The following is a 72,089-nucleotide window of genomic DNA, read 5'->3' on the forward strand; positions in this document are numbered from 1 at the left end:
CATTCCCATATTCTTAAAGGGGACGGTCACACACTAAAATCCAAAGGGCTCAACATAACCCTGCCCTTGTACTGGCCACACACAAGGAAAATGGCCCACAAGCCTGATTGCCATTTGCAGGGTTTCCCATATGGTCTAGCGGTCAGGATTCCTGGTTTTCACCCAGGCGGCCCGGGTTCGACTCCCGGTATGGGAAGTTGGGCTTGTCTTTGCTTCCCTTATCGAACAGCCAGTGCTTCTGTCTGCGCCAGATGCACTTTTAGCCAGCAGAGGAGCTGCAGCAATCCGATAGGTTGAGGTTCTGTTCCTCACCTATGTGCCTTCGATAGCTCAGCTGGTAGAGCGGAGGACTGTAGGTGGAATATTGGCAATCCTTAGGTCGCTGGTTCGACTCCGGCTCGAAGGAGGTCTTTTTCACACGCAAACACTTTCTTGGCCACGCTGGAGGGCAAAAGCACGTTCCCTGACCGGGAATCGAACCCGGGCCGCGGCGGTGAGAGCGCCGAATCCTAACCACTAGACCACCAGGGAAGGGCTGTTCAGTGAATCTCCTCAAGCCTGGCTGTGGGCCTCTACCAGATTTTGGGCTTGTCTTTGCTTCCCTTATCGAACAGCAAGCGATTCAAACTGCGCCAGATGCAACCTGATATGTTGAGGTTCTGTTCCTCACCTGTGTGCCTTCGATAGCTCAACTGGTAGAGAGGAGGACTGTAGGTGGAATTTTGGCAATCCTTAGGTCGCTGGCTCGACTCCGGCTCGAAGGAGGTCTTTTTCACACGCAAACATTTTCTTGGCTACGCTGTGGGGCGAAAGCACATTCCCTGACCGGGAATCGAACCCGGGCCGCGGCGGTGAGAGCGCCGAATCCTAACCACTAGACCACCAGGGAAGGGGCTTTTCAGCCTGTCTCCTCAAGCCTGGCTGTGGGCCTCTACCTGATTTTGCTGCAACTTCTCAAGCAGGACCACTAAGGCTAGCCTTTTCCTCCTGGAGAGGAGAGAGTCTCTGACCCTGGATCACAGTTCTTCCACTGAGAAACTGTCACATGCGTTGTAAGAATATCCTAACAACACGACAACTTGCCATTCAATCAAATCAACTTGCAAAACATAACAAGGAGAGCCCAGCCTTGGTCTCGGTGCCAAGAGGTGCCTGACTCACTCCGCTTTTTGTTTTCATCCCTTCCTCTGCAGAGCATGTGGCGAAGGAGCTCCAGGTTGACAGAGCGCATTGCACGGACTGTCGTCGTCTCTGAGGTATGCCTGGATTTTTCGAGCGGCCAGCCTTGCCCTGTTTTCAAGTAACGTGCTACCCAGCTGCGTTAGCGACGCCAGGAAGACCGAGATCCCAAACATGTGACACCTCCATCTTGAAGCTTTTCATAGCAGGCCCCTCATTGGACCTCTTCCTAACGTTGGCGCCAGGCCTTTTAATGGCATGAGAAAAAGTTGATGTTGTGACAGGCCTCTGTCCAGTCAAACACCAACAAGACGCGCGTAAACACCATGGCACAAGACCGGGGGGCCAGTGGCGCGCAAATGGATAACGCGTCTGACTACGGATCAGAAGATTCTAGGTTCGACTCCTGGCTGGCTCGATCTGCCTCTTTTGCTTCGCTGTCAGCCCATAGCAGTTTTATTATTTTGTTTTATTAGCCCATAGTTTTTGACTATTATTATTAGATTGATTCATTTTTATTATAAATTGACAGTCCAACGATAGGCTGTTTTGTCTGTGAGATAGCGGTTACCATACAATACAATGCATGTTTTCAAATGCATCGCATAAGTACTGTCCCAGGGACCTTGCTTTAATGACCAGTTTATAGTATCTATTATGCGATTACAAGAACGGGAGAAAGCTACATCCCCTGGGCGAGACAAATGACAGCTCCCTCCATTGAGTCTGTTATAACTGAATTCAGTAAACAATCCCTTCGGATCATTCCCATATTCTTAAAGGGGACGGTCACACACTAAAATCCAAAGGGCTCAACATAACCCTGCCCTTGTACTGGCCACACACAAGGAAAATGGCCCACAAGCCTGATTGCCATTTGCAGGGTTTCCCATATGGTCTAGCGGTCAGGATTCCTGGTTTTCACCCAGGCGGCCCGGGTTCGACTCCCGGTATGGGAATTTGGGCTTGTCTTTGCTTCCCTTATCGAACAGCCAGTGCTTCTGTCTGCGCCAGATGCACTTTTAGCCAGCAGAGGAGCTGCAGCAATCCGATAGGTTGAGGTTCTGTTCCTCACCTATGTGCCTTCGATAGCTCAGCTGGTAGAGCGGAGGACTGTAGGTGGAATGTTGGCAATCCTTAGGTCGCTGGTTCGACTCCGGCTCGAAGGAGGTCTTTTTCACACGCAAACACTTTCTTGGCCGCGCTGGAGGGCAAAAGCACGTTCCCTGACCGGGAATCGAACCAGGGCCGCGGCGGTAAGAGCGCCGAATCCTAACCACTAGACCACCAGGGAAGGGCTGTTCAGTGAATCTCCTCAAGCCTGGCTGTGGGCCTCTACCAGATTTTGGGCTTGTCTTTGCTTCCCTTATCGAACAGCAAGCGATTCAAACTGCGCCAGATGCAACCTGATATGTTGAGGTTCTGTTCCTCACCTGTGTGCCTTCGATAGCTCAACTGGTAGAGAGGAGGACTGTAGGTGGATTTTTGGCAATCCTTAGGTCGCTGGCTCGACTCCGGCTCGAAGGAGGTCTTTTTCACACGCAAACATTTTCTTGGCTGCGCTGTGGGGCGAAAGCACATTCCCTGACCGGGAATCGAACCCGGGCCGCGGCGGTGAGAGCGCCGAATCCTAACCACTAGACCACCAGGGAAGGGGCTTTTCAGCCTGTCTCCTCAAGCCTGGCTGTGGGCCTCTACCTGATTTTGCTGCAACTTCTCAAGCAGGACCACTAAGGCTAGCCTTTTCCTCCTGGAGAGGAGAGAGTCTCTGACCCTGGATCACAGTTCTTCCACTGAGAAACTGTCACATGCGTTGTAAGAATATCCTAACAACACGACAACTTGCCATTCAATCAAATCAACTTGCAAAACATAACAAGGAGAGCCCAGCCTTGGTCTCGGTGCCAAGAGGTGCCTGACTCACTCCACTTTTTGTTTTCATCCCTTCCTCTGCAGAGCATGTGGCGAAGGAGCTCCAGGTTGACAGAGCGCATAGCACGGACTGTCGTCGTCTCTGAGGTATGCCTGGATTTTTCGAGCGGCCAGCCTTGCCCTGTTTTCAAGTAACGTGCTACCCAGCTGCGTTAGCGACGCCAGGAAGACCGAGATCCCAAACATGTGACACCTCCATCTTGAAGCTTTTCATAGCAGGCCCCTCATTGGACCTCTTCCTAACGTTGGCGCCAGGCCTTTTAATGGCATGAGAAAAAGTTGATGTTGTGACAGGCCTCTGTCCAGTCAAACACCAACAAGACGCGCGTAAACACCATGGCACAAGACCGGGGGGCCAGTGGCGCAATGGATAACGCGTCTGACTACGGATCAGAAGATTCTAGGTTCGACTCCTGGCTGGCTCGATCTGCCTCTTTTGCTTCGCTGTCAGCCCATAGCAGTTTTATTATTTTGTTTTATTAGCCCATAGTTTTTGACTATTATTATTAGATTGATTCATTTTTATTATAAATTGACAGTCCAACGATAGGCTGTTTTGTCTGTGAGATAGCGGTTACCATACAATACCATGCGTGTTTTCAAATGCATCGCATAAGTACTGTCCCAGGGACCTTGCTTTAATGACCAGTTTATAGTATCTATTATGCGATTACAAGAACGGGAGAAAGCTACATCCCCTGGGCGAGACAAATGACAGCTCCCTCCATTGAGTCTGTTATAACTGAATTCAGTAAACAATCCCTTCGGACCATTCCCATATTCTTAAAGGGGACGGTCACACACTAAAATCCAAAGGGCTCAACATAACCCTGCCCTTGTACTGGCCACACACAAGGAAAATGGCCCACAAGCCTGATTGCCATTTGCAGGGTTTCCCATATGGTCTAGCGGTCAGGATTCCTGGTTTTCACCCAGGCGGCCCGGGTTCGACTCCCGGTATGGGAAGTTGGGCTTGTCTTTGCTTCCCTTATCGAACAGCCAGTGCTTCTGTCTGCGCCAGATGCACTTTTAGCCAGCAGAGGAGCTGCAGCAATCCGATAGGTTGAGGTTCTGTTCCTCACCTATGTGCCTTCGATAGCTCAGCTGGTAGAGCGGAGGACTGTAGGTGGAATGTTGGCAATCCTTAGGTCGCTGGTTCGACTCCGGCTCGAAGGAGGTCTTTTTCACACGCAAACACTTTCTTGGCCACGCTGGAGGGCAAAAGCACGTTCCCTGACCGGGAATCGAACCCGGGCCGCGGCGGTGAGAGCGCCGAATCCTAACCACTAGACCACCAGGGAAGGGCTGTTCAGTGAATCTCCTCAAGCCTGGCTGTGGGCCTCTACCAGATTTTGGGCTTGTCTTTGCTTCCCTTATCGAACAGCAAGCGATTCAAACTGCGCCAGATGCAACCTGATATGTTGAGGTTCTGTTCCTCACCTGTGTGCCTTCGATAGCTCAACTGGTAGAGAGGAGGACTGTAGGTGGAATTTTGGCAATCCTTAGGTCGCTGGCTCGAAGGAGGTCTTTTTCACACGCAAACATTTTCTTGGCTGCGCTGTGGGGCGAAAGCACATTCCCTGACCGGGAATCGAACCCGGGCCGCGGCGGTGAGAGCGCCGAATCCTAACCACTAGACCACCAGGGAAGGGGCTTTTCAGCCTGTCTCCTCAAGCCTGGCTGTGGGCCTCTACCTGATTTTGCTGCAACTTCTCAAGCAGGACCACTAAGGCTAGCCTTTTCCTCCTGGAGAGGAGAGAGTCTCTGACCCTGGATCACAGTTCTTCCACTGAGAAACTGTCACATGCGTTGTAAGAATATCCTAACAACACGACAACTTGCCATTCAATCAAATCAACTTGCAAAACATAACAAGGAGAGCCCAGCCTTGGTCTCGGTGCCAAGAGGTGCCTGACTCACTCCGCTTTTTGTTTTCATCCCTTCCTCTGCAGAGCATGTGGCGAAGGAGCTCCAGGTTGACAGAGCGCATTGCACGGACTGTCGTCGTCTCTGAGGTATGCCTGGATTTTTCGAGCGGCCAGCCTTGCCCTGTTTTCAAGTAACGTGCTACCCAGCTGCGTTAGCGACGCCAGGAAGACCGAGATCCCAAACATGTGACACCTCCATCTTGAAGCTTTTCATAGCAGGCCCCTCATTGGACCTCTTCCTAACGTTGGCGCCAGGCCTTTTAATGGCATGAGAAAAAGTTGATGTTGTGACAGGCCTCTGTCCAGTCAAACACCAACAAGACGCGCGTAAACACCATGGCACAAGACCGGGGGGCCAGTGGCGCGCAAATGGATAACGCGTCTGACTACGGATCAGAAGATTCTAGGTTCGACTCCTGGCTGGCTCGATCTGCCTCTTTTGCTTCGCTGTCAGCCCATAGCAGTTTTATTATTTTGTTTTATTAGCCCATAGTTTTTGACTATTATTATTAGATTGATTCATTTTTATTATAAATTGACAGTCCAACGATAGGCTGTTTTGTCTGTGAGATAGCGGTTACCATACAATACAATGCATGTTTTCAAATGCATCGCATAAGTACTGTCCCAGGGACCTTGCTTTAATGACCAGTTTATAGTATCTATTATGCGATTACAAGAACGGGAGAAAGCTACATCCCCTGGGCAAGACAAATGACAGCTCCCTCCATTGAGTCTGTTATAACTGAATTCAGTAAACAATCCCTTCGGATCATTCCCATATTCTTAAAGGGGACGGTCACACACTAAAATCCAAAGGGCTCAACATAACCCTGCCCTTGTACTGGCCACACACAAGGAAAATGGCCCACAAGCCTGATTGCAATTTGCAGGGTTTCCCATATGGTCTAGCGGTCAGGATTCCTGGTTTTCACCCAGGCGGCCCGGGTTCGACTCCCGGTATGGGAAGTTGGGCTTGTCTTTGCTTCCCTTATCGAACAGCCAGTGCTTCTGTCTGCGCCAGATGGACTTTTAGCCAGCAGAGGAGCTGCAGCAATCCGATATGTTGAGGTTCTGTTCCTCACCTATGTGCCTTCGATAGCTCAGCTGGTAGAGCGGAGGACTGTAGGTGGAATGTTGGCAATCCTTAGGTCGCTGGTTCGACTCCGGCTCGAAGGAGGTCTTTTTCACACGCAAACACTTTCTTGGCCGCGCTGGAGGGCAAAAGCACGTTCCCTGACCGGGAATCGAACCAGGGCCGCGGCGGTGAGAGCGCCGAATCCTAACCACTAGACCACCAGGGAAGGGCTGTTCAGTGAATCTCCTCAAGCCTGGCTGTGGGCCTCTACCAGATTTTGGGCTTGTCTTTGCTTCCCTCATCGAACAGCAAGCGATTCAAACTGCGCCAGATGCAACCTGATATGTTGAGGTTCTGTTCCTCACCTGTGTGCCTTCGATAGCTCAACTGGTAGAGAGGAGGACTGTAGGTGGATTTTTGGCAATCCTTAGGTCGCTGGCTCGACTCCGGCTCGAAGGAGGTCTTTTTCACACGCAAACATTTTCTTGGCTGCGCTGTGGGGCGAAAGCACATTCCCTGACCGGGAATCGAACCCGGGCCGCGGCGGTGAGAGCGCTGAATCCTAACCACTAGACCACCAGGGAAGGGGCTTTTCAGCCTGTCTCCTCAAGCCTGGCTGTGGGCCTCTACCTGATTTTGCTGCAACTTCTCAAGCAGGACCACTAAGGCTAGCCTTTTCCTCCTGGAGAGGAGAGAGTCTCTGACCCTGGATCACAGTTCTTCCACTGAGAAACTGTCACATGCGTTGTAAGAATATCCTAACAAAACGACAACTTGCCATTCAATCAAATCAACTTGCAAAACATAACAAGGAGAGCCCAGCCTTGGTCTCGGTGCCAAGAGGTGCCTGACTCACTCCGCTTTTTGTTTTCATCCCTTCCTCTGCAGAGCATGTGGCGAAGGAGCTCCAGGTTGACAGAGCGCATAGCACGGACTGTCGTCGTCTCTGAGGTATGCCTGGATTTTTCGAGCGGCCAGCCTTGCCCTGTTTTCAAGTAACGTGCTACCCAGCTGCGTTAGCGACGCCAGGAAGACCGAGATCCCAAACATGTGACACCTCCATCTTGAAGCTTTTCATAGCAGGCCCCTCATTGGACCTCTTCCTAACGTTGGCGCCAGGCCTTTTAATGGCATGAGAAAAAGTTGATGTTGTGACAGGCCTCTGTCCAGTCAAACACCAACAAGACGCGCGTAAACACCATGGCACAAGACCGGGGGGCCAGTGGCGCGCAAATGGATAACGCGTCTGACTACGGATCAGAAGATTCTAGGTTCGACTCCTGGCTGGCTCGATCTGCCTCTTTTGCTTCGCTGTCAGCCCATAGCAGTTTTATTATTTTGTTTTATTAGCCCATAGTTTTTGACTATTATTATTAGATTGATTCATTTTTATTATAAATTGACAGTCCAACGATAGGCTGTTTTGTCTGTGAGATAGCGGTTACCATACAATACAATGCATGTTTTCAAATGCATCGCATAAGTACTGTCCCAGGGACCTTGCTTTAATGACCAGTTTATAGTATCTATTATGCGATTACAAGAACGGGAGAAAGCTACATCCCCTGGGCGAGACAAATGACAGCTCCCTCCATTGAGTCTGTTATAACTGAATTCAGTAAACAATCCCTTCGGATCATTCCCATATTCTTAAAGGGGACGGTCACACACTAAAATCCAAAGGGCTCAACATAACCCTGCCCTTGTACTGGCCACACACAAGGAAAATGGCCCACAAGCCTGATTGCAATTTGCAGGGTTTCCCATATGGTCTAGCGGTCAGGATTCCTGGTTTTCACCCAGGCGGCCCGGGTTCGACTCCCGGTATGGGAAGTTGGGCTTGTCTTTGCTTCCCTTATCGAACAGCCAGTGCTTCTGTCTGCGCCAGATGGACTTTTAGCCAGCAGAGGAGCTGCAGCAATCCGATATGTTGAGGTTCTGTTCCTCACCTATGTGCCTTCGATAGCTCAGCTGGTAGAGCGGAGGACTGTAGGTGGAATGTTGGCAATCCTTAGGTCGCTGGTTCGACTCCGGCTCGAAGGAGGTCTTTTTCACACGCAAACACTTTCTTGGCCGCGCTGGAGGGCAAAAGCACATTCCCTGACCGGGAATCGAACCCGGGCCGCGGCGGTGAGAGCGCCGAATCCTAACCACTAGACCACCAGGGAAGGGCTGTTCAGTGAATCTCCTCAAGCCTGGCTGTGGGCCTCTACCAGATTTTGGGCTTGTCTTTGCTTCCCTTATCGAACAGCAAGCGATTCAAACTGCGCCAGATGCAACCTGATATGTTGAGGTTCTGTTCCTCACTTGTGTGCCTTCGATAGCTCAACTGGTAGAGAGGAGGACTGTAGGTAGAATTTTGGCAATCCTTAGGTCGCTGGCTCGACTCCGGCTCGAAGGAGGTCTTTTTCACACGCAAACATTTTCTTGGCTGCGCTGTGGGGCAAAAGCACATTCCCTGACCGGGAATCGAACCCGGGCCGCGGCGGTGAGAGCGCCGAATCCTAACCACTAGACCACCAGGGAAGGGGCTTTTCAGCCTGTCTCCTCAAGCCTGGCTGTGGGCCTCTACCTGATTTTGCTGCAACTTCTCAAGCAGGACCACTAAGGCTAGCCTTTTCCTCCTGGAGAGGAGAGAGTCTCTGACCCTGGATCACAGTTCTTCCACTGAGAAACTGTCACATGCGTTGTAAGAATATCCTAACAACACGACAACTTGCCATTCAATCAAATCAACTTGCAAAACATAACAAGGAGAGCCCAGCCTTGGTCTCGGTGCCAAGAGGTGCCTGACTCACTCCACTTTTTGTTTTCATCCCTTCCTCTGCAGAGCATGTGGCGAAGGAGCTCCAGGTTGACAGAGCGCATAGCACGGACTGTCGTCGTCTCTGAGGTATGCCTGGATTTTTCGAGCGGCCAGCCTTGCCCTGTTTTCAAGTAACGTGCTACCCAGCTGCGTTAGCGACGCCAGGAAGACCGAGATCCCAAACATGTGACACCTCCATCTTGAAGCTTTTCATAGCAGGCCCCTCATTGGACCTCTTCCTAACGTTGGCGCCAGGCCTTTTAATGGCATGAGAAAAAGTTGATGTTGTGACAGGCCTCTGTCCAGTCAAACACCAACAAGACGCGCGTAAACACCATGGCACAAGACCGGGGGGCCAGTGGCGCGCAAATGGATAACGCGTCTGACTACGGATCAGAAGATTCTAGGTTCGACTCCTGGCTGGCTCGATCTGCCTCTTTTGCTTCGCTGTCAGCCCATAGCAGTTTTATTATTTTGTTTTATTAGCCCATAGTTTTTGACTATTATTATTAGATTGATTCATTTTTATTATAAATTGACAGTCCAACGATAGGCTGTTTTGTCTGTGAGATAGCGGTTACCATACAATACCATGCGTGTTTTCAAATGCATCGCATAAGTACTGTCCCAGGGACCTTGCTTTAATGACCAGTTTATAGTATCTATTATGCGATTACAAGAACGGGAGAAAGCTACATCCCCTGGGCGAGACAAATGACAGCTCCCTCCATTGAGTCTGTTATAACTGAATTCAGTAAACAATCCCTTCGGACCATTCCCATATTCTTAAAGGGGACGGTCACACACTAAAATCCAAAGGGCTCAACATAACCCTGCCCTTGTACTGGCCACACACAAGGAAAATGGCCCACAAGCCTGATTGCCATTTGCAGGGTTTCCCATATGGTCTAGCGGTCAGGATTCCTGGTTTTCACCCAGGCGGCCCGGGTTCGACTCCCGGTATGGGAAGTTGGGCTTGTCTTTGCTTCCCTTATCGAACAGCCAGTGCTTCTGTCTGCGCCAGATGCACTTTTAGCCAGCAGAGGAGCTGCAGCAATCCGATAGGTTGAGGTTCTGTTCCTCACCTATGTGCCTTCGATAGCTCAGCTGGTAGAGCGGAGGACTGTAGGTGGAATATTGGCAATCCTTAGGTCGCTGGTTCGACTCCGGCTCGAAGGAGGTCTTTTTCACACGCAAACACTTTCTTGGCCACGCTGGAGGGCAAAAGCACGTTCCCTGACCGGGAATCGAACCCGGGCCGCGGCGGTGAGAGCGCCGAATCCTAACCACTAGACCACCAGGGAAGGGCTGTTCAGTGAATCTCCTCAAGCCTGGCTGTGGGCCTCTACCAGATTTTGGGCTTGTCTTTGCTTCCCTTATCGAACAGCAAGCGATTCAAACTGCGCCAGATGCAACCTGATATGTTGAGGTTCTGTTCCTCACCTGTGTGCCTTCGATAGCTCAACTGGTAGAGAGGAGGACTGTAGGTGGAATTTTGGCAATCCTTAGGTCGCTGGCTCGACTCCGGCTCGAAGGAGGTCTTTTTCACACGCAAACATTTTCTTGGCTGCGCTGTGGGGCGAAAGCACATTCCCTGACCGGGAATCGAACCCGGGCCGCGGCGGTGAGAGCGCCGAATCCTAACCACTAGACCACCAGGGAAGGGGCTTTTCAGCCTGTCTCCTCAAGCCTGGCTGTGGGCCTCTACCTGATTTTGCTGCAACTTCTCAAGCAGGACCACTAAGGCTAGCCTTTTCCTCCTGGAGAGGAGAGAGTCTCTGACCCTGGATCACAGTTCTTCCACTGAGAAACTGTCACATGCGTTGTAAGAATATCCTAACAACACGACAACTTGCCATTCAATCAAATCAACTTGCAAAACATAACAAGGAGAGCCCAGCCTTGGTCTCGGTGCCAAGAGGTGCCTGACTCACTCCGCTTTTTGTTTTCATCCCTTCCTCTGCAGAGCATGTGGCGAAGGAGCTCCAGGTTGACAGAGCGCATTGCACGGACTGTCGTCGTCTCTGAGGTATGCCTGGATTTTTCGAGCGGCCAGCCTTGCCCTGTTTTCAAGTAACGTGCTACCCAGCTGCGTTAGCGACGCCAGGAAGACCGAGATCCCAAACATGTGACACCTCCATCTTGAAGCTTTTCATAGCAGGCCCCTCATTGGACCTCTTCCTAACGTTGGCGCCAGGCCTTTTAATGGCATGAGAAAAAGTTGATGTTGTGACAGGCCTCTGTCCAGTCAAACACCAACAAGACGCGCGTAAACACCATGGCACAAGACCGGGGGGCCAGTGGCGCGCAAATGGATAACGCGTCTGACTACGGATCAGAAGATTCTAGGTTCGACTCCTGGCTGGCTCGATCTGCCTCTTTTGCTTCGCTGTCAGCCCATAGCAGTTTTATTATTTTGTTTTATTAGCCCATAGTTTTTGACTATTATTATTAGATTGATTCATTTTTATTATAAATTGACAGTCCAACGATAGGCTGTTTTGTCTGTGAGATAGCGGTTACCATACAATACAATGCATGTTTTCAAATGCATCGCATAAGTACTGTCCCAGGGACCTTGCTTTAATGACCAGTTTATAGTATCTATTATGCGATTACAAGAACGGGAGAAAGCTACATCCCCTGGGCGAGACAAATGACAGCTCCCTCCATTGAGTCTGTTATAACTGAATTCAGTAAACAATCCCTTCGGATCATTCCCATATTCTTAAAGGGGACGGTCACACACTAAAATCCAAAGGGCTCAACATAACCCTGCCCTTGTACTGGCCACACACAAGGAAAATGGCCCACAAGCCTGATTGCCATTTGCAGGGTTTCCCATATGGTCTAGCGGTCAGGATTCCTGGTTTTCACCCAGGCGGCCCGGGTTCGACTCCCGGTATGGGAATTTGGGCTTGTCTTTGCTTCCCTTATCGAACAGCCAGTGCTTCTGTCTGCGCCAGATGCACTTTTAGCCAGCAGAGGAGCTGCAGCAATCCGATAGGTTGAGGTTCTGTCCCTCACCTATGTGCCTTCGATAGCTCAGCTGGTAGAGCGGAGGACTGTAGGTGGAATGTTAGCAATCCTTAGGTCGCTGGTTCGACTCCGGCTCGAAGGAGGTCTTTTTCACACGCAAACACTTTCTTGGCCGCGCTGGAGCAAGCGATTCAAACTGCGCCAGATGCAACCTGATATGTTGAGGTTCTGTTCCTCACCTGTGTGCCTTCGATAGCTCAACTGGTAGAGAGGAGGACTGTAGGTGGAATTTTGGCAATCCTTAGGTCGCTGGCTCGACTCCGGCTCGAAGGAGGTCTTTTTCACACGCAAACATTTTCTTGGCTGCGCTGTGGGGCGAAAGCACATTCCCTGACCGGGAATCGAACCCGGGCCGCGGCGGTGAGAGCGCCGAATCCTAACCACTAGACCACCAGGGAAGGGGCTTTTCAGCCTGTCTCCTCAAGCCTGGCTGTGGGCCTCTACCTGATTTTGCTGCAACTTCTCAAGCAGGACCACTAAGGCTAGCCTTTTCCTCCTGGAGAGGAGAGAGTCTCTGACCCTGGATCACAGTTCTTCCACTGAGAAACTGTCACATGCGTTGTAAGAATATCCTAACAACACGACAACTTGCCATTCAATCAAATCAACTTGCAAAACATAACAAGGAGAGCCCAGCCTTGGTCTCGGTGCCAAGAGGTGCCTGACTCACTCCGCTTTTTGTTTTCATCCCTTCCTCTGCAGAGCATGTGGCGAAGGAGCTCCAGGTTGACAGAGCGCATAGCACGGACTGTCGTCGTCTCTGAGGTATGCCTGGATTTTTCGAGCGGCCAGCCTTGCCCTGTTTTCAAGTAACGTGCTACCCAGCTGCGTTAGCGACGCCAGGAAGACCGAGATCCCAAACATGTGACACCTCCATCTTGAAGCTTTTCATAGCAGGCCCCTCATTGGACCTCTTCCTAACGTTGGCGCCAGGCCTTTTAATGGCATGAGAAAAAGTTGATGTTGTGACAGGCCTCTGTCCAGTCAAACACCAACAAGACGCGCGTAAACACCATGGCACAAGACCGGGGGGCCAGTGGCGCAATGGATAACGCGTCTGACTACGGATCAGAAGATTCTAGGTTCGACTCCTGGCTGGCTCGATCTGCCTCTTTTGCTTCGCTGTCAGCCCATAGCAGTTTTATTATTTTGTTTTATTAGCCCATAGTTTTTGACTATTATTATTAGATTGATTCATTTTTATTATAAATTGACAGTCCAACGATAGGCTGTTTTGTCTGTGAGATAGCGGTTACCATACAATACAATGCATGTTTTCAAATGCATCGCATAAGTACTGTCCCAGGGACCTTGCTTTAATGACCAGTTTATAGTATCTATTATGCGATTACAAGAACGGGAGAAAGCTACATCCCCTGGGCGAGACAAATGACAGCTCCCTCCATTGAGTCTGTTATAACTGAATTCAGTAAACAATCCCTTCGGATCATTCCCATATTCTTAAAGGGGACGGTCACACACTAAAATCCAAAGGGCTCAACATAACCCTGCCCTTGTACTGGCCACACACAAGGAAAATGGCCCACAAGCCTGATTGTCATTTGCAGGGTTTCCCATATGGTCTAGCGGTCAGGATTCCTGGTTTTCACCCAGGCGGCCCGGGTTCGACTCCCGGTATGGGAAGTTGGGCTTGTCTTTGCTTCCCTTATCGAACAGCCAGTGCTTCTGTCTGCGCCAGATGCACTTTTAGCCAGCAGAGGAGCTGCAGCAATCCGATAGGTTGAGGTTCTGTTCCTCACCTATGTGCCTTCGATAGCTCAGCTGGTAGAGCGGAGGACTGTAGGTGGAATGTTGGCAATCCTTAGGTCGCTGGTTCGACTCCGGCTCGAAGGAGGTCTTTTTCACACGCAAACACTTTCTTGGCCGCGCTGGAGGGCAAAAGCACGTTCCCTGACCGGGAATCGAACCCGGGCCGCGGCGGTGAGAGCGCCGAATCCTAACCACTAGACCACCAGGGAAGGGCTGTTCAGTGAATCTCCTCAAGCCTGGCTGTGGGCCTCTACCAGATTTTGGGCTTGTCTTTGCTTCCCTTATCGAACAGCAAGCGATTCAAACTGCGCCAGATGCAACCTGATATGTTGAGGTTCTGTTCCTCACCTGTGTGCCTTCGATAGCTCAACTGGTAGAGAGGAGGACTGTAGGTGGAATTTTGGCAATCCTTAGGTCGCTGGCTCGACTCCGGCTCGACTCCGGCTCGACTCCGGCTCGACTCCGGCTCGACTCCGGCTCGAAGGAGGTCTTTTTCACACGCAAACATTTTCTTGGCTGCGCTGTGGGGCAAAAGCACATTCCCTGACCGGGAATCGAACCCGGGCCGCGGCGGTGAGAGCGCCGAATCCTAACCACTAGACCACCAGGGAAGGGGCTTTTCAGCCTGTCTCCTCAAGCCTGGCTGTGGGCCTCTACCTGATTTTGCTGCAACTTCTCAAGCAGGACCACTAAGGCTAGCCTTTTCCTCCTGGAGAGGAGAGAGTCTCTGACCCTGGATCACAGTTCTTCCACTGAGAAACTGTCACATGCGTTGTAAGAATATCCTAACAACACGACAACTTGCCATTCAATCAAATCAACTTGCAAAACATAACAAGGAGAGCCCAGCCTTGGTCTCGGTGCCAAGAGGTGCCTGACTCACTCCACTTTTTGTTTTCATCCCTTCCTCTGCAGAGCATGTGGCGAAGGAGCTCCAGGTTGACAGAGCGCATAGCACGGACTGTCGTCGTCTCTGAGGTATGCCTGGATTTTTCGAGCGGCCAGCCTTGCCCTGTTTTCAAGTAACGTGCTACCCAGCTGCGTTAGCGACGCCAGGAAGACCGAGATCCCAAACATGTGACACCTCCATCTTGAAGCTTTTCATAGCAGGCCCCTCATTGGACCTCTTCCTAACGTTGGCGCCAGGCCTTTTAATGGCATGAGAAAAAGTTGATGTTGTGACAGGCCTCTGTCCAGTCAAACACCAACAAGACGCGCGTAAACACCATGGCACAAGACCGGGGGGCCAGTGGCGCGCAAATGGATAACGCGTCTGACTACGGATCAGAAGATTCTAGGTTCGACTCCTGGCTGGCTCGATCTGCCTCTTTTGCTTCGCTGTCAGCCCATAGCAGTTTTATTATTTTGTTTTATTAGCCCATAGTTTTTGACTATTATTATTAGATTGATTCATTTTTATTATAAATTGACAGTCCAACGATAGGCTGTTTTGTCTGTGAGATAGCGGTTACCATACAATACCATGCGTGTTTTCAAATGCATCGCATAAGTACTGTCCCAGGGACCTTGCTTTAATGACCAGTTTATAGTATCTATTATGCGATTACAAGAACGGGAGAAAGCTACATCCCCTGGGCGAGACAAATGACAGCTCCCTCCATTGAGTCTGTTATAACTGAATTCAGTAAACAATCCCTTCGGACCATTCCCATATTCTTAAAGGGGACGGTCACACACTAAAATCCAAAGGGCTCAACATAACCCTGCCCTTGTACTGGCCACACACAAGGAAAATGGCCCACAAGCCTGATTGCCATTTGCAGGGTTTCCCATATGGTCTAGCGGTCAGGATTCCTGGTTTTCACCCAGGCGGCCCGGGTTCGACTCCCGGTATGGGAAGTTGGGCTTGTCTTTGCTTCCCTTATCGAACAGCCAGTGCTTCTGTCTGCGCCAGATGCACTTTTAGCCAGCAGAGGAGCTGCAGCAATCCGATAGGTTGAGGTTCTGTTCCTCACCTATGTGCCTTCGATAGCTCAGCTGGTAGAGCGGAGGACTGTAGGTGGAATGTTGGCAATCCTTAGGTCGCTGGTTCGACTCCGGCTCGAAGGAGGTCTTTTTCACACGCAAACACTTTCTTGGCCGCGCTGGAGGGCAAAAGCACGTTCCCTGACCGGGAATCGAACCAGGGCCGCGGCGGTGAGAGCGCCGAATCCTAACCACTAGACCACCAGGGAAGGGCTGTTCAGTGAATCTCCTCAAGCCTGGCTGTGGGCCTCTACCAGATTTTGGGCTTGTCTTTGCTTCCCTTATCGAACAGCAAGCGATTCAAACTGCGCCAGATGCAACCTGATATGTTGAGGTTCTGTTCCTCACCTGTGTGCCTTCGATAGCTCAACTGGTAGAGAGGAGGACTGTAGGTGGATTTTTGGCAATCCTTAGGTCGCTGGCTCGACTCCGGCTCGAAGGAGGTCTTTTTCACACGCAAACATTTTCTTGGCTGCGCTGTGGGGCGAAAGCACATTCCCTGACCGGGAATCGAACCCGGGCCGCGGCGGTGAGAGCGCCGAATCCTAACCACTAGACCACCAGGGAAGGGGCTTTTCAGCCTGTCTCCTCAAGCCTGGCTGTGGGCCTCTACCTGATTTTGCTGCAACTTCTCAAGCAGGACCACTAAGGCTAGCCTTTTCCTCCTGGAGAGGAGAGAGTCTCTGACCCTGGATCACAGTTCTTCCACTGAGAAACTGTCACATGCGTTGTAAGAATATCCTAACAACACGACAACTTGCCATTCAATCAAATCAACTTGCAAAACATAACAAGGAGAGCCCAGCCTTGGTCTCGGTGCCAAGAGGTGCCTGACCCACTCCGCTTTTTGTTTTCATCCCTTCCTCTGCAGAGCATGTGGCGACGGAGCTCCAGGTTGACAGAGCGCATAGCACGGACTGTCGTCGTCTCTGAGGTATGCCTGGATTTTTCGAGCGGCCAGCCTTGCCCTGTTTTCAAGTAACGTGCTACCCAGCTGCGTTAGCGACGCCAGGAAGACCGAGATCCCAAACATGTGACACCTCCATCTTGAAGCTTTTCATAGCAGGCCCCTCATTGGACCTCTTCCTAACGTTGGCGCCAGGCCTTTTAATGGCATGAGAAAAAGTTGATGTTGTGACAGGCCTCTGTCCAGTCAAACACCAACAAGACGCGCGTAAACACCATGGCACAAGACCGGGGGGCCAGTGGCGCAATGGATAACGCGTCTGACTACGGATCAGAAGATTCTAGGTTCGACTCCTGGCTGGCTCGATCTGCCTCTTTTGCTTCGCTGTCAGCCCATAGCAGTTTTATTATTTTGTTTTATTAGCCCATAGTTTTTGACTATTATTATTAGATTGATTCATTTTTATTATAAATTGACAGTCCAACGATAGGCTGTTTTGTCTGTGAGATAGCGGTTACCATACAATACAATGCATGTTTTCAAATGCATCGCATAAGTACTGTCCCAGGGACCTTGCTTTAATGACCAGTTTATAGTATCTATTATGCGATTACAAGAACGGGAGAAAGCTACATCCCCTGGGCGAGACAAATGACAGCTCCCTCCATTGAGTCTGTTATAACTGAATTCAGTAAACAATCCCTTCGGATCATTCCCATATTCTTAAAGGGGACGGTCACACACTAAAATCCAAAGGGCTCAACATAACCCTGCCCTTGTACTGGCCACACACAAGGAAAATGGCCCACAAGCCTGATTGCCATTTGCAGGGTTTCCCATATGGTCTAGCGGTCAGGATTCCTGGTTTTCACCCAGGCGGCCCGGGTTCGACTCCCGGTATGGGAAGTTGGGCTTGTCTTTGCTTCCCTTATCGAACAGCCAGTGCTTCTGTCTGCGCCAGATGCACTTTTAGCCAGCAGAGGAGCTGCAGCAATCCGATAGGTTGAGGTTCTGTTCCTCACCTATGTGCCTTCGATAGCTCAGCTGGTAGAGCGGAGGACTGTAGGTGGAATGTTGGCAATCCTTAGGTCGCTGGTTCGACTCCGGCTCGAAGGAGGTCTTTTTTCTCACGCAAACACTTTCTTGGCCGCGCTGGAGGGCAAAAGCACGTTCCCTGACCGGGAATCGAACCAGGGCCGCGGCGGTGAGAGCGCCGAATCCTAACCACTAGACCACCAGGGAAGGGCTGTTCAGTGAATCTCCTCAAGCCTGGCTGTGGGCCTCTACCAGATTTTGGGCTTGTCTTTGCTTCCCTTATCGAACAGCAAGCGATTCAAACTGCGCCAGATGCAACCTGATATGTTGAGGTTCTGTTCCTCACCTGTGTGCCTTCGATAGCTCAACTGGTAGAGAGGAGGACTGTAGGTGGATTTTTGGCAATCCTTAGGTCGCTGGCTCGACTCCGGCTCGAAGGAGGTCTTTTTCACACGCAAACATTTTCTTGGCTGCGCTGTGGGGCGAAAGCACATTCCCTGACCGGGAATCGAACCCGGGCCGCGGCGGTGAGAGCGCCGAATCCTAACCACTAGACCACCAGGGAAGGGGCTTTTCAGCCTGTCTCCTCAAGCCTGGCTGTGGGCCTCTACCTGATTTTGCTGCAACTTCTCAAGCAGGACCACTAAGGCTAGCCTTTTCCTCCTGGAGAGGAGAGAGTCTCTGACCCTGGATCACAGTTCTTCCACTGAGAAACTGTCACATGCGTTGTAAGAATATCCTAACAACACGACAACTTGCCATTCAATCAAATCAACTTGCAAAACATAACAAGGAGAGCCCAGCCTTGGTCTCGGTGCCAAGAGGTGCCTGACTCACTCCGCTTTTTGTTTTCATCCCTTCTCCTGCATAGCATGTGGCGAAGGAGCTCCAGGTTGACAGAGCGCATAGCACGGACTGTCGTCGTCTCTGAGGTATGCCTGGATTTTTCGAGCGGCCAGCCTTGCCCTGTTTTCAAGTAACGTGCTACCCAGCTGCGTTAGCGACGCCAGGAAGACCGAGATCCCAAACATGTGACACCTCCATCTTGAAGCTTTTCATAGCAGGCCCCTCATTGGACCTCTTCCTAACGTTGGCGCCAGGCCTTTTAATGGCATGAGAAAAAGTTGATGTTGTGACAGGCCTCTGTCCAGTCAAACACCAACAAGACGCGCGTAAACACCATGGCACAAGACCGGGGGGCCAGTGGCGCGCAAATGGATAACGCGTCTGACTACGGATCAGAAGATTCTAGGTTCGACTCCTGGCTGGCTCGATCTGCCTCTTTTGCTTCGCTGTCAGCCCATAGCAGTTTTATTATTTTGTTTTATTAGCCCATAGTTTTTGACTATTATTATTAGATTGATTCATTTTTATTATAAATTGACAGTCCAACGATAGGCTGTTTTGTCTGTGAGATAGCGGTTACCATACAATACAATGCATGTTTTCAAATGCATCGCATAAGTACTGTCCCAGGGACCTTGCTTTAATGACCAGTTTATAGTATCTATTATGCGATTACAAGAACGGGAGAAAGCTACATCCCCTGGGCGAGACAAATGACAGCTCCCTCCATTGAGTCTGTTATAACTGAATTCAGTAAACAATCCCTTCGGATCATTCCCATATTCTTAAAGGGGACGGTCACACACTAAAATCCAAAGGGCTCAACATAACCCTGCCCTTGTACTGGCCACACACAAGGAAAATGGCCCACAAGCCTGATTGCCATTTGCAGGGTTTCCCATATGGTCTAGCGGTCAGGATTCCTGGTTTTCACCCAGGCGGCCCGGGTTCGACTCCCGGTATGGGAAGTTGGGCTTGTCTTTGCTTCCCTTATCGAACAGCCAGTGCTTCTGTCTGCGCCAGATGCACTTTTAGCCAGCAGAGGAGCTGCAGCAATCCGATAGGTTGAGGTTCTGTTCCTCACCTATGTGCCTTCGATAGCTCAGCTGGTAGAGCGGAGGACTGTAGGTGGAATGTTGGCAATCCTTAGGTCGCTGGTTCGACTCCGGCTCGAAGGAGGTCTTTTTCACACGCAAACACTTTCTTGGCCGCGCTGGAGGGCAAAAGCACGTTCCCTGACCGGGAATCGAACCAGGGCCGCGGCGGTGAGAGCGCCGAATCCTAACCACTAGACCACCAGGGAAGGGCTGTTCAGTGAATCTCCTCAAGCCTGGCTGTGGGCCTCTACCAGATTTTGGGCTTGTCTTTGCTTCCCTTATCGAACAGCAAGCGATTCAAACTGCGCCAGATGCAACCTGATATGTTGAGGTTCTGTTCCTCACCTGTGTGCCTTCGATAGCTCAACTGGTAGAGAGGAGGACTGTAGGTGGATTTTTGGCAATCCTTAGGTCGCTGGCTCGACTCCGGCTCGAAGGAGGTCTTTTTCACACGCAAACATTTTCTTGGCTGCGCTGTGGGGCGAAAGCACATTCCCTGACCGGGAATCGAACCCGGGCCGCGGCGGTGAGAGCGCCGAATCCTAACCACTAGACCACCAGGGAAGGGGCTTTTCAGCCTGTCTCCTCAAGCCTGGCTGTGGGCCTCTACCTGATTTTGCTGCAACTTCTCAAGCAGGACCACTAAGGCTAGCCTTTTCCTCCTGGAGAGGAGAGAGTCTCTGACCCTGGATCACAGTTCTTCCACTGAGAAACTGTCACATGCGTTGTAAGAATATCCTAACAACACGACAACTTGCCATTCAATCAAATCAACTTGCAAAACATAACAAGGAGAGCCCAGCCTTGGTCTCGGTGCCAAGAGGTGCCTGACCCACTCCGCTTTTTGTTTTCATCCCTTCCTCTGCAGAGCATGTGGCGAAGGAGCTCCAGGTTGACAGAGCGCATAGCACGGACTGTCGTCGTCTCTGAGGTATGCCTGGATTTTTCGAGCGGCCAGCCTTGCCCTGTTTTCAAGTAACGTGCTACCCAGCTGCGTTAGCGACGCCAGGAAGACCGAGATCCCAAACATGTGACACCTCCATCTTGAAGCTTTTCATAGCAGGCCCCTCATTGGACCTCTTCCTAACGTTGGCGCCAGGCCTTTTAATGGCATGAGAAAAAGTTGATGTTGTGACAGGCCTCTGTCCAGTCAAACACCAACAAGACGCGCGTAAACACCATGGCACAAGACCGGGGGGCCAGTGGCGCAATGGATAACGCGTCTGACTACGGATCAGAAGATTCTAGGTTCGACTCCTGGCTGGCTCGATCTGCCTCTTTTGCTTCGCTGTCAGCCCATAGCAGTTTTATTATTTTGTTTTATTAGCCCATAGTTTTTGACTATTATTATTAGATTGATTCATTTTTATTATAAATTGACAGTCCAACGATAGGCTGTTTTGTCTGTGAGATAGCGGTTACCATACAATACAATGCATGTTTTCAAATGCATCGCATAAGTACTGTCCCAGGGACCTTGCTTTAATGACCAGTTTATAGTATCTATTATGCGATTACAAGAACGGGAGAAAGCTACATCCCCTGGGCGAGACAAATGACAGCTCCCTCCATTGAGTCTGTTATAACTGAATTCAGTAAACAATCCCTTCGGATCATTCCCATATTCTTAAAGGGGACGGTCACACACTAAAATCCAAAGGGCTCAACATAACCCTGCCCTTGTACTGGCCACACACAAGGAAAATGGCCCACAAGCCTGATTGCCATTTGCAGGGTTTCCCATATGGTCTAGCGGTCAGGATTCCTGGTTTTCACCCAGGCGGCCCGGGTTCGACTCCCGGTATGGGAAGTTGGGCTTGTCTTTGCTTCCCTTATCGAACAGCCAGTGCTTCTGTCTGCGCCAGATGCACTTTTAGCCAGCAGAAGAGCTGCAGCAATCCGATAGGTTGAGGTTCTGTTCCTCACCTATGTGCCTTCGATAGCTCAGCTGGTAGAGCGGAGGACTGTAGGTGGAATGTTGGCAATCCTTAGGTCGCTGGTTCGACTCCGGCTCGAAGGAGGTCTTTTTCACACGCAAACACTTTCTTGGCCGCGCTGGAGGGCAAAAGCACGTTCCCTGACCGGGAATCGAACCCGGGCCGCGGCGGTGAGAGCGCCGAATCCTAACCACTAGACCACCAGGGAAGGGCTGTTCAGTGAATCTCCTCAAGCCTGGCTGTGGGCCTCTACCAGATTTTGGGCTTGTCTTTGCTTCCCTTATCGAACAGCAAGCGATTCAAACTGCGCCAGATGCAACCTGATATGTTGAGGTTCTGTTCCTCACCTGTGTGCCTTCGATAGCTCAACTGGTAGAGAGGAGGACTGTAGGTGGAATTTTGGCAATCCTTAGGTCGCTGGCTCGACTCCGGCTCGAAGGAGGTCTTTTTCACACGCAAACATTTTCTTGGCTGCGCTGTGGGGCGAAAGCACATTCCCTGACCGGGAATCGAACCCGGGCCGCGGCGGTGAGAGCGCCGAATCCTAACCACTAGACCACCAGGGAAGGGGCTTTTCAGCCTGTCTCCTCAAGCCTGGCTGTGGGCCTCTACCTGATTTTGCTGCAACTTCTCAAGCAGGACCACTAAGGCTAGCCTTTTCCTCCTGGAGAGGAGAGAGTCTCTGACCCTGGATCACAGTTCTTCCACTGAGAAACTGTCACATGCGTTGTAAGAATATCCTAACAACACGACAACTTGCCATTCAATCAAATCAACTTGCAAAACATAACAAGGAGAGCCCAGCCTTGGTCTCGGTGCCAAGAGGTGCCTGACTCACTCCGCTTTTTGTTTTCATCCCTTCCTCTGCAGAGCATGTGGCGAAGGAGCTCCAGGTTGACAGAGCGCATAGCACGGACTGTCGTCGTCTCTGAGGTATGCCTGGATTTTTCGAGCGGCCAGCCTTGCCCTGTTTTCAAGTAACGTGCTACCCAGCTGCGTTAGCGACGCCAGGAAGACCGAGATCCCAAACATGTGACACCTCCATCTTGAAGCTTTTCATAGCAGGCCCCTCATTGGACCTCTTCCTAACGTTGGCGCCAGGCCTTTTAATGGCATGAGAAAAAGTTGATGTTGTGACAGGCCTCTGTCCAGTCAAACACCAACAAGACGCGCGTAAACACCATGGCACAAGACCGGGGGGCCAGTGGCGCAATGGATAACGAGTCTGACTACGGATCAGAAGATTCTAGGTTCGACTCCTGGCTGGCTCGATCTGCCTCTTTTGCTTCGCTGTCAGCCCATAGCAGTTTTATTATTTTGTTTTATTAGCCCATAGTTTTTGACTATTATTATTAGATTGATTCATTTTTATTATAAATTGACAGTCCAACGATAGGCTGTTTTGTCTGTGAGATAGCGGTTACCATACAATACAATGCATGTTTTCAAATGCATCGCATAAGTACTGTCCCAGGGACCTTGCTTTAATGACCAGTTTATAGTATCTATTATGCGATTACAAGAACGGGAGAAAGCTACATCCCCTGGGCGAGACAAATGACAGCTCCCTCCATTGAGTCTGTTATAACTGAATTCAGTAAACAATCCCTTCGGATCATTCCCATATTCTTAAAGGGGACGGTCACACACTAAAATCCAAAGGGCTCAACATAACCCTGCCCTTGTACTGGCCACACACAAGGAAAATGGCCCACAAGCCTGATTGCCATTTGCAGGGTTTCCCATATGGTCTAGCGGTCAGGATTCCTGGTTTTCACCCAGGCGGCCCGGGTTCGACTCCCGGTATGGGAAGTTGGGCTTGTCTTTGCTTCCCTTATCGAACAGCCAGTGCTTCTGTCTGCGCCAGATGCACTTTTAGCCAGCAGAAGAGCTGCAGCAATCCGATAGGTTGAGGTTCTTTTCCTCACCTATGTGCCTTCGATAGCTCAGCTAGTAGAGCGGAGGACTGTAGGTGGAATGTTGGCAATCCTTAGGTCGCTGGTTCGACTCCGGCTCGAAGGAGGTCTTTTTCACACGCAAACACTTTCTTGGCCGCGCTGGAGGGCAAAAGCACGTTCCCTGACCGGGAATCGAACCCGGGCCGCGGCGGTGAGAGCGCCGAATCCTAACCACTAGACCACCAGGGAAGGGCTGTTCAGTGAATCTCCTCAAGCCTGGCTGTGGGCCTCTACCAGATTTTGGGCTTGTCTTTGCTTCCCTTATCGAACAGCAAGCGATTCAAACTGCGCCAGATGCAACCTGATATGTTGAGGTTCTGTTCCTCACCTGTGTGCCTTCGATAGCTCAACTGGTAGAGAGGAGGACTGTAGGTGGAATTTTGGCAATCCTTAGGTCGCTGGCTCGACTCCGGCTCGAAGGAGGTCTTTTTCACACGCAAACATTTTCTTGGCTGCGCTGTGGGGCAAAAGCACATTCCCTGACCGGGAATCGAACCCGGGCCGCGGTGGTGAGAGCGCCGAACCCTAACCACTAGACCACCAGGGAAGGGGCTTTTCAGCCTGTCTCCTCAAGCCTGGCTGTGGGCCTCTACCTGATTTTGCTGCAACTTCTCAAGCAGGACCACTAAGGCTAGCCTTTTCCTCCTGGAGAGGAGAGAGTCTCTGACCCTGGATCACAGTTCTTCCACTGAGAAACTGTCACATGCGTTGTAAGAATATCCTAACAACACGACAACTTGCCATTCAATCAAATCAACTTGCAAAACATAACAAGGAGAGCCCAGCCTTGGTCTCGGTGCCAAGAGGTGCCTGACTCACTCCGCTTTTTGTTTTCATCCCTTCCTCTGCAGAGCATGTGGCGAAGGAGCTCCAGGTTGACAGAGCGCATAGCACGGACTGTCGTCGTCTCTGAGGTATGCCTGGATTTTTCGAGCGGCCAGCCTTGCCCTGTTTTCAAGTAACGTGCTACCCAGCTGCGTTAGCGACGCCAGGAAGACCGAGATCCCAAACATGTGACACCTCCATCTTGAAGCTTTTCATAGCAGGCCCCTCATTGGACCTCTTCCTAACGTTGGCGCCAGGCCTTTTAATGGCATGAGAAAAAGTTGATGTTGTGACAGGCCTCTGTCCAGTCAAACACCAACAAGACGCGCGTAAACACCATGGCACAAGACCGGGGTCCAGTGGCGCAATGGATAATGCGTCTGACTACGGATCAGAAGATTCTAGGTTCGACTCCTGGCTGGCTCGATCTGCCTCTTTTGCTTCGCTGTCAGCCCATAGCAGTTTTATTATTTTGTTTTATTAGCCCATAGTTTTTGACTATTATTATTAGATTGATTCATTTTTATTATAAATTGACAGTCCAACGATAGGCTGTTTTGTCTGTGAGATAGCGGTTACCATACAATACCATGCGTGTTTTCAAATGCATCGCATAAGTACTGTCCCAGGGACCTTGCTTTAATGACCAGTTTATAGTATCTATTATGCGATTACAAGAACGGGAGAAAGCTACATCCCCTGGGCGAGACAAATGACAGCTCCCTCCATTGAGTCTGTTATAACTGAATTCATTAAACAATCCCTTCGGACCATTCCCATATTCTTAAAGGGGACGGTCACACACTAAAATCCAAAGGGCTCAACATAACCCTGCCCTTGTACTGGCCACACACAAGGAAAATGGCCCACAAGCCTGATTGCCATTTGCAGGGTTTCCCATATGGTCTAGCGGTCAGGATTCCTGGTTTTCACCCAGGCGGCCCGGGATCGACTCCCGGTATGGGAAGTTGGGCTTGTCTTTGCTTCCCTTATCGAACAGCCAGTGCTTCTGTCTGCGCCAGATGCACTTTTAGCCAGCAGAGGAGCTGCAGCAATCCGATAGGTTGAGGTTCTGTTCCTCACCTATGTGCCTTCGATAGCTCAGCTGGTAGAGAAGAGGACTGTAGGTGGAATGTTGGCAATCCTTAGGTCGCTGGTTCGACTCCGGCTCGAAGGAGGTCTTTTTCACACGCAAACACTTTCTTGGCCGCGCTGGAGGGCAAAAGCACGTTCCCTGACCGGGAATCGAACCCGGGCCGCGGCGGTGAGAGCGCCGAATCCTAACCACTAGACCACCAGGGAAGGGCTGTTCAGTGAATCTCCTCAAGCCTGGCTGTGGGCCTCTACCAGATTTTGGGCTTGTCTTTGCTTCCCTTATCGAACAGCAAGCGATTCAAACTGCGCCAGATGCAACCTGATATGTTGAGGTTCTGTTCCTCACCTGTGTGCCTTCGATAGCTCAACTGGTAGAGAGGAGGACTGTAGGTGGAATTTTGGCAATCCTTAGGTCGCTGGCTCGACTCCGGCTCGACTCCGGCTCGACTCCGGCTCGACTCCGGCTCGACTCCGGCTCGACTCCGGCTCGACTCCGGCTCGACTCCGGCTCGACTCCGGCTCGAAGGAGGTCTTTTTCACACGCAAACATTTTCTTGGCTGCGCTGTGGGGCAAAAGCACATTCCCTGACCGGGAATCGAACCCGGGCCGCGGCGGTGAGAGCGCCGAATCCTAACCACTAGACCACCAGGGAAGGGGCTTTTCAGCCTGTCTCCTCAAGCCTGGCTGTGGGCCTCTACCTGATTTTGCTGCAACTTCTCAAGCAGGACCACTAAGGCTAGCCTTTTCCTCCTGGAGAGGAGAGAGTCTCTGACCCTGGATCACAGTTCTTCCACTGAGAAACTGTCACATGCGTTGTAAGAATATCCTAACAACACGACAACTTGCCATTCAATCAAATCAACTTGCAAAACATAACAAGGAGAGCCCAGCCTTGGTCTCGGTGCCAAGAGGTGCCTGACCCACTCCGCTTTTTGTTTTCATCCCTTCCTCTGCAGAGCATGTGGCGAAGGAGCTCCAGGTTGACAGAGCGCATAGCACGGACTGTCGTCGTCTCTGAGGTATGCCTGGATTTTTCGAGCGGCCAGCCTTGCCCTGTTTTCAAGTAACGTGCTACCCAGCTGCGTTAGCGACGCCAGGAAGACCGAGATCCCAAACATGTGACACCTCCATCTTGAAGCTTTTCATAGCAGGCCCCTCATTGGACCTCTTCCTAACGTTGGCGCCAGGCCTTTTAATGGCATGAGAAAAAGTTGATGTTGTGACAGGCCTCTGTCCAGTCAAACACCAACAAGACGCGCGTAAACACCATGGCACAAGACCGGGGGGCCAGTGGCGCAATGGATAACGCGTCTGACTACGGATCAGAAGATTCTAGGTTCGACTCCTGGCTGGCTCGATCTGCCTCTTTTGCTTCGCTGTCAGCCCATAGCAGTTTTATTATTTTGTTTTATTAGCCCATAGTTTTTGACTATTATTATTAGATTGATTCATTTTTATTATAAATTGACAGTCCAACGATAGGCTGTTTTGTCTGTGAGATAGCGGTTACCATACAATACAATGCATGTTTTCAAATGCATCGCATAAGTACTGTCCCAGGGACCTTGCTTTAATGACCAGTTTATAGTATCTATTATGCGATTACAAGAACGGGAGAAAGCTACATCCCCTGGGCGAGACAAATGACAGCTCCCTCCATTGAGTCTGTTATAACTGAATTCAGTAAACAATCCCTTCGGATCATTCCCATATTCTTAAAGGGGACGGTCACACACTAAAATCCAAAGGGCTCAACATAACCCTGCCCTTGTACTGGCCACACACAAGGAAAATGGCCCACAAGCCTGATTGCCATTTGCAGGGTTTCCCATATGGTCTAGCGGTCAGGATTCCTGGTTTTCACCCAGGCGGCCCGGGTTCGACTCCCGGTATGGGAAGTTGGGCTTGTCTTTGCTTCCCTTATCGAACAGCCAGTGCTTCTGTCTGCGCCAGATGCACTTTTAGCCAGCAGAAGAGCTGCAGCAATCCGATAGGTTGAGGTTCTGTTCCTCACCTATGTGCCTTCGATAGCTCAGCTGGTAGAGCGGAGGACTGTAGGTGGAATGTTGGCAATCCTTAGGTCGCTGGTTCGACTCCGGCTCGAAGGAGGTCTTTTTCACACGCAAACACTTTCTTGGCCGCGCTGGAGGGCAAAAGCACGTTCCCTGACCGGGAATCGAACCCGGGCCGCGGCGGTGAGAGCGCCGAATCCTAACCACTAGACCACCAGGGAAGGGCTGTTCAGTGAATCTCCTCAAGCCTGGCTGTGGGCCTCTACCAGATTTTGGGCTTGTCTTTGCTTCCCTTATCGAACAGCAAGCGATTCAAACTGCGCCAGATGCAACCTGATATGTTGAGGTTCTGTTCCTCACCTGTGTGCCTTCGATAGCTCAACTGGTAGAGAGGAGGACTGTAGGTGGAATTTTGGCAATCCTTAGGTCGCTGGCTCGACTCCGGCTCGAAGGAGGTCTTTTTCACACGCAAACATTTTCTTGGCTGCGCTGTGGGGCGAAAGCACATTCCCTGACCGGGAATCGAACCCGGGCCGCGGCGGTGAGAGCGCCGAATCCTAACCACTAGACCACCAGGGAAGGGGCTTTTCAGCCTGTCTCCTCAAGCCTGGCTGTGGGCCTCTACCTGATTTTGCTGCAACTTCTCAAGCAGGACCACTAAGGCTAGCCTTTTCCTCCTGGAGAGGAGAGAGTCTCTGACCCTGGATCACAGTTCTTCCACTGAGAAACTGTCACATGCGTTGTAAGAATATCCTAACAACACGACAACTTGCCATTCAATCAAATCAACTTGCAAAACATAACAAGGAGAGCCCAGCCTTGGTCTCGGTGCCAAGAGGTGCCTGACTCACTCCGCTTTTTGTTTTCATCCCTTCCTCTGCAGAGCATGTGGCGAAGGAGCTCCAGGTTGACAGAGCGCATAGCACGGACTGTCGTCGTCTCTGAGGTATGCCTGGATTTTTCGAGCGGCCAGCCTTGCCCTGTTTTCAAGTAACGTGCTACCCAGCTGCGTTAGCGACGCCAGGAAGACCGAGATCCCAAACATGTGACACCTCCATCTTGAAGCTTTTCATAGCAGGCCCCTCATTGGACCTCTTCCTAACGTTGGCGCCAGGCCTTTTAATGGCATGAGAAAAAGTTGATGTTGTGACAGGCCTCTGTCCAGTCAAACACCAACAAGACGCGCGTAAACACCATGGCACAAGACCGGGGGGCCAGTGGCGCAATGGATAACGAGTCTGACTACGGATCAGAAGATTCTAGGTTCGACTCCTGGCTGGCTCGATCTGCCTCTTTTGCTTCGCTGTCAGCCCATAGCAGTTTTATTATTTTGTTTTATTAGCCCATAGTTTTTGACTATTATTATTAGATTGATTCATTTTTATTATAAATTGACAGTCCAACGATAGGCTGTTTTGTCTGTGAGATAGCGGTTACCATACAATACAATGCATGTTTTCAAATGCATCGCATAAGTACTGTCCCAGGGACCTTGCTTTAATGACCAGTTTATAGTATCTATTATGCGATTACAAGAACGGGAGAAAGCTACATCCCCTGGGCGAGACAAATGACAGCTCCCTCCATTGAGTCTGTTATAACTGAATTCAGTAAACAATCCCTTCGGATCATTCCCATATTCTTAAAGGGGACGGTCACACACTAAAATCCAAAGGGCTCAACATAACCCTGCCCTTGTACTGGCCACACACAAGGAAAATGGCCCACAAGCCTGATTGCCATTTGCAGGGTTTCCCATATGGTCTAGCGGTCAGGATTCCTGGTTTTCACCCAGGCGGCCCGGGTTCGACTCCCGGTATGGGAAGTTGGGCTTGTCTTTGCTTCCCTTATCGAACAGCCAGTGCTTCTGTCTGCGCCAGATGCACTTTTAGCCAGCAGAAGAGCTGCAGCAATCCGATAGGTTGAGGTTCTTTTCCTCACCTATGTGCCTTCGATAGCTCAGCTAGTAGAGCGGAGGACTGTAGGTGGAATGTTGGCAATCCTTAGGTCGCTGGTTCGACTCCGGCTCGAAGGAGGTCTTTTTCACACGCAAACACTTTCTTGGCCGCGCTGGAGGGCAAAAGCACGTTCCCTGACCGGGAATCGAACCCGGGCCGCGGCGGTGAGAGCGCCGAATCCTAACCACTAGACCACCAGGGAAGGGCTGTTCAGTGAATCTCCTCAAGCCTGGCTGTGGGCCTCTACCAGATTTTGGGCTTGTCTTTGCTTCCCTTATCGAACAGCAAGCGATTCAAACTGCGCCAGATGCAACCTGATATGTTGAGGTTCTGTTCCTCACCTGTGTGCCTTCGATAGCTCAACTGGTAGAGAGGAGGACTGTAGGTGGAATTTTGGCAATCCTTAGGTCGCTGGCTCGACTCCGGCTCGAAGGAGGTCTTTTTCACACGCAAACATTTTCTTGGCTGCGCTGTGGGGCAAAAGCACATTCCCTGACCGGGAATCGAACCCGGGCCGCGGTGGTGAGAGCGCCGAACCCTAACCACTAGACCACCAGGGAAGGGGCTTTTCAGCCTGTCTCCTCAAGCCTGGCTGTGGGCCTCTACCTGATTTTGCTGCAACTTCTCAAGCAGGACCACTAAGGCTAGCCTTTTCCTCCTGGAGAGGAGAGAGTCTCTGACCCTGGATCACAGTTCTTCCACTGAGAAACTGTCACATGCGTTGTAAGAATATCCTAACAACACGACAACTTGCCATTCAATCAAATCAACTTGCAAAACATAACAAGGAGAGCCCAGCCTTGGTCTCGGTGCCAAGAGGTGCCTGACTCACTCCGCTTTTTGTTTTCATCCCTTCCTCTGCAGAGCATGTGGCGAAGGAGCTCCAGGTTGACAGAGCGCATAGCACGGACTGTCGTCGTCTCTGAGGTATGCCTGGATTTTTCGAGCGGCCAGCCTTGCCCTGTTTTCAAGTAACGTGCTACCCAGCTGCGTTAGCGACGCCAGGAAGACCGAGATCCCAAACATGTGACACCTCCATCTTGAAGCTTTTCATAGCAGGCCCCTCATTGGACCTCTTCCTAACGTTGGCGCCAGGCCTTTTAATGGCATGAGAAAAAGTTGATGTTGTGACAGGCCTCTGTCCAGTCAAACACCAACAAGACGCGCGTAAACACCATGGCACAAGACCGGGGTCCAGTGGCGCAATGGATAATGCGTCTGACTACGGATCAGAAGATTCTAGGTTCGACTCCTGGCTGGCTCGATCTGCCTCTTTTGCTTCGCTGTCAGCCCATAGCAGTTTTATTATTTTGTTTTATTAGCCCATAGTTTTTGACTATTATTATTAGATTGATTCATTTTTATTATAAATTGACAGTCCAACGATAGGCTGTTTTGTCTGTGAGATAGCGGTTACCATACAATACCATGCGTGTTTTCAAATGCATCGCATAAGTACTGTCCCAGGGACCTTGCTTTAATGACCAGTTTATAGTATCTATTATGCGATTACAAGAACGGGAGAAAGCTACATCCCCTGGGCGAGACAAATGACAGCTCCCTCCATTGAGTCTGTTATAACTGAATTCATTAAACAATCCCTTCGGACCATTCCCATATTCTTAAAGGGGACGGTCACACACTAAAATCCAAAGGGCTCAACATAACCCTGCCCTTGTACTGGCCACACACAAGGAAAATGGCCCACAAGCCTGATTGCCATTTGCAGGGTTTCCCATATGGTCTAGCGGTCAGGATTCCTGGTTTTCACCCAGGCGGCCCGGGATCGACTCCCGGTATGGGAAGTTGGGCTTGTCTTTGCTTCCCTTATCGAACAGCCAGTGCTTCTGTCTGCGCCAGATGCACTTTTAGCCAGCAGAGGAGCTGCAGCAATCCGATAGGTTGAGGTTCTGTTCCTCACCTATGTGCCTTCGATAGCTCAGCTGGTAGAGAAGAGGACTGTAGGTGGAATGTTGGCAATCCTTAGGTCGCTGGTTCGACTCCGGCTCGAAGGAGGTCTTTTTCACACGCAAACACTTTCTTGGCCGCGCTGGAGGGCAAAAGCACGTTCCCTGACCGGGAATCGAACCCGGGCCGCGGCGGTGAGAGCGCCGAATCCTAACCACTAGACCACCAGGGAAGGGCTGTTCAGTGAATCTCCTCAAGCCTGGCTGTGGGCCTCTACCAGATTTTGGGCTTGTCTTTGCTTCCCTTATCGAACAGCAAGCGATTCAAACTGCGCCAGATGCAACCTGATATGTTGAGGTTCTGTTCCTCACCTGTGTGCCTTCGATAGCTCAACTGGTAGAGAGGAGGACTGTAGGTGGAATTTTGGCAATCCTTAGGTCGCTGGCTCGACTCCGGCTCGACTCCGGCTCGACTCCGGCTCGACTCCGGCTCGACTCCGGCTCGACTCCGGCTCGACTCCGGCTCGACTCCGGCTCGACTCCGGCTCGACTCCGGCTCGACTCCGGCTCGACTCCGGCTCGAAGGAGGTCTTTTTCACACGCAAACATTTTCTTGGCTGCGCTGTGGGGCAAAAGCACATTCCCTGACCGGGAATCGAACCCGGGCCGCGGCGGTGAGAGCGCCGAATCCTAACCACTAGACCACCAGGGAAGGGGCTTTTCAGCCTGTCTCCTCAAGCCTGGCTGTGGGCCTCTACCTGATTTTGCTGCAACTTCTCAAGCAGGACCACTAAGGCTAGCCTTTTCCTCCTGGAGAGGAGAGAGTCTCTGACCCTGGATCACAGTTCTTCCACTGAGAAACTGTCACATGCGTTGTAAGAATATCCTAACAACACGACAACTTGCCATTCAATCAAATCAACTTGCAAAACATAACAAGGAGAGCCCAGCCTTGGTCTCGGTGCCAAGAGGTGCCTGACTCACTCCGCTTTTTGTTTTCATCCCTTCCTCTGCAGAGCATGTGGCGAAGGAGCTCCAGGTTGACAGAGCGCATAGCACGGACTGTCGTCGTCTCTGAGGTATGCCTGGATTTTTCGAGCGGCCAGCCTTGCCCTATTTTCAAGTAACGTGCTACCCAGCTGCGTTAGCGACGCCAGGAAGACCGAGATCCCAAACATGTGACACCTCCATCTTGAAGCTTTTCATAGCAGGCCCCTCATTGGACCTCTTCCTAACGTTGGCGCCAGGCCTTTTAATGGCATGAGAAAAAGTTGATGTTGTGACAGGCCTCTGTCCAGTCAAACACCAACAAGACGCGCGTAAACACCATGGCACAAGACCGGGGGGCCAGTGGCGCGCAAATGGATAACGCGTCTGACTACGGATCAGAAGATTCTAGGTTCGACTCCTGGCTGGCTCGATCTGCCTCTTTTGCTTCGCTGTCAGCCCATAGCAGTTTTATTATTTTGTTTTATTAGCCCATAGTTTTTGACTATTATTATTAGATTGATTCATTTTTATTATAAATTGACAGTCCAACGATAGGCTGTTTTGTCTGTGAGATAGCGGTTACCATACAATACCATGCGTGTTTTCAAATGCATCGCATAAGTACTGTCCCAGGGACCTTGCTTTAATGACCAGTTTATAGTATCTATTATGCGATTACAAGAACGGGAGAAAGCTACATCCCCTGGGCGAGACAAATGACAGCTCCCTCCATTGAGTCTGTTATAACTGAATTCAGTAAACAATCCCTTCTGACCATTCCCATATTCTTAAAGGGGACGGTCACACACTAAAATCCAAAGGGCTCAACATAACCCTGCCCTTGTACTGGCCACACACAAGGAAAATGGCCCACAAGCCTGATTGCCATTTGCAGGGTTTCCCATATGGTCTAGCGGTCAGGATTCCTGGTTTTCACCCAGGCGGCCCGGGTTCGACTCCCGGTATGGGAAGTTGGGCTTGTCTTTGCTTCCCTTATCGAACAGCCAGTGCTTCTGTCTGCGCCAGATGCACTTTTAGCCAGCAGAGGAGCTGCAGCAATCCGATAGGTTGAGGTTCTGTTCCTCACCTATGTGCCTTCGATAGCTCAGCTGGTAGAGCGGAGGACTGTAGGTGGAATGTTGGCAATCCTTAGGTCGCTGGTTCGACTCCGGCTCGAAGGAGGTCTTTTTCACACGCAAACACTTTCTTGGCCGCGCTGGAGGGCAAAAGCACGTTCCCTGACCGGGAATCGAACCCGGGCCGCGGCGGTGAGAGCGCCGAATCCTAACCACTAGACCACCAGGGAAGGGCTGTTCAGTGAATCTCCTCAAGCCTGGCTGTGGGCCTCTACCAGATTTTGGGCTTGTCTTTGCTTCCCTTATCGAACAGCAAGCGATTCAAACTGCGCCAGATGCAACCTGATATGTTGAGGTTCTGTTCCTCACCTGTGTGCCTTCGATAGCTCAACTGGTAGAGAGGAGGACTGTAGGTGGAATTTTGGCAATCCTTAGGTCGCTGGCTCGACTCCGGCTCGAAGGAGGTCTTTTTCACACGCAAACATTTTCTTGGCTGCGCTGTGGGGCAAAAGCACATTCCCTGGCCGGGAATCGAACCCGGGCCGCGGCGGTGAGAGCGCCGAATCCTAACCACTAGACCACCAGGGAAAGGGCTTTTCAGCCTGTCTCCTCAAGCCTGGCTGTGGGCCTCTACCTGATTTTGCTGCAACTTCTCAAGCAGGACCACTAAGGCTAGCCTTTTCCTCCTGGAGAGGAGAGAGTCTCTGACCCTGGATCACAGTTCTTCCACTGAGAAACTGTCACATGCGTTGTAAGAATATCCTAACAACACGACAACTTGCCATTCAATCAAATCAACTTGCAAAACATAACAAGGAGAGCCCAGCCTTGGTCTCGGTGCCAAGAGGTGCCTGACTCACTCCGCTTTTTGTTTTCATCCCTTCCTCTGCAGAGCATGTGGCGAAGGAGCTCCAGGTTGACAGAGCGCATAGCACGGACTGTCGTCGTCTCTGAGGTATGCCTGGATTTTTCGAGCGGCCAGCCTTGCCCTGTTTTCAAGTAACGTGCTACCCAGCTGCGTTAGCGACGCCAGGAAGACCGAGATCCCAAACATGTGACACCTCCATCTTGAAGCTTTTCATAGCAGGCCCCTCATTGGACCTCTTCCTAACGTTGGCGCCAGGCCTTTTAATGGCATGAGAAAAAGTTGATGTTGTGACAGGCCTCTGTCCAGTCAAACACCAACAAGACGCGCGTAAACACCATGGCACAAGACCGGGGTCCAGTGGCGCAATGGATAATGCGTCTGACTACGGATCAGAAGATTCTAGGTTCGACTCCTGGCTGGCTCGATCTGCCTCTTTTGCTTCGCTGTCAGCCCATAGCAGTTTTATTATTTTGTTTTATTAGCCCATAGTTTTTGACTATTATTATTAGATTGATTCATTTTTATTATAAATTGACAGTCCAACGATAGGCTGTTTTGTCTGTGAGATAGCGGTTACCATACAATACCATGCGTGTTTTCAAATGCATCGCATAAGTACTGTCCCAGGGACCTTGCTTTAATGACCAGTTTATAGTATCTATTATGCGATTACAAGAACGGGAGAAAGCTACATCCCCTGGGCGAGACAAATGACAGCTCCCTCCATTGAGTCTGTTATAACTGAATTCATTAAACAATCCCTTCGGACCATTCCCATATTCTTAAAGGGGACGGTCACACACTAAAATCCAAAGGGCTCAACATAACCCTGCCCTTGTACTGGCCACACACAAGGAAAATGGCCCACAAGCCTGATTGCCATTTGCAGGGTTTCCCATATGGTCTAGCGGTCAGGATTCCTGGTTTTCACCCAGGCGGCCCGGGATCGACTCCCGGTATGGGAAGTTGGGCTTGTCTTTGCTTCCCTTATCGAACAGCCAGTGCTTCTGTCTGCGCCAGATGCACTTTTAGCCAGCAGAGGAGCTGCAGCAATCCGATAGGTTGAGGTTCTGTTCCTCACCTATGTGCCTTCGATAGCTCAGCTGGTAGAGAAGAGGACTGTAGGTGGAATGTTGGCAATCCTTAGGTCGCTGGTTCGACTCCGGCTCGAAGGAGGTCTTTTTCACACGCAAACACTTTCTTGGCCGCGCTGGAGGGCAAAAGCACGTTCCCTGACCGGGAATCGAACCCGGGCCGCGGCGGTGAGAGCGCCGAATCCTAACCACTAGACCACCAGGGAAGGGCTGTTCAGTGAATCTCCTCAAGCCTGGCTGTGGGCCTCTACCAGATTTTGGGCTTGTCTTTGCTTCCCTTATCGAACAGCAAGCGATTCAAACTGCGCCAGATGCAACCTGATATGTTGAGGTTCTGTTCCTCACCTGTGTGCCTTCGATAGCTCAACTGGTAGAGAGGAGGACTGTAGGTGGAATTTTGGCAATCCTTAGGTCGCTGGCTCGACTCCGGCTCGAAGGAGGTCTTTTTCACACGCAAACATTTTCTTGGCTGCGCTGTGGGGCAAAAGCACATTCCCTGGCCGGGAATCGAACCCGGGCCGCGGCGGTGAGAGCGCCGAATCCTAACCACTAGACCACCAGGGAAAGGGCTTTTCAGCCTGTCTCCTCAAGCCTGGCTGTGGGCCTCTACCTGATTTTGCTGCAACTTCTCAAGCAGGACCACTAAGGCTAGCCTTTTCCTCCTGGAGAGGAGAGAGTCTCTGACCCTGGATCACAGTTCTTCCACTGAGAAACTGTCACATGCGTTGTAAGAATATCCTAACAACACGACAACTTGCCATTCAATCAAATCAACTTGCAAAACATAACAAGGAGAGCCCAGCCTTGGTCTCGGTGCCAAGAGGTGCCTGACTCACTCCGCTTTTTGTTTTCATCCCTTCCTCTGCAGAGCATGTGGCGAAGGAGCTCCAGGTTGACAGAGCGCATAGCACGGACTGTCGTCGTCTCTGAGGTATGCCTGGATTTTTCGAGCGGCCAGCCTTGCCCTGTTTTCAAGTAACGTGCTACCCAGCTGCGTTAGCGACGCCAGGAAGACCGAGATCCCAAACATGTGACACCTCCATCTTGAAGCTTTTCATAGCAGGCCCCTCATTGGACCTCTTCCTAACGTTGGCGCCAGGCCTTTTAATGGCATGAGAAAAAGTTGATGTTGTGACAGGCCTCTGTCCAGTCAAACACCAACAAGACGCGCGTAAACACCATGGCACAAGACCGGGGTCCAGTGGCGCAATGGATAATGCGTCTGACTACGGATCAGAAGATTCTAGGTTCGACTCCTGGCTGGCTCGATCTGCCTCTTTTGCTTCGCTGTCAGCCCATAGCAGTTTTATTATTTTGTTTTATTAGCCCATAGTTTTTGACTATTATTATTAGATTGATTCATTTTTATTATAAATTGACAGTCCAACGATAGGCTGTTTTGTCTGTGAGATAGCGGTTACCATACAATACCATGCGTGTTTTCAAATGCATCGCATAAGTACTGTCCCAGGGACCTTGCTTTAATGACCAGTTTATAGTATCTATTATGCGATTACAAGAACGGGAGAAAGCTACATCCCCTGGGCGAGACAAATGACAGCTCCCTCCATTGAGTCTGTTATAACTGAATTCATTAAACAATCCCTTCGGACCATTCCCATATTCTTAAAGGGGACGGTCACACACTAAAATCCAAAGGGCTCAACATAACCCTGCCCTTGTACTGGCCACACACAAGGAAAATGGCCCACAAGCCTGATTGCCATTTGCAGGGTTTCCCATATGGTCTAGCGGTCAGGATTCCTGGTTTTCACCCAGGCGGCCCGGGTTCGACTCCCGGTATGGGAAGTTGGGCTTGTCTTTGCTTCCCTTATCGAACAGCCAGTGCTTCTGTCTGCGCCAGATGCACTTTTAGCCAGCAGAGGAGCTGCAGCAATCCGATAGGTTGAGGTTCTGTTCCTCACCTATGTGCCTTCGATAGCTCAGCTGGTAGAGCGGAGGACTGTAGGTGGAATGTTGGCAATCCTTAGGTCGCTGGTTCGACTCCGGCTCGAAGGTGGTCTTTTTCACACGCAAACACTTTCTTGGCCGCGCTGGAGGGCAAAAGCACGTTCCCTGACCGGGAATCGAACCCGGGCCGCGGCGGTGAGAGCGCCGAATCCTAACCACTAGACCACCAGGGAAGGGCTGTTCAGTGAATCTCCTCAAGCCTGGCTGTGGGCCTCTACCAGATTTTGGGCTTGTCTTTGCTTCCCTTATCGAACAGCAAGCGATTCAAACTGCGCCAGATGCAACCTGATATGTTGAGGTTCTGTTCCTCACCTGTGTGCCTTCGATAGCTCAACTGGTAGAGAGGAGGACTGTAGGTGGAATTTTGGCAATCCTTAGGTCGCTGGCTCGACTCCGGCTCGACTCCGGCTCGACTCCGGCTCGACTCCGGCTCGACTCCGGCTCGACTCCGGCTCGACTCCGGCTCGACTCCGGCTCGACTCCGGCTCGACTCCGGCTCGAAGGAGGTCTTTTTCACACGCAAACATTTTCTTGGCTGTGCTGTGGGGCAAAAGCACATTCCCTGACCGGGAATCGAACCCGGGCCGCGGCGGTGAGAGCGCCGAATCCTAACCACTAGACCACCAGGGAAGGGGCTTTTCAGCCTGTCTCCTCAAGCCTGGCTGTGGGCCTCTACCTGATTTTGCTGCAACTTCTCAAGCAGGACCACTAAGGCTAGCCTTTTCCTCCTGGAGAGGAGAGAGTCTCTGACCCTGGATCACAGTTCTTCCACTGAGAAACTGTCACATGCGTTGTAAGAATATCCTAACAACACGACAACTTGCCATTCAATCAAATCAACTTGCAAAACATAACAAGGAGAGCCCAGCCTTGGTCTCGGTGCCAAGAGGTGCCTGACTCACTCCGCTTTTTGTTTTCATCCCTTCCTCTGCAGAGCATGTGGCGAAGGAGCTCCAGGTTGACAGAGCGCATAGCACGGACTGTCGTCGTCTCTGAGGTATGCCTGGATTTTTCGAGCGGCCAGCCTTGCCCTGTTTTCAAGTAACGTGCTACCCAGCTGCGTTAGCGACGCCAGGAAGACCGAGATCCCAAACATGTGACACCTCCATCTTGAAGCTTTTCATAGCAGGCCCCTCATTGGACCTCTTCCTAACGTTGGCGCCAGGCCTTTTAATGGCATGAGAAAAAGTTGATGTTGTGACAGGCCTCTGTCCAGTCAAACACCAACAAGACGCGCGTAAACACCATGGCACAAGACCGGGGTCCAGTGGCGCAATGGATAATGCGTCTGACTACGGATCAGAAGATTCTAGGTTCGACTCCTGGCTGGCTCGATCTGCCTCTTTTGCTTCGCTGTCAGCCCATAGCAGTTTTATTATTTTGTTTTATTAGCCCATAGTTTTTGACTATTATTATTAGATTGATTCATTTTTATTATAAATTGACAGTCCAACGATAGGCTGTTTTGTCTGTGAGATAGCGGTTACCATACAATACCATGCGTGTTTTCAAATGCATCGCATAAGTACTGTCCCAGGGACCTTGCTTTAATGACCAGTTTATAGTATCTATTATGCGATTACAAGAACGGGAGAAAGCTACATCCCCTGGGCGAGACAAATGACAGCTCCCTCCATTGAGTCTGTTATAACTGAATTCATTAAACAATCCCTTCGGACCATTCCCATATTCTTAAAGGGGACGGTCACACACTAAAATCCAAAGGGCTCAACATAACCCTGCCCTTGTACTGGCCACACACAAGGAAAATGGCCCACAAGCCTGATTGGCATTTGCAGGGTTTCCCATATGGTCTAGCGGTCAGGATTCCTGGTTTTCACCCAGGCGGCCCGGGATCGACTCCCGGTATGGGAAGTTGGGCTTGTCTTTGCTTCCCTTATCGAACAGCCAGTGCTTCTGTCTGCGCCAGATGCACTTTTAGCCAGCAGAGGAGCTGCAGCAATCCGATAGGTTGAGGTTCTGTTCCTCACCTATGTGCCTTCGATAGCTCAGCTGGTAGAGCGGAGGACTGTAGGTGGAATGTTGGCAATCCTTAGGTCGCTGGTTCGACTCCAGCTCGAAGGAGGTCTTTTTCACACGCAAACACTTTCTTGGCCGCGCTGGAGGGCAAAACCACGTTCCCTGACCGGGAATCGAACCCGGGCCGCGGCGGTGAGAGCGCCGAATCCTAACCACTAGACCACCAGGGAAGGGCTGTTCAGTGAATCTCCTCAAGCCTGGCTGTGGGCCTCTACCAGATTTTGGGCTTGTCTTTGCTTCCCTTATCGAACAGCAAGCGATTCAAACTGCGCCAGATGCAACCTGATATGTTGAGGTTCTGTTCCTCACCTGTGTGCCTTCGATAGCTCAACTGGTAGAGAGGAGGACTGTAGGTGGAATTTTGGCAATCCTTAGGTCGCTGGCTCGACTCCGGCTCGACTCCGGCTCGAAGGAGGTCTTTTTCACACGCAAACATTTTCTTGGCTGCGCTGTGGGGCAAAAGCACATTCCCTGACCGGGAATCGAACCCGGGCCGCGGCGGTGAGAGCGCCGAATCCTAACCACTAGACCACCAGGGAAGGGGCTTTTCAGCCTGTCTCCTCAAGCCTGGCTGTGGGCCTCTACCTGATTTTGCTGCAACTTCTCAAGCAGGACCACTAAGGCTAGCCTTTTCCTCCTGGAGAGGAGAGAGTCTCTGACCCTGGATCACAGTTCTTCCACTGAGAAACTGTCACATGCGTTGTAAGAATATCCTAACAACACGACAACTTGCCATTCAATCAAATCAACTTGCAAAACATAACAAGGAGAGCCCAGCCTTGGTCTCGGTGCCAAGAGGTGCCTGACTCACTCCGCTTTTTGTTTTCATCCCTTCCTCTGCAGAGCATGTGGCGAAGGAGCTCCAGGTTGACAGAGCGCATAGCACGGACTGTCGTCGTCTCTGAGGTATGCCTGGATTTTTCGAGCGGCCAGCCTTGCCCTATTTTCAAGTAACGTGCTACCCAGCTGCGTTAGCGACGCCAGGAAGACCGAGATCCCAAACATGTGACACCTCCATCTTGAAGCTTTTCATAGCAGGCCCCTCATTGGACCTCTTCCTAACGTTGGCGCCAGGCCTTTTAATGGCATGAGAAAAAGTTGATGTTGTGACAGGCCTCTGTCCAGTCAAACACCAACAAGACGCGCGTAAACACCATGGCACAAGACCGGGGGGCCAGTGGCGCGCAAATGGATAACGCGTCTGACTACGGATCAGAAGATTCTAGGTTCGACTCCTGGCTGGCTCGATCTGCCTCTTTTGCTTCGCTGTCAGCCCATAGCAGTTTTATTATTTTGTTTTATTAGCCCATAGTTTTTGACTATTATTATTAGATTGATTCATTTTTATTATAAATTGACAGTCCAACGATAGGCTGTTTTGTCTGTGAGATAGCGGTTACCATACAATACCATGCGTGTTTTCAAATGCATCGCATAAGTACTGTCCCAGGGACCTTGCTTTAATGACCAGTTTATAGTATCTATTATGCGATTACAAGAACGGGAGAAAGCTACATCCCCTGGGCGAGACAAATGACAGCTCCCTCCATTGAGTCTGTTATAACTGAATTCAGTAAACAATCCCTTCTGACCATTCCCATATTCTTAAAGGGGACGGTCACACACTAAAATCCAAAGGGCTCAACATAACCCTGCCCTTGTACTGGCCACACACAAGGAAAATGGCCCACAAGCCTGATTGCCATTTGCAGGGTTTCCCATATGGTCTAGCGGTCAGGATTCCTGGTTTTCACCCAGGCGGCCCGGGTTCGACTCCCGGTATGGGAAGTTGGGCTTGTCTTTGCTTCCCTTATCGAACAGCCAGTGCTTCTGTCTGCGCCAGATGCACTTTTAGCCAGCAGAGGAGCTGCAGCAATCCGATAGGTTGAGGTTCTGTTCCTCACCTATGTGCCTTCGATAGCTCAGCTGGTAGAGCGGAGGACTGTAGGTGGAATGTTGGCAATCCTTAGGTCGCTGGTTCGACTCCGGCTCGAAGGAGGTCTTTTTCACACGCAAACACTTTCTTGGCCGCGCTGGAGGGCAAAAGCACGTTCCCTGACCGGGAATCGAACCCGGGCCGCGGCGGTGAGAGCGCCGAATCCTAACCACTAGACCACCAGGGAAGGGCTGTTCAGTGAATCTCCTCAAGCCTGGCTGTGGGCCTCTACCAGATTTTGGGCTTGTCTTTGCTTCCCTTATCGAACAGCAAGCGATTCAAACTGCGCCAGATGCAACCTGATATGTTGAGGTTCTGTTCCTCACCTGTGTGCCTTCGATAGCTCAACTGGTAGAGAGGAGGACTGTAGGTGGAATTTTGGCAATCCTTAGGTCGCTGGCTCGACTCCGGCTCGAAGGAGGTCTTTTTCACACGCAAACATTTTCTTGGCTGCGCTGTGGGGCAAAAGCACATTCCCTGGCCGGGAATCGAACCCGGGCCGCGGCGGTGAGAGCGCCGAATCCTAACCACTAGACCACCAGGGAAAGGGCTTTTCAGCCTGTCTCCTCAAGCCTGGCTGTGGGCCTCTACCTGATTTTGCTGCAACTTCTCAAGCAGGACCACTAAGGCTAGCCTTTTCCTCCTGGAGAGGAGAGAGTCTCTGACCCTGGATCACAGTTCTTCCACTGAGAAACTGTCACATGCGTTGTAAGAATATCCTAACAACACGACAACTTGCCATTCAATCAAATCAACTTGCAAAACATAACAAGGAGAGCCCAGCCTTGGTCTCGGTGCCAAGAGGTGCCTGACTCACTCCGCTTTTTGTTTTCATCCCTTCCTCTGCAGAGCATGTGGCGAAGGAGCTCCAGGTTGACAGAGCGCATAGCACGGACTGTCGTCGTCTCTGAGGTATGCCTGGATTTTTCGAGCGGCCAGCCTTGCCCTGTTTTCAAGTAACGTGCTACCCAGCTGCGTTAGCGACGCCAGGAAGACCGAGATCCCAAACATGTGACACCTCCATCTTGAAGCTTTTCATAGCAGGCCCCTCATTGGACCTCTTCCTAACGTTGGCGCCAGGCCTTTTAATGGCATGAGAAAAAGTTGATGTTGTGACAGGCCTCTGTCCAGTCAAACACCAACAAGACGCGCGTAAACACCATGGCACAAGACCGGGGTCCAGTGGCGCAATGGATAATGCGTCTGACTACGGATCAGAAGATTCTAGGTTCGACTCCTGGCTGGCTCGATCTGCCTCTTTTGCTTCGCTGTCAGCCCATAGCAGTTTTATTATTTTGTTTTATTAGCCCATAGTTTTTGACTATTATTATTAGATTGATTCATTTTTATTATAAATTGACAGTCCAACGATAGGCTGTTTTGTCTGTGAGATAGCGGTTACCATACAATACCATGCGTGTTTTCAAATGCATCGCATAAGTACTGTCCCAGGGACCTTGCTTTAATGACCAGTTTATAGTATCTATTATGCGATTACAAGAACGGGAGAAAGCTACATCCCCTGGGCGAGACAAATGACAGCTCCCTCCATTGAGTCTGTTATAACTGAATTCATTAAACAATCCCTTCGGACCATTCCCATATTCTTAAAGGGGACGGTCACACACTAAAATCCAAAGGGCTCAACATAACCCTGCCCTTGTACTGGCCACACACAAGGAAAATGGCCCACAAGCCTGATTGCCATTTGCAGGGTTTCCCATATGGTCTAGCGGTCAGGATTCCTGGTTTTCACCCAGGCGGCCCGGGTTCGACTCCCGGTATGGGAAGTTGGGCTTGTCTTTGCTTCCCTTATCGAACAGCCAGTGCTTCTGTCTGCGCCAGATGCACTTTTAGCCAGCAGAGGAGCTGCAGCAATCCGATAGGTTGAGGTTCTGTTCCTCACCTACGTGCCTTCGATAGCTCAGCTGGTAGAGCGGAGGACTGTAGGTGGAATGTTGGCAATCCTTAGGTCGCTGGTTCGACTCCGGCTCGAAGGTGGTCTTTTTCACACGCAAACACTTTCTTGGCCGCGCTGGAGGGCAAAAGCACGTTCCCTGACCGGGAATCGAACCCGGGCCGCGGCGGTGAGAGCGCCGAATCCTAACCACTAGACCACCAGGGAAGGGCTGTTCAGTGAATCTCCTCAAGCCTGGCTGTGGGCCTCTACCAGATTTTGGGCTTGTCTTTGCTTCCCTTATCGAACAGCAAGCGATTCAAACTGCGCCAGATGCAACCTGATATGTTGAGGTTCTGTTCCTCACCTGTGTGCCTTCGATAGCTCAACTGGTAGAGAGGAGGACTGTAGGTGGAATTTTGGCAATCCTTAGGTCGCTGGCTCGACTCCGGCTCGACTCCGGCTCGACTCCGGCTCGACTCCGGCTCGACTCCGGCTCGACTCCGGCTCGACTCCGGCTCGAAGGAGGTCTTTTTCACACGCAAACATTTTCTTGGCTGTGCTGTGGGGCAAAAGCACATTCCCTGACCGGGAATCGAACCCGGGCCGCGGCGGTGAGAGCGCCGAATCCTAACCACTAGACCACCAGGGAAGGGGCTTTTCAGCCTGTCTCCTCAAGCCTGGCTGTGGGCCTCTACCTGATTTTGCTGCAACTTCTCAAGCAGGACCACTAAGGCTAGCCTTTTCCTCCTGGAGAGGAGAGAGTCTCTGACCCTGGATCACAGTTCTTCCACTGAGAAACTGTCACATGCGTTGTAAGAATATCCTAACAACACGACAACTTGCCATTCAATCAAATCAACTTGCAAAACATAACAAGGAGAGCCCAGCCTTGGTCTCGGTGCCAAGAGGTGCCTGACTCACTCCGCTTTTTGTTTTCATCCCTTCCTCTGCAGAGCATGTGGCGAAGGAGCTCCAGGTTGACAGAGCGCATAGCACGGACTGTCGTCGTCTCTGAGGTATGCCTGGATTTTTCGAGCGGCCAGCCTTGCCCTGTTTTCAAGTAACGTGCTACCCAGCTGCGTTAGCGACGCCAGGAAGACCGAGATCCCAAACATGTGACACCTCCATCTTGAAGCTTTTCATAGCAGGCCCCTCATTGGACCTCTTCCTAACGTTGGCGCCAGGCCTTTTAATGGCATGAGAAAAAGTTGATGTTGTGACAGGCCTCTGTCCAGTCAAACACCAACAAGACGCGCGTAAACACCATGGCACAAGACCGGGGTCCAGTGGCGCAATGGATAATGCGTCTGACTACGGATCAGAAGATTCTAGGTTCGACTCCTGGCTGGCTCGATCTGCCTCTTTTGCTTCGCTGTCAGCCCATAGCAGTTTTATTATTTTGTTTTATTAGCCCATAGTTTTTGACTATTATTATTAGATTGATTCATTTTTATTATAAATTGACAGTCCAACGATAGGCTGTTTTGTCTGTGAGATAGCGGTTACCATACAATACCATGCGTGTTTTCAAATGCATCGCATAAGTACTGTCCCAGGGACCTTGCTTTAATGACCAGTTTATAGTATCTATTATGCGATTACAAGAACGGGAGAAAGCTACATCCCCTGGGCGAGACAAATGACAGCTCCCTCCATTGAGTCTGTTATAACTGAATTCATTAAACAATCCCTTCGGACCATTCCCATATTCTTAAAGGGGACGGTCACACACTAAAATCCAAAGGGCTCAACATAACCCTGCCCTTGTACTGGCCACACACAAGGAAAATGGCCCACAAGCCTGATTGGCATTTGCAGGGTTTCCCATATGGTCTAGCGGTCAGGATTCCTGGTTTTCACCCAGGCGGCCCGGGATCGACTCCCGGTATGGGAAGTTGGGCTTGTCTTTGCTTCCCTTATCGAACAGCCAGTGCTTCTGTCTGCGCCAGATGCACTTTTAGCCAGCAGAGGAGCTGCAGCAATCCGATAGGTTGAGGTTCTGTTCCTCACCTATGTGCCTTCGATAGCTCAGCTGGTAGAGCGGAGGACTGTAGGTGGAATGTTGGCAATCCTTAGGTCGCTGGTTCGACTCCAGCTCGAAGGAGGTCTTTTTCACACGCAAACACTTTCTTGGCCGCGCTGGAGGGCAAAACCACGTTCCCTGACCGGGAATCGAACCCGGGCCGCGGCGGTGAGAGCGCCGAATCCTAACCACTAGACCACCAGGGAAGGGCTGTTCAGTGAATCTCCTCAAGCCTGGCTGTGGGCCTCTACCAGATTTTGGGCTTGTCTTTGCTTCCCTTATCGAACAGCAAGCGATTCAAACTGCGCCAGATGCAACCTGATATGTTGAGGTTCTGTTCCTCACCTGTGTGCCTTCGATAGCTCAACTGGTAGAGAGGAGGACTGTAGGTGGAATTTTGGCAATCCTTAGGTCGCTGGCTCGACTCCGGCTCGACTCCGGCTCGAAGGAGGTCTTTTTCACACGCAAACATTTTCTTGGCTGCGCTGTGGGGCAAAAGCACATTCCCTGACCGGGAATCGAACCCGGGCCGCGGCGGTGAGAGCGCCGAATCCTAACCACTAGACCACCAGGGAAGGGGCTTTTCAGCCTGTCTCCTCAAGCCTGGCTGTGGGCCTCTACCTGATTTTGCTGCAACTTCTCAAGCAGGACCACTAAGGCTAGCCTTTTCCTCCTGGAGAGGAGAGAGTCTCTGACCCTGGATCACAGTTCTTCCACTGAGAAACTGTCACATGCGTTGTAAGAATATCCTAACAACACGACAACTTGCCATTCAATCAAATCAACTTGCAAAACATAACAAGGAGAGCCCAGCCTTGGTCTCGGTGCCAAGAGGTGCCTGACTCACTCCGCTTTTTGTTTTCATCCCTTCCTCTGCAGAGCATGTGGCGAAGGAGCTCCAGGTTGACAGAGCGCATAGCACGGACTGTCGTCGTCTCTGAGGTATGCCTGGATTTTTCGAGCGGCCAGCCTTGCCCTATTTTCAAGTAACGTGCTACCCAGCTGCGTTAGCGACGCCAGGAAGACCGAGATCCCAAACATGTGACACCTCCATCTTGAAGCTTTTCATAGCAGGCCCCTCATTGGACCTCTTCCTAACGTTGGCGCCAGGCCTTTTAATGGCATGAGAAAAAGTTGATGTTGTGACAGGCCTCTGTCCAGTCAAACACCAACAAGACGCGCGTAAACACCATGGCACAAGACCGGGGGGCCAGTGGCGCGCAAATGGATAACGCGTCTGACTACGGATCAGAAGATTCTAGGTTCGACTCCTGGCTGGCTCGATCTGCCTCTTTTGCTTCGCTGTCAGCCCATAGCAGTTTTATTATTTTGTTTTATTAGCCCATAGTTTTTGACTATTATTATTAGATTGATTCATTTTTATTATAAATTGACAGTCCAACGATAGGCTGTTTTGTCTGTGAGATAGCGGTTACCATACAATACCATGCGTGTTTTCAAATGCATCGCATAAGTACTGTCCCAGGGACCTTGCTTTAATGACCAGTTTATAGTATCTATTATGCGATTACAAGAACGGGAGAAAGCTACATCCCCTGGGCGAGACAAATGACAGCTCCCTCCATTGAGTCTGTTATAACTGAATTCAGTAAACAATCCCTTCTGACCATTCCCATATTCTTAAAGGGGACGGTCACACACTAAAATCCAAAGGGCTCAACATAACCCTGCCCTTGTACTGGCCACACACAAGGAAAATGGCCCACAAGCCTGATTGCCATTTGCAGGGTTTCCCATATGGTCTAGCGGTCAGGATTCCTGGTTTTCACCCAGGCGGCCCGGGTTCGACTCCCGGTATGGGAAGTTGGGCTTGTCTTTGCTTCCCTTATCGAACAGCCAGTGCTTCTGTCTGCGCCAGATGCACTTTTAGCCAGCAGAGGAGCTGCAGCAATCCGATAGGTTGAGGTTCTGTTCCTCACCTATGTGCCTTCGATAGCTCAGCTGGTAGAGCGGAGGACTGTAGGTGGAATGTTGGCAATCCTTAGGTCGCTGGTTCGACTCCGGCTCGAAGGAGGTCTTTTTCACACGCAAACACTTTCTTGGCCGCGCTGGAGGGCAAAAGCACGTTCCCTGACCGGGAATCGAACCCGGGCCGCGGCGGTGAGAGCGCCGAATCCTAACCACTAGACCACCAGGGAAGGGCTGTTCAGTGAATCTCCTCAAGCCTGGCTGTGGGCCTCTACCAGATTTTGGGCTTGTCTTTGCTTCCCTTATCGAACAGCAAGCGATTCAAACTGCGCCAGATGCAACCTGATATGTTGAGGTTCTGTTCCTCACCTGTGTGCCTTCGATAGCTCAACTGGTAGAGAGGAGGACTGTAGGTGGAATTTTGGCAATCCTTAGGTCGCTGGCTCGACTCCGGCTCGAAGGAGGTCTTTTTCACACGCAAACATTTTCTTGGCTGCGCTGTGGGGCAAAAGCACATTCCCTGGCCGGGAATCGAACCCGGGCCGCGGCGGTGAGAGCGCCGAATCCTAACCACTAGACCACCAGGGAAAGGGCTTTTCAGCCTGTCTCCTCAAGCCTGGCTGTGGGCCTCTACCTGATTTTGCTGCAACTTCTCAAGCAGGACCACTAAGGCTAGCCTTTTCCTCCTGGAGAGGAGAGAGTCTCTGACCCTGGATCACAGTTCTTCCACTGAGAAACTGTCACATGCGTTGTAAGAATATCCTAACAACACGACAACTTGCCATTCAATCAAATCAACTTGCAAAACATAACAAGGAGAGCCCAGCCTTGGTCTCGGTGCCAAGAGGTGCCTGACTCACTCCGCTTTTTGTTTTCATCCCTTCCTCTGCAGAGCATGTGGCGAAGGAGCTCCAGGTTGACAGAGCGCATAGCACGGACTGTCGTCGTCTCTGAGGTATGCCTGGATTTTTCGAGCGGCCAGCCTTGCCCTGTTTTCAAGTAACGTGCTACCCAGCTGCGTTAGCGACGCCAGGAAGACCGAGATCCCAAACATGTGACACCTCCATCTTGAAGCTTTTCATAGCAGGCCCCTCATTGGACCTCTTCCTAACGTTGGCGCCAGGCCTTTTAATGGCATGAGAAAAAGTTGATGTTGTGACAGGCCTCTGTCCAGTCAAACACCAACAAGACGCGAGTAAACACCATGGCACAAGACCGGGGTCCAGTGGCGCAATGGATAATGCGTCTGACTACGGATCAGAAGATTCTAGGTTCGACTCCTGGCTGGCTCGATCTGCCTCTTTTGCTTCGCTGTCAGCCCATAGCAGTTTTATTATTTTGTTTTATTAGCCCATAGTTTTTGACTATTATTATTAGATTGATTCATTTTTATTATAAATTGACAGTCCAACGATAGGCTGTTTTGTCTGTGAGATAGCGGTTACCATACAATACCATGCGTGTTTTCAAATGCATCGCATAAGTACTGTCCCAGGGACCTTGCTTTAATGACCAGTTTATAGTATCTATTATGCGATTACAAGAACGGGAGAAAGCTACATCCCCTGGGCGAGACAAATGACAGCTCCCTCCATTGAGTCTGTTATAACTGAATTCATTAAACAATCCCTTCGGACCATTCCCATATTCTTAAAGGGGACGGTCACACACTAAAATCCAAAGGGCTCAACATAACCCTGCCCTTGTACTGGCCACACACAAGGAAAATGGCCCACAAGCCTGATTGCCATTTGCAGGGTTTCCCATATGGTCTAGCGGTCAGGATTCCTGGTTTTCACCCAGGCGGCCCGGGTTCGACTCCCGGTATGGGAAGTTGGGCTTGTCTTTGCTTCCCTTATCGAACAGCCAGTGCTTCTGTCTGCGCCAGATGCACTTTTAGCCAGCAGAGGAGCTGCAGCAATCCGATAGGTTGAGGTTCTGTTCCTCACCTATGTGCCTTCGATAGCTCAGCTGGTAGAGCGGAGGACTGTAGGTGGAATGTTGGCAATCCTTAGGTCGCTGGTTCGACTCCGGCTCGAAGGTGGTCTTTTTCACACGCAAACACTTTCTTGGCCGCGCTGGAGGGCAAAAGCACGTTCCCTGACCGGGAATCGAACCCGGGCCGCGGCGGTGAGAGCGCCGAATCCTAACCACTAGACCACCAGGGAAGGGCTGTTCAGTGAATCTCCTCAAGCCTGGCTGTGGGCCTCTACCAGATTTTGGGCTTGTCTTTGCTTCCCTTATCGAACAGCAAGCGATTCAAACTGCGCCAGATGCAACCTGATATGTTGAGGTTCTGTTCCTCACCTGTGTGCCTTCGATAGCTCAACTGGTAGAGAGGAGGACTGTAGGTGGAATTTTGGCAATCCTTAGGTCGCTGGCTCGACTCCGGCTCGACTCCGGCTCGAAGGAGGTCTTTTTCACACGCAAACATTTTCTTGGCTGCGCTGTGGGGCAAAAGCACATTCCCTGACCGGGAATCGAACCCGGGCCGCGGCGGTGAGAGCGCCGAATCCTAACCACTAGACCACCAGGGAAGGGGCTTTTCAGCCTGTCTCCTCAAGCCTGGCTGTGGGCCTCTACCTGATTTTGCTGCAACTTCTCAAGCAGGACCACTAAGGCTAGCCTTTTCCTCCTGGAGAGGAGAGAGTCTCTGACCCTGGATCACAGTTCTTCCACTGAGAAACTGTCACATGCGTTGTAAGAATATCCTAACAACACGACAACTTGCCATTCAATCAAATCAACTTGCAAAACATAACAAGGAGAGCCCAGCCTTGGTCTCGGTGCCAAGAGGTGCCTGACTCACTCCGCTTTTTGTTTTCATCCCTTCCTCTGCAGAGCATGTGGCGAAGGAGCTCCAGGTTGACAGAGCGCATAGCACGGACTGTCGTCGTCTCTGAGGTATGCCTGGATTTTTCGAGCGGCCAGCCTTGCCCTATTTTCAAGTAACGTGCTACCCAGCTGCGTTAGCGACGCCAGGAAGACCGAGATCCCAAACATGTGACACCTCCATCTTGAAGCTTTTCATAGCAGGCCCCTCATTGGACCTCTTCCTAACGTTGGCGCCAGGCCTTTTAATGGCATGAGAAAAAGTTGATGTTGTGACAGGCCTCTGTCCAGTCAAACACCAACAAGACGCGCGTAAACACCATGGCACAAGACCGGGGGGCCAGTGGCGCGCAAATGGATAACGCGTCTGACTACGGATCAGAAGATTCTAGGTTCGACTCCTGGCTGGCTCGATCTGCCTCTTTTGCTTCGCTGTCAGCCCATAGCAGTTTTATTATTTTGTTTTATTAGCCCATAGTTTTTGACTATTATTATTAGATTGATTCATTTTTATTATAAATTGACAGTCCAACGATAGGCTGTTTTGTCTGTGAGATAGCGGTTACCATACAATACCATGCGTGTTTTCAAATGCATCGCATAAGTACTGTCCCAGGGACCTTGCTTTAATGACCAGTTTATAGTATCTATTATGCGATTACAAGAACGGGAGAAAGCTACATCCCCTGGGCGAGACAAATGACAGCTCCCTCCATTGAGTCTGTTATAACTGAATTCAGTAAACAATCCCTTCTGACCATTCCCATATTCTTAAAGGGGACGGTCACACACTAAAATCCAAAGGGCTCAACATAACCCTGCCCTTGTACTGGCCACACACAAGGAAAATGGCCCACAAGCCTGATTGCCATTTGCAGGGTTTCCCATATGGTCTAGCGGTCAGGATTCCTGGTTTTCACCCAGGCGGCCCGGGTTCGACTCCCGGTATGGGAAGTTGGGCTTGTCTTTGCTTCCCTTATCGAACAGCCAGTGCTTCTGTCTGCGCCAGATGCACTTTTAGCCAGCAGAGGAGCTGCAGCAATCCGATAGGTTGAGGTTCTGTTCCTCACCTATGTGCCTTCGATAGCTCAGCTGGTAGAGCGGAGGACTGTAGGTGGAATGTTGGCAATCCTTAGGTCGCTGGTTCGACTCCGGCTCGAAGGAGGTCTTTTTCACACGCAAACACTTTCTTGGCCGCGCTGGAGGGCAAAAGCACGTTCCCTGACCGGGAATCGAACCCGGGCCGCGGCGGTGAGAGCGCCGAATCCTAACCACTAGACCACCAGGGAAGGGCTGTTCAGTGAATCTCCTCAAGCCTGGCTGTGGGCCTCTACCAGATTTTGGGCTTGTCTTTGCTTCCCTTATCGAACAGCAAGCGATTCAAACTGCGCCAGATGCAACCTGATATGTTGAGGTTCTGTTCCTCACCTGTGTGCCTTCGATAGCTCAACTGGTAGAGAGGAGGACTGTAGGTGGAATTTTGGCAATCCTTAGGTCGCTGGCTCGACTCCGGCTCGAAGGAGGTCTTTTTCACACGCAAACATTTTCTTGGCTGCGCTGTGGGGCAAAAGCACATTCCCTGGCCGGGAATCGAACCCGGGCCGCGGCGGTGAGAGCGCCGAATCCTAACCACTAGACCACCAGGGAAAGGGCTTTTCAGCCTGTCTCCTCAAGCCTGGCTGTGGGCCTCTACCTGATTTTGCTGCAACTTCTCAAGCAGGACCACTAAGGCTAGCCTTTTCCTCCTGGAGAGGAGAGAGTCTCTGACCCTGGATCACAGTTCTTCCACTGAGAAACTGTCACATGCGTTGTAAGAATATCCTAACAACACGACAACTTGCCATTCAATCAAATCAACTTGCAAAACATAACAAGGAGAGCCCAGCCTTGGTCTCGGTGCCAAGAGGTGCCTGACTCACTCCGCTTTTTGTTTTCATCCCTTCCTCTGCAGAGCATGTGGCGAAGGAGCTCCAGGTTGACAGAGCGCATAGCACGGACTGTCGTCGTCTCTGAGGTATGCCTGGATTTTTCGAGCGGCCAGCCTTGCCCTGTTTTCAAGTAACGTGCTACCCAGCTGCGTTAGCGACGCCAGGAAGACCGAGATCCCAAACATGTGACACCTCCATCTTGAAGCTTTTCATAGCAGGCCCCTCATTGGACCTCTTCCTAACGTTGGCGCCAGGCCTTTTAATGGCATGAGAAAAAGTTGATGTTGTGACAGGCCTCTGTCCAGTCAAACACCAACAAGACGCGCGTAAACACCATGGCACAAGACCGGGGTCCAGTGGCGCAATGGATAATGCGTCTGACTACGGATCAGAAGATTCTAGGTTCGACTCCTGGCTGGCTCGATCTGCCTCTTTTGCTTCGCTGTCAGCCCATAGCAGTTTTATTATTTTGTTTTATTAGCCCATAGTTTTTGACTATTATTATTAGATTGATTCATTTTTATTATAAATTGACAGTCCAACGATAGGCTGTTTTGTCTGTGAGATAGCGGTTACCATACAATACCATGCGTGTTTTCAAATGCATCGCATAAGTACTGTCCCAGGGACCTTGCTTTAATGACCAGTTTATAGTATCTATTATGCGATTACAAGAACGGGAGAAAGCTACATCCCCTGGGCGAGACAAATGACAGCTCCCTCCATTGAGTCTGTTATAACTGAATTCATTAAACAATCCCTTCGGACCATTCCCATATTCTTAAAGGGGACGGTCACACACTAAAATCCAAAGGGCTCAACATAACCCTGCCCTTGTACTGGCCACACACAAGGAAAATGGCCCACAAGCCTGATTGCCATTTGCAGGGTTTCCCATATGGTCTAGCGGTCAGGATTCCTGGTTTTCACCCAGGCGGCCCGGGTTCGACTCCTGGTATGGGAAGTTGGGCTTGTCTTTGCTTCCCTTATCGAACAGCCAGTGCTTCTGTCTGCGCCAGATGCACTTTTAGCCAGCAGAGGAGCTGCAGCAATCCGATAGGTTGAGGTTCTGTTCCTCACCTATGTGCCTTCGATAGCTCAGCTGGTAGAGCGGAGGACTGTAGGTGGAATGTTGGCAATCCTTAGGTCGCTGGTTCGACTCCGGCTCGAAGGAGGTCTTTTTCACACGCAAACACTTTCTTGGCCGCGCTGGAGGGCAAAAGCACGTTCCCTGACCGGGAATCGAACCCGGGCCGCGGCGGTGAGAGCGCCGAATCCTAACCACTAGACCACCAGGGAAGGGCTGTTCAGTGAATCTCCTCAAGCCTGGCTGTGGGCCTCTACCAGATTTTGGGCTTGTCTTTGCTTCCCTTATCGAACAGCAAGCGATTCAAACTGCGCCAGATGCAACCTGATATGTTGAGGTTCTGTTCCTCACCTGTGTGCCTTCGATAGCTCAACTGGTAGAGAGGAGGACTGTAGGTGGAATTTTGGCAATCCTTAGGTCGCTGGCTCGACTCCGGCTCGAAGGAGGTCTTTTTCACACGCAAACATTTTCTTGGCTGCGCTGTGGGGCAAAAGCACATTCCCTGGCCGGGAATCGAACCCGGGCCGCGGCGGTGAGAGCGCCGAATCCTAACCACTAGACCACCAGGGAAAGGGCTTTTCAGCCTGTCTCCTCAAGCCTGGCTGTGGGCCTCTACCTGATTTTGCTGCAACTTCTCAAGCAGGACCACTAAGGCTAGCCTTTTCCTCCTGGAGAGGAGAGAGTCTCTGACCCTGGATCACAGTTCTTCCACTGAGAAACTGTCACATGCGTTGTAAGAATATCCTAACAACACGACAACTTGCCATTCAATCAAATCAACTTGCAAAACATAACAAGGAGAGCCCAGCCTTGGTCTCGGTGCCAAGAGGTGCCTGACTCACTCCGCTTTTTGTTTTCATCCCTTCCTCTGCAGAGCATGTGGCGAAGGAGCTCCAGGTTGACAGAGCGCATAGCACGGACTGTCGTCGTCTCTGAGGTATGCCTGGATTTTTCGAGCGGCCAGCCTTGCCCTGTTTTCAAGTAACGTGCTACCCAGCTGCGTTAGCGACGCCAGGAAGACCGAGATCCCAAACATGTGACACCTCCATCTTGAAGCTTTTCATAGCAGGCCCCTCATTGGACCTCTTCCTAACGTTGGCGCCAGGCCTTTTAATGGCATGAGAAAAAGTTGATGTTGTGACAGGCCTCTGTCCAGTCAAACACCAACAAGACGCGCGTAAACACCATGGCACAAGACCGGGGTCCAGTGGCGCAATGGATAATGCGTCTGACTACGGATCAGAAGATTCTAGGTTCGACTCCTGGCTGGCTCGATCTGCCTCTTTTGCTTCGCTGTCAGCCCATAGCAGTTTTATTATTTTGTTTTATTAGCCCATAGTTTTTGACTATTATTATTAGATTGATTCATTTTTATTATAAATTGACAGTCCAACGATAGGCTGTTTTGTCTGTGAGATAGCGGTTACCATACAATACCATGCGTGTTTTCAAATGCATCGCATAAGTACTGTCCCAGGGACCTTGCTTTAATGACCAGTTTATAGTATCTATTATGCGATTACAAGAACGGGAGAAAGCTACATCCCCTGGGCGAGACAAATGACAGCTCCCTCCATTGAGTCTGTTATAACTGAATTCATTAAACAATCCCTTCGGACCATTCCCATATTCTTAAAGGGGACGGTCACACACTAAAATCCAAAGGGCTCAACATAACCCTGCCCTTGTACTGGCCACACACAAGGAAAATGGCCCACAAGCCTGATTGCCATTTGCAGGGTTTCCCATATGGTCTAGCGGTCAGGATTCCTGGTTTTCACCCAGGCGGCCCGGGTTCGACTCCCGGTATGGGAAGTTGGGCTTGTCTTTGCTTCCCTTATCGAACAGCCAGTGCTTCTGTCTGCGCCAGATGCACTTTTAGCCAGCAGAGGAGCTGCAGCAATCCGATAGGTTGAGGTTCTGTTCCTCACCTATGTGCCTTCGATAGCTCAGCTGGTAGAGCGGAGGACTGTAGGTGGAATGTTGGCAATCCTTAGGTCGCTGGTTCGACTCCGGCTCGAAGGTGGTCTTTTTCACACGCAAACACTTTCTTGGCCGCGCTGGAGGGCAAAAGCACGTTCCCTGACCGGGAATCGAACCCGGGCCGCGGCGGTGAGAGCGCCGAATCCTAACCACTAGACCACCAGGGAAGGGCTGTTCAGTGAATCTCCTCAAGCCTGGCTGTGGGCCTCTACCAGATTTTGGGCTTGTCTTTGCTTCCCTTATCGAACAGCAAGCGATTCAAACTGCGCCAGATGCAACCTGATATGTTGAGGTTCTGTTCCTCACCTGTGTGCCTTCGATAGCTCAACTGGTAGAGAGGAGGACTGTAGGTGGAATTTTGGCAATCCTTAGGTCGCTGGCTCGACTCCGGCTCGACTCCGGCTCGAAGGAGGTCTTTTTCACACGCAAACATTTTCTTGGCTGCGCTGTGGGGCAAAAGCACATTCCCTGACCGGGAATCGAACCCGGGCCGCGGCGGTGAGAGCGCCGAATCCTAACCACTAGACCACCAGGGAAGGGGCTTTTCAGCCTGTCTCCTCAATCCTGGCTGTGGGCCTCTACCTGATTTTGCTGCAACTTCTCAAGCAGGACCACTAAGGCTAGCCTTTTCCTCCTGGAGAGGAGAGAGTCTCTGACCCTGGATCACAGTTCTTCCACTGAGAAACTGTCACATGCGTTGTAAGAATATCCTAACAACACGACAACTTGCCATTCAATCAAATCAACTTGCAAAACATAACAAGGAGAGCCCAGCCTTGGTCTCGGTGCCAAGAGGTGCCTGACTCACTCCGCTTTTTGTTTTCATCCCTTCCTCTGCAGAGCATGTGGCGAAGGAGCTCCAGGTTGACAGAGCGCATAGCACGGACTGTCGTCGTCTCTGAGGTATGCCTGGATTTTTCGAGCGGCCAGCCTTGCCCTATTTTCAAGTAACGTGCTACCCAGCTGCGTTAGCGACGCCAGGAAGACCGAGATCCCAAACATGTGACACCTCCATCTTGAAGCTTTTCATAGCAGGCCCCTCATTGGACCTCTTCCTAACGTTGGCGCCAGGCCTTTTAATGGCATGAGAAAAAGTTGATGTTGTGACAGGCCTCTGTCCAGTCAAACACCAACAAGACGCGCGTAAACACCATGGCACAAGACCGGGGGGCCAGTGGCGCGCAAATGGATAACGCGTCTGACTACGGATCAGAAGATTCTAGGTTCGACTCCTGGCTGGCTCGATCTGCCTCTTTTGCTTCGCTGTCAGCCCATAGCAGTTTTATTATTTTGTTTTATTAGCCCATAGTTTTTGACTATTATTATTAGATTGATTCATTTTTATTATAAATTGACAGTCCAACGATAGGCTGTTTTGTCTGTGAGATAGCGGTTACCATACAATACCATGCGTGTTTTCAAATGCATCGCATAAGTACTGTCCCAGGGACCTTGCTTTAATGACCAGTTTATAGTATCTATTATGCGATTACAAGAACGGGAGAAAGCTACATCCCCTGGGCGAGACAAATGACAGCTCCCTCCATTGAGTCTGTTATAACTGAATTCAGTAAACAATCCCTTCTGACCATTCCCATATTCTTAAAGGGGACGGTCACACACTAAAATCCAAAGGGCTCAACATAACCCTGCCCTTGTACTGGCCACACACAAGGAAAATGGCCCACAAGCCTGATTGCCATTTGCAGGGTTTCCCATATGGTCTAGCGGTCAGGATTCCTGGTTTTCACCCAGGCGGCCCGGGTTCGACTCCCGGTATGGGAAGTTGGGCTTGTCTTTGCTTCCCTTATCGAACAGCCAGTGCTTCTGTCTGCGCCAGATGCACTTTTAGCCAGCAGAGGAGCTGCAGCAATCCGATAGGTTGAGGTTCTGTTCCTCACCTATGTGCCTTCGATAGCTCAGCTGGTAGAGCGGAGGACTGTAGGTGGAATGTTGGCAATCCTTAGGTCGCTGGTTCGACTCCGGCTCGAAGGAGGTCTTTTTCACACGCAAACACTTTCTTGGCCGCGCTGGAGGGCAAAAGCACGTTCCCTGACCGGGAATCGAACCCGGGCCGCGGCGGTGAGAGCGCCGAATCCTAACCACTAGACCACCAGGGAAGGGCTGTTCAGTGAATCTCCTCAAGCCTGGCTGTGGGCCTCTACCAGATTTTGGGCTTGTCTTTGCTTCCCTTATCGAACAGCAAGCGATTCAAACTGCGCCAGATGCAACCTGATATGTTGAGGTTCTGTTCCTCACCTGTGTGCCTTCGATAGCTCAACTGGTAGAGAGGAGGACTGTAGGTGGAATTTTGGCAATCCTTAGGTCGCTGGCTCGACTCCGGCTCGAAGGAGGTCTTTTTCACACGCAAACATTTTCTTGGCTGCGCTGTGGGGCAAAAGCACATTCCCTGGCCGGGAATCGAACCCGGGCCGCGGCGGTGAGAGCGCCGAATCCTAACCACTAGACCACCAGGGAAAGGGCTTTTCAGCCTGTCTCCTCAAGCCTGGCTGTGGGCCTCTACCTGATTTTGCTGCAACTTCTCAAGCAGGACCACTAAGGCTAGCCTTTTCCTCCTGGAGAGGAGAGAGTCTCTGACCCTGGATCACAGTTCTTCCACTGAGAAACTGTCACATGCGTTGTAAGAATATCCTAACAACACGACAACTTGCCATTCAATCAAATCAACTTGCAAAACATAACAAGGAGAGCCCAGCCTTGGTCTCGGTGCCAAGAGGTGCCTGACTCACTCCGCTTTTTGTTTTCATCCCTTCCTCTGCAGAGCATGTGGCGAAGGAGCTCCAGGTTGACAGAGCGCATAGCACGGACTGTCGTCGTCTCTGAGGTATGCCTGGATTTTTCGAGCGGCCAGCCTTGCCCTGTTTTCAAGTAACGTGCTACCCAGCTGCGTTAGCGACGCCAGGAAGACCGAGATCCCAAACATGTGACACCTCCATCTTGAAGCTTTTCATAGCAGGCCCCTCATTGGACCTCTTCCTAACGTTGGCGCCAGGCCTTTTAATGGCATGAGAAAAAGTTGATGTTGTGACAGGCCTCTGTCCAGTCAAACACCAACAAGACGCGCGTAAACACCATGGCACAAGACCGGGGTCCAGTGGCGCAATGGATAATGCGTCTGACTACGGATCAGAAGATTCTAGGTTCGACTCCTGGCTGGCTCGATCTGCCTCTTTTGCTTCGCTGTCAGCCCATAGCAGTTTTATTATTTTGTTTTATTAGCCCATAGTTTTTGACTATTATTATTAGATTGATTCATTTTTATTATAAATTGACAGTCCAACGATAGGCTGTTTTGTCTGTGAGATAGCGGTTACCATACAATACCATGCGTGTTTTCAAATGCATCGCATAAGTACTGTCCCAGGGACCTTGCTTTAATGACCAGTTTATAGTATCTATTATGCGATTACAAGAACGGGAGAAAGCTACATCCCCTGGGCGAGACAAATGACAGCTCCCTCCATTGAGTCTGTTATAACTGAATTCATTAAACAATCCCTTCGGACCATTCCCATATTCTTAAAGGGGACGGTCACACACTAAAATCCAAAGGGCTCAACATAACCCTGCCCTTGTACTGGCCACACACAAGGAAAATGGCCCACAAGCCTGATTGCCATTTGCAGGGTTTCCCATATGGTCTAGCGGTCAGGATTCCTGGTTTTCACCCAGGCGGCCCGGGTTCGACTCCCGGTATGGGAAGTTGGGCTTGTCTTTGCTTCCCTTATCGAACAGCCAGTGCTTCTGTCTGCGCCAGATGCACTTTTAGCCAGCAGAGGAGCTGCAGCAATCCGATAGGTTGAGGTTCTGTTCCTCACCTATGTGCCTTCGATAGCTCAGCTGGTAGAGCGGAGGACTGTAGGTGGAATGTTGGCAATCCTTAGGTCGCTGGTTCGACTCCGGCTCGAAGGTGGTCTTTTTCACACGCAAACACTTTCTTGGCCGCGCTGGAGGGCAAAAGCACGTTCCCTGACCGGGAATCGAACCCGGGCCGCGGCGGTGAGAGCGCCGAATCCTAACCACTAGACCACCAGGGAAGGGCTGTTCAGTGAATCTCCTCAAGCCTGGCTGTGGGCCTCTACCAGATTTTGGGCTTGTCTTTGCTTCCCTTATCGAACAGCAAGCGATTCAAACTGCGCCAGATGCAACCTGATATGTTGAGGTTCTGTTCCTCACCTGCGTGCCTTCGATAGCTCAACTGGTAGAGAGGAGGACTGTAGGTGGAATTTTGGCAATCCTTAGGTCGCTGGCTCGACTCCGGCTCGAAGGAGGTCTTTTTCACACGCAAACATTTTCTTGGCTGCGCTGTGGGGCAAAAGCACATTCCCTGACCGGGAATCGAACCCGGGCCGCGGCGGTGAGAGCGCCGAATCCTAACCACTAGACCACCAGGGAAGGGGCTTTTCAGCCTGTCTCCTCAATCCTGGCTGTGGGCCTCTACCTGATTTTGCTGCAACTTCTCAAGCAGGACCACTAAGGCTAGCCTTTTCCTCCTGGAGAGGAGAGAGTCTCTGACCCTGGATCACAGTTCTTCCACTGAGAAACTGTCACATGCGTTGTAAGAATATCCTAACAACACGACAACTTGCCATTCAATCAAATCAACTTGCAAAACATAACAAGGAGAGCCCAGCCTTGGTCTCGGTGCCAAGAGGTGCCTGACTCACTCCGCTTTTTGTTTTCATCCCTTCCTCTGCAGAGCATGTGGCGAAGGAGCTCCAGGTTGACAGAGCGCATAGCACGGACTGTCGTCGTCTCTGAGGTATGCCTGGATTTTTCGAGCGGCCAGCCTTGCCCTATTTTCAAGTAACGTGCTACCCAGCTGCGTTAGCGACGCCAGGAAGACCGAGATCCCAAACATGTGACACCTCCATCTTGAAGCTTTTCATAGCAGGCCCCTCATTGGACCTCTTCCTAACGTTGGCGCCAGGCCTTTTAATGGCATGAGAAAAAGTTGATGTTGTGACAGGCCTCTGTCCAGTCAAACACCAACAAGACGCGCGTAAACACCATGGCACAAGACCGGGGGGCCAGTGGCGCGCAAATGGATAACGCGTCTGACTACGGATCAGAAGATTCTAGGTTCGACTCCTGGCTGGCTCGATCTGCCTCTTTTGCTTCGCTGTCAGCCCATAGCAGTTTTATTATTTTGTTTTATTAGCCCATAGTTTTTGACTATTATTATTAGATTGATTCATTTTTATTATAAATTGACAGTCCAACGATAGGCTGTTTTGTCTGTGAGATAGCGGTTACCATACAATACCATGCGTGTTTTCAAATGCATCGCATAAGTACTGTCCCAGGGACCTTGCTTTAATGACCAGTTTATAGTATCTATTATGCGATTACAAGAACGGGAGAAAGCTACATCCCCTGGGCGAGACAAATGACAGCTCCCTCCATTGAGTCTGTTATAACTGAATTCAGTAAACAATCCCTTCTGACCATTCCCATATTCTTAAAGGGGACGGTCACACACTAAAATCCAAAGGGCTCAACATAACCCTGCCCTTGTACTGGCCACACACAAGGAAAATGGCCCACAAGCCTGATTGCCATTTGCAGGGTTTCCCATATGGTCTAGCGGTCAGGATTCCTGGTTTTCACCCAGGCGGCCCGGGTTCGACTCCCGGTATGGGAAGTTGGGCTTGTCTTTGCTTCCCTTATCGAACAGCCAGTGCTTCTGTCTGCGCCAGATGCACTTTTAGCCAGCAGAGGAGCTGCAGCAATCCGATAGGTTGAGGTTCTGTTCCTCACCTATGTGCCTTCGATAGCTCAGCTGGTAGAGCGGAGGACTGTAGGTGGAATGTTGGCAATCCTTAGGTCGCTGGTTCGACTCCGGCTCGAAGGAGGTCTTTTTCACACGCAAACACTTTCTTGGCCGCGCTGGAGGGCAAAAGCACGTTCCTTGACCGGGAATCGAACCCGGGCCGCGGCGGTGAGAGCGCCGAATCCTAACCACTAGACCACCAGGGAAGGGCTGTTCAGTGAATCTCCTCAAGCCTGGCTGTGGGCCTCTACCAGATTTTGGGCTTGTCTTTGCTTCCCTTATCGAACAGCAAGCGATTCAAACTGCGCCAGATGCAACCTGATATGTTGAGGTTCTGTTCCTCACCTGTGTGCCTTCGATAGCTCAACTGGTAGAGAGGAGGACTGTAGGTGGAATTTTGGCAATCCTTAGGTCGCTGGCTCGACTCCGGCTCGAAGGAGGTCTTTTTCACACGCAAACATTTTCTTGGCTGCGCTGTGGGGCAAAAGCACATTCCCTGGCCGGGAATCGAACCCGGGCCGCGGCGGTGAGAGCGCCGAATCCTAACCACTAGACCACCAGGGAAAGGGCTTTTCAGCCTGTCTCCTCAAGCCTGGCTGTGGGCCTCTACCTGATTTTGCTGCAACTTCTCAAGCAGGACCACTAAGGCTAGCCTTTTCCTCCTGGAGAGGAGAGAGTCTCTGACCCTGGATCACAGTTCTTCCACTGAGAAACTGTCACATGCGTTGTAAGAATATCCTAACAACACGACAACTTGCCATTCAATCAAATCAACTTGCAAAACATAACAAGGAGAGCCCAGCCTTGGTCTCGGTGCCAAGAGGTGCCTGACTCACTCCGCTTTTTGTTTTCATCCCTTCCTCTGCAGAGCATGTGGCGAAGGAGCTCCAGGTTGACAGAGCGCATAGCACGGACTGTCGTCGTCTCTGAGGTATGCCTGGATTTTTCGAGCGGCCAGCCTTGCCCTATTTTCAAGTAACGTGCTACCCAGCTGCGTTAGCGACGCCAGGAAGACCGAGATCCCAAACATGTGACACCTCCATCTTGAAGCTTTTCATAGCAGGCCCCTCATTGGACCTCTTCCTAACGTTGGCGCCAGGCCTTTTAATGGCATGAGAAAAAGTTGATGTTGTGACAGGCCTCTGTCCAGTCAAACACCAACAAGACGCGCGTAAACACCATGGCACAAGACCGGGGGGCCAGTGGCGCGCAAATGGATAACGCGTCTGACTACGGATCAGAAGATTCTAGGTTCGACTCCTGGCTGGCTCGATCTGCCTCTTTTGCTTCGCTGTCAGCCCATAGCAGTTTTATTATTTTGTTTTATTAGCCCATAGTTTTTGACTATTATTATTAGATTGATTCATTTTTATTATAAATTGACAGTCCAACGATAGGCTGTTTTGTCTGTGAGATAGCGGTTACCATACAATACCATGCGTGTTTTCAAATGCATCGCATAAGTACTGTCCCAGGGACCTTGCTTTAATGACCAGTTTATAGTATCTATTATGCGATTACAAGAACGGGAGAAAGCTACATCCCCTGGGCGAGACAAATGACAGCTCCCTCCATTGAGTCTGTTATAACTGAATTCATTAAACAATCCCTTCGGACCATTCCCATATTCTTAAAGGGGACGGTCACACACTAAAATCCAAAGGGCTCAACATAACCCTGCCCTTGTACTGGCCACACACAAGGAAAATGGCCCACAAGCCTGATTGCCATTTGCAGGGTTTCCCATATGGTCTAGCGGTCAGGATTCCTGGTTTTCACCCAGGCGGCCCGGGTTCGACTCCCGGTATGGGAAGTTGGGCTTGTCTTTGCTTCCCTTATCGAACAGCCAGTGCTTCTGTCTGCGCCAGATGCACTTTTAGCCAGCAGAGGAGCTGCAGCAATCCGATAGGTTGAGGTTCTGTTCCTCACCTATGTGCCTTCGATAGCTCAGCTGGTAGAGCGGAGGACTGTAGGTGGAATGTTGGCAATCCTTAGGTCGCTGGTTCGACTCCGGCTCGAAGGTGGTCTTTTTCACACGCAAACACTTTCTTGGCCGCGCTGGAGGGCAAAAGCACGTTCCCTAACCGGGAATCGAACCCGGGCCGCGGCGGTGAGAGCGCCGAATCCTAACCACTAGACCACCAGGGAAGGGCTGTTCAGTGAATCTCCTCAAGCCTGGCTGTGGGCCTCTACCAGATTTTGGGCTTGTCTTTGCTTCCCTTATCGAACAGCAAGCGATTCAAACTGCGCCAGATGCAACCTGATATGTTGAGGTTCTGTTCCTCACCTGTGTGCCTTCGATAGCTCAACTGGTAGAGAGGAGGACTGTAGGTGGAATTTTGGCAATCCTTAGGTCGCTGGCTCGACTCCGGCTCGAAGGAGGTCTTTTTCACACGCAAACATTTTCTTGGCTGCGCTGTGGGGCAAAAGCACATTCCCTGACCGGGAATCGAACCCGGGCCGCGGCGGTGAGAGCGCCGAATCCTAACCACTAGACCACCAGGGAAAGGGCTTTTCAGCCTGTCTCCTCAAGCCTGGCTGTGGGCCTCTACCTGATTTTGCTGCAACTTCTCAAGCAGGACCACTAAGGCTAGCCTTTTCCTCCTGGAGAGGAGAGAGTCTCTGACCCTGGATCACAGTTCTTCCACTGAGAAACTGTCACATGCGTTGTAAGAATATCCTAACAACACGACAACTTGCCATTCAATCAAATCAACTTGCAAAACATAACAAGGAGAGCCCAGCCTTGGTCTCGGTGCCAAGAGGTGCCTGACTCACTCCGCTTTTTGTTTTCATCCCTTCCTCTGCAGAGCATGTGGCGAAGGAGCTCCAGGTTGACAGAGCGCATAGCACGGACTGTCGTCGTCTCTGAGGTATGCCTGGATTTTTCGAGCGGCCAGCCTTGCCCTGTTTTCAAGTAACGTGCTACCCAGCTGCGTTAGCGACGCCAGGAAGACCGAGATCCCAAACATGTGACACCTCCATCTTGAAGCTTTTCATAGCAGGCCCCTCATTGGACCTCTTCCTAACGTTGGCGCCAGGCCTTTTAATGGCATGAGAAAAAGTTGATGTTGTGACAGGCCTCTGTCCAGTCAAACACCAACAAGACGCGCGTAAACACCATGGCACAAGACCGGGGTCCAGTGGCGCAATGGATAATGCGTCTGACTACGGATCAGAAGATTCTAGGTTCGACTCCTGGCTGGCTCGATCTGCCTCTTTTGCTTCGCTGTCAGCCCATAGCAGTTTTATTATTTTGTTTTATTAGCCCATAGTTTTTGACTATTATTATTAGATTGATTCATTTTTATTATAAATTGACAGTCCAACGATAGGCTGTTTTGTCTGTGAGATAGCGGTTACCATACAATACCATGCGTGTTTTCAAATGCATCGCATAAGTACTGTCCCAGGGACCTTGCTTTAATGACCAGTTTATAGTATCTATTATGCGATTACAAGAACGGGAGAAAGCTACATCCCCTGGGCGAGACAAATGACAGCTCCCTCCATTGAGTCTGTTATAACTGAATTCATTAAACAATCCCTTCGGACCATTCCCATATTCTTAAAGGGGACGGTCACACACTAAAATCCAAAGGGCTCAACATAACCCTGCCCTTGTACTGGCCACACACAAGGAAAATGGCCCACAAGCCTGATTGCCATTTGCAGGGTTTCCCATATGGTCTAGCGGTCAGGATTCCTGGTTTTCACCCAGGCGGCCCGGGTTCGACTCCCAGTATGGGAAGTTGGGCTTGTCTTTGCTTCCCTTATCGAACAGCCAGTGCTTCTGTCTGCGCCAGTGCTTCTGTCTGCGCCAGATGCACTTTTAGCCAGCAGAGGAGCTGCAGCAATCCGATAGGTTGAGGTTCTGTTCCTCACCTATGTGCCTTCGATAGCTCAGCTGGTAGAGCGGAGGACTGTAGGTGGAATGTTGGCAATCCTTAGGTCGCTGGTTCGACTCCAGCTCGAAGGAGGTCTTTTTCACACGCAAACACTTTCTTGGCCGCGCTGGAGGGCAAAACCACGTTCCCTGACCGGGAATCGAACCCGGGCCGCGGCGGTGAGAGCGCCGAATCCTAACCACTAGACCACCAGGGAAGGGCTGTTCAGTGAATCTCCTCAAGCCTGGCTGTGGGCCTCTACCAGATTTTGGGCTTGTCTTTGCTTCCCTTATCGAACAGCAAGCGATTCAAACTGCGCCAGATGCAACCTGATATGTTGAGGTTCTGTTCCTCACCTGTGTGCCTTCGATAGCTCAACTGGTAGAGAGGAGGACTGTAGGTGGAATTTTGGCAATCCTTAGGTCGCCGGCTCGACTCCGGCTCGACTCCGGCTCGAAGGAGGTCTTTTTCACACGCAAACATTTTCTTGGCTGCGCTGTGGGGCAAAAGCACATTCCCTGACCGGGAATCGAACCCGGGCCGCGGCGGTGAGAGCGCCGAATCCTAACCACTAGACCACCAGGGAAGGGGCTTTTCAGCCTGTCTCCTCAAGCCTGGCTGTGGGCCTCTACCTGATTTTGCTGCAACTTCTCAAGCAGGACCACTAAGGCTAGCCTTTTCCTCCTGGAGAGGAGAGAGTCTCTGACCCTGGATCACAGTTCTTCCACTGAGAAACTGTCACATGCGTTGTAAGAATATCCTAACAACACGACAACTTGCCATTCAATCAAATCAACTTGCAAAACATAACAAGGAGAGCCCAGCCTTGGTCTCGGTGCCAAGAGGTGCCTGACTCACTCCACTTTTTGTTTTCATCCCTTCCTCTGCAGAGCATGTGGCGAAGGAGCTCCAGGTTGACAGAGCGCATAGCACGGACTGTCGTCGTCTCTGAGGTATGCCTGGATTTTTCGAGCGGCCAGCCTTGCCCTGTTTTCAAGTAACGTGCTACCCAGCTGCGTTAGCGACGCCAGGAAGACCGAGATCCCAAACATGTGACACCTCCATCTTGAAGCTTTTCATAGCAGGCCCCTCATTGGACCTCTTCCTAACGTTGGCGCCAGGCCTTTTAATGGCATGAGAAAAAGTTGATGTTGTGACAGGCCTCTGTCCAGTCAAACACCAACAAGACGCGCGTAAACACCATGGCACAAGACCGGGGGGCCAGTGGCGCAATGGATAACGCGTCTGACTACGGATCAGAAGATTCTAGGTTCGACTCCTGGCTGGCTCGATCTGCCTCTTTTGCTTCGCTGTCAGCCCATAGCAGTTTTATTATTTTGTTTTATTAGCCCATAGTTTTTGACTATTATTATTAGATTGATTCATTTTTATTATAAATTGACAGTCCAACGATAGGCTGTTTTGTCTGTGAGATAGCGGTTACCATACAATACCATGCGTGTTTTCAAATGCATCGCATAAGTACTGTCCCAGGGACCTTGCTTTAATGACCAGTTTATAGTATCTATTATGCGATTACAAGAACGGGAGAAAGCTACATCCCCTGGGCGAGACAAATGACAGCTCCCTCCATTGAGTCTGTTATATCTGAATTCAGTAAACAATCCCTTCGGACCATTCCCATATTCTTAAAGGGGACGGTCACACACTAAAATCCAAAGGGCTCAACATAACCCTGCCCTTGTACTGGCCACACACAAGGAAAATGGCCCACAAGCCTGATTGCCATTTGCAGGGTTTCCCATATGGTCTAGCGGTCAGGATTCCTGGTTTTCACCCAGGCGGCCCGGGTTCGACTCCCGGTATGGGAAGTTGGGCTTGTCTTTGCTTCCCTTATCGAACAGCCAGTGCTTCTGTCTGCGCCAGATGCACTTTTAGCCAGCAGAGGAGCTGCAGCAATCCGATAGGTTGAGGTTCTGTTCCTCACCTATGTGCCTTCGATAGCTCAGCTGGTAGAGCGGAGGACTGTAGGTGGAATGTTGGCAATCCTTAGGTCGCTGGTTCGACTCCGGCTCGAAGGAGGTCTTTTTCACACGCAAACACTTTCTTGGCTGCGCTGGAGGGCAAAAGCACGTTCCCTGACCGGGAATCGAACCCGGGCCGCGGCAGTGAGAGCGCCGAATCCTAACCACTAGACCACCAGGGAAGGGCTGTTCAGTGAATCTCCTCAAGCCTAGCTGTGGGCCTCTACCAGATTTTGGGCTTGTCTTTGCTTCCCTTATCGAACAGCAAGCGATTCAAACTGCGCCAGATGCAACCTGATATGTTGAGGTTCTGTTCCTCACCTGTGTGCCTTCGATAGCTCAACTGGTAGAGAGGAGGACTGTAGGTGGAATTTTGGCAATCCTTAGGTCGCTGGCTCGACTCCGGCTCGACTCCGGCTCGACTCCGGCTCGACTCCGGCTCGACTCCGGCTCGACTCCGGCTCGACTCCGGCTCGACTCCGGCTCGACTCCGGCTCGAAGGAGGTCTTTTTCACACGCAAACATTTTCTTGGCTGCGCTGTGGGGCAAAAGCACATTCCCTGACCGGGAATCGAACCCGGGCCGCGGCAGTGAGAGCGCCGAATCCTAACCACTAGACCACCAGGGAAGGGGCTTTTCAGCCTGTCTCCTCAAGCCTGGCTGTGGGCCTCTACCTGATTTTGCTGCAACTTCTCAAGCAGGACCACTAAGGCTAGCCTTTTCCTCCTGGAGAGGAGAGAGTCTCTGACCCTGGATCACAGTTCTTCCACTGAGAAACTGTCACATGCGTTGTAAGAATATCCTAACAACACGACAACTTGCCATTCAATCAAATCAACTTGCAAAACATAACAAGGAGAGCCCAGCCTTGGTCTCGGTGCCAAGAGGTGCCTGACTCACTCCACTTTTTGTTTTCATCCCTTCCTCTGCAGAGCATGTGGCGAAGGAGCTCCAGGTTGACAGAGCGCATAGCACGGACTGTCGTCGTCTCTCAGGTATGCCTGGATTTTTCGAGCGGCCAGCCTTGCCCTGTTTTCAAGTAACGTGCTACCCAGCTGCGTTAGCGACGCCAGGAAGACCGAGATCCCAAACATGTGACACCTCCATCTTGAAGCTTTTCATAGCAGGCCCCTCATTGGACCTCTTCCTAACGTTGGCGCCAGGCCTTTTAATGGCATGAGAAAAAGTTGATGTTGTGACAGGCCTCTGTCCAGTCAAACACCAACAAGACGCGCGTAAACACCATGGCACAAGACCGGGGGGCCAGTGGCGCAATGGATAACGCGTCTGACTACGGATCAGAAGATTCTAGGTTCGACTCCTGGCTGGCTCGATCTGCCTCTTTTGCTTCGCTGTCAGCCCATAGCAGTTTTATTATTTTGTTTTATTAGCCCATAGTTTTTGACTATTATTATTAGATTGATTCATTTTTATTATAAATTGACAGTCCAACGATAGGCTGTTTTGTCTGTGTGATAGCGGTTACCATACAATACCATGCGTGTTTTCAAATGCATCGCATAAGTACTGTCCCAGGGACCTTGCTTTAATGACCAGTTTATAGTATCTATTATGCGATTACAAGAACGGGAGAAAGCTACATCCCCTGGGCGAGACAAATGACAGCTCCCTCCATTGAGTCTGTTATAACTGAATTCAGTAAACAATCCCTTCGGACCATTCCCATATTCTTAAAGGGGACGGTCACACACTAAAATCCAAAGGGCTCAACATAACCCTGCCCTTGTACTGGCCACACACAAGGAAAATGGCCCACAAGCCTGATTGCCATTTGCAGGGTTTCCCATATGGTCTAGCGGTCAGGATTCCTGGTTTTCACCCAGGCGGCCCGGGTTCGACTCCCGGTATGGGAAGTTGGGCTTGTCTTTGCTTCCCTTATCGAACAGCCAGTGCTTCTGTCTGCGCCAGATGCACTTTTAGCCAGCAGAGGAGCTGCAGCAATCCGATAGGTTGAGGTTCTGTTCCTCACCTATGTGCCTTCGATAGCTCAGCTGGTAGAGCGGAGGACTGTAGGTGGAATGTTGGCAATCCTTAGGTCGCTGGTTCGACTCCGGCTCGAAGGAGGTCTTTTTCACACGCAAACACTTTCTTGGCCGCGCTGGAGGGCAAAAGCACGTTCCCTGACCGGGAATCGAACCCGGGCCGCGGCGATGAGAGCGCCGAATCCTAACCACTAGACCACCAGGGAAGGGCTGTTCAGTGAATCTCCTCAAGCCTGGCTGTGGGCCTCTACCAGATTTTGGGCTTGTCTTTGCTTCCCTTATCGAACAGCAAGCGATTCAAACTGCGCCAGATGCAACCTGATATGTTGAGGTTCTGTTCCTCACCTGTGTGCCTTCGATAGCTCAACTGGTAGAGAGGAGGACTGTAGGTGGAATTTTGGCAATCCTTAGGTCGCTGGCTCGACTCCGGCTCGACTCCGGCTCGACTCCGGCTCGACTCCGGCTCGACTCCGGCTCGAAGGAGGTCTTTTTCACACGCAAACATTTTCTTGGCTGCGCTGTGGGGCAAAAGCACATTCCCTGACCGGGAATCGAACCCGGGCCGCGGCGGTGAGAGCGCCGAATCCTAACCACTAGACCACCAGGGAAGGGGCTTTTCAGCCTGTCTCCTCAAGCCTGGCTGTGGGCCTCTACCTGATTTTGCTGCAACTTCTCAAGCAGGACCACTAAGGCTAGCCTTTTCCTCCTGGAGAGGAGAGAGTCTCTGACCCTGGATCACAGTTCTTCCACTGAGAAACTGTCACATGCGTTGTAAGAATATCCTAACAACACGACAACTTGCCATTCAATCAAATCAACTTGCAAAACATAACAAGGAGAGCCCAGCCTTGGTCTCGGTGCCAAGAGGTGCCTGACTCACTCCACTTTTTGTTTTCATCCCTTCCTCTGCAGAGCATGTGGCGAAGGAGCTCCAGGTTGACAGAGCGCATAGCACGGACTGTCGTCGTCTCTCAGGTATGCCTGGATTTTTCGAGCGGCCAGCCTTGCCCTGTTTTCAAGTAACGTGCTACCCAGCTGCGTTAGCGACGCCAGGAAGACCGAGATCCCAAACATGTGACACCTCCATCTTGAAGCTTTTCATAGCAGGCCCCTCATTGGACCTCTTCCTAACGTTGGCGCCAGGCCTTTTAATGGCATGAGAAAAAGTTGATGTTGTGACAGGCCTCTGTCCAGTCAAACACCAACAAGACGCGCGTAAACACCATGGCACAAGACCGGGGGGCCAGTGGCGCAATGGATAACGCGTCTGACTACGGATCAGAAGATTCTAGGTTCGACTCCTGGCTGGCTCGATCTGCCTCTTTTGCTTCGCTGTCAGCCCATAGCAGTTTTATTATTTTGTTTTATTAGCCCATAGTTTTTGACTATTATTATTAGATTGATTCATTTTTATTATAAATTGACAGTCCAACGATAGGCTGTTTTGTCTGTGTGATAGCGGTTACCATACAATACCATGCGTGTTTTCAAATGCATCGCATAAGTACTGTCCCAGGGACCTTGCTTTAATGACCAGTTTATAGTATCTATTATGCGATTACAAGAACGGGAGAAAGCTACATCCCCTGGGCGAGACAAATGACAGCTCCCTCCATTGAGTCTGTTATAACTGAATTCAGTAAACAATCCCTTCTGACCATTCCCATATTCTTAAAGGGGACGGTCACACACTAAAATCCAAAGGGCTCAACATAACCCTGCCCTTGTACTGGCCACACACAAGGAAAATGGCCCACAAGCCTGATTGCCATTTGCAGGGTTTCCCATATGGTCTAGCGGTCAGGATTCCTGGTTTTCACCCAGGCGGCCCGGGTTCGACTCCCGGTATGGGAAGTTGGGCTTGTCTTTGCTTCCCTTATCGAACAGCCAGTGCTTCTGTCTGCGCCAGATGCACTTTTAGCCAGCAGAGGAGCTGCAGCAATCCGATAGGTTGAGGTTCTGTTCCTCACCTATGTGCCTTCGATAGCTCAGCTGGTAGAGCGGAGGACTGTAGGTGGAATGTTGGCAATCCTTAGGTCGCTGGTTCGACTCCGGCTCGAAGGAGGTCTTTTTCACACGCAAACACTTTCTTGGCCGCGCTGGAGGGCAAAAGCACGTTCCCTGACCGGGAATCGAACCCGGGCCGCGGCGATGAGAGCGCCGAATCCTAACCACTAGACCACCAGGGAAGGGCTGTTCAGTGAATCTCCTCAAGCCTGGCTGTGGGCCTCTACCAGATTTTGGGCTTGTCTTTGCTTCCCTTATCGAACAGCAAGCGATTCAAACTGCGCCAGATGCAACCTGATATGTTGAGGTTCTGTTCCTCACCTGTGTGCCTTCGATAGCTCAACTGGTAGAGAGGAGGACTATAGGTGGAATTTTGGCAATCCTTAGGTCGCTGGCTCGACTCTGGCTCGAAGGAGGTCTTTTTCACACGCAAACATTTTCTTGGCTGCGCTGTGGGGCGAAAGCACATTCCCTGACCGGGAATCGAACCCGGGCCGCGGCGGTGAGAGCGCCGAATCCTAACCACTAGACCACCAGGGAAGGGGCTTTTCAGCCTGTCTCCTCAAGCCTGGCTGTGGGCCTCTACCTGATTTTGCTGCAACTTCTCAAGCAGGACCACTAAGGCTAGCCTTTTCCTCCTGGAGAGGAGAGAGTCTCTGACCCTGGATCACAGTTCTTCCACTGAGAAACTGTCACATGCGTTGTAAGAATATCCTAACAACACGACAACTTGCCATTCAATCAAATCAACTTGCAAAACATAACAAGGAGAGCCCAGCCTTGGTCTCGGTGCCAAGAGGTGCCTGACTCACTCCGCTTTTTGTTTTCATCCCTTCCTCTGCAGAGCATGTGGCGAAGGAGCTCCAGGTTGACAGAGCGCATAGCACGGACTGTCGTCGTCTCTGAGGTATGCCTGGATTTTTCGAGCGGCCAGCCTTGCCCTGTTTTCAAGTAACGTGCTACCCAGCTGCGTTAGCGACGCCAGGAAGACCGAGATCCCAAACATGTGACACCTCCATCTTGAAGCTTTTCATAGCAGGCCCCTCATTGGACCTCTTCCTAACGTTGGCGCCAGGCCTTTTAATGGCATGAGAAAAAGTTGATGTTGTGACAGGCCTCTGTCCAGTCAAACACCAACAAGACGCGCGTAAACACCATGGCACAAGACCGGGGGGCCAGTGGCGCAATGGATAACGCGTCTGACTACGGATCAGAAGATTCTAGGTTCGACTCCTGGCTGGCTCGATCTGCCTCTTTTGCTTCGCTGTCAGCCCATAGCAGTTTTATTATTTTGTTTTATTAGCCCATAGTTTTTGACTATTATTATTAGATTGATTCATTTTTATTATAAATTGACAGTCCAACGATAGGCTGTTTTGTCTGTGAGATAGCGGTTACCATACAATACAATGCATGTTTTCAAATGCATCGCATAAGTACTGTCCCAGGGACCTTGCTTT

The sequence above is a fragment of the Gobio gobio genome, assembly GCF_949357685.1.
Source record: "Gobio gobio genome assembly, chromosome: 19".
NCBI classification, from domain to species: domain Eukaryota; kingdom Metazoa; phylum Chordata; class Actinopteri; order Cypriniformes; family Gobionidae; genus Gobio; species Gobio gobio.